The sequence below is a fragment of the Aotus nancymaae genome, unplaced genomic scaffold (assembly GCF_030222135.1).
Source record: "Aotus nancymaae isolate 86718 unplaced genomic scaffold, 86718_ANA_hifiasm-v0.15.2.pri h1tg000028l, whole genome shotgun sequence".
Lineage (NCBI taxonomy): Eukaryota > Metazoa > Chordata > Mammalia > Primates > Aotidae > Aotus > Aotus nancymaae.
The window spans coordinates 30,088,316-30,150,253 of NW_026988441.1; the positions used below are offsets into that span (position 1 = coordinate 30,088,316).

Genomic DNA, 61,938 nt, shown 5'->3' on the forward strand with positions numbered 1-61,938 from the left:
GAGGTTACAGGCGTGAGCCACTGTGCCCGGTCTGAATTTTAGATTTGTGAGTGTTTTCGATCAGAGGGTCTCGGGGAAGCTTGGTGCATGTGCTTGCGAGTGTGCGTCCGTGGCTGTGGGTCCATGGGCCTCTCCGGATGTGCCTGGCCTCAGTTTCCAGGGTTTCTGGGGGGCTGTGTTTTGTCCCAACTCCAGAGGTGTCCCGCACTGGGTGTGTATTGGGGGATAGGGATGGGGTGCAGGGGCATTCAAGAGGCTGGGTGTGTGCCTGTCACTCGGAGTTCGGCCAGCGTCTCACTGCATGTTCGGCCTGGGTTTCCGAGGGTCCTCGCGTCCCAGGCAGTGCGGGTGGAGGGTGGGCAGGGACCCCGGGAGGCAGGGTGGGGGGCGGGGGCGCGCGCAAGGCCGGCCCCGGGGCGTGGCGAGCCTCCGAGGGCTGGGGGCGGGGCGGCCCGGCCGCCTCACTTTGGCGAAGTTGGCGGCGCAGAGGCTGGCCCGGGACGCGCCCGGAGCCCAGGGAAGGAGGGAGGAGGGGAGGGTCGCGGCCGGCCGCCATGGGGCCGGGGGCCCGGGGCCGCCGCCGCCGCCGTCGCCCGATGTCGCCGCCACTGCCACCGCTACCCGTGCAGGCGCTGCCCCTGCTGCTGCTGCTAGCGGGGCCGGGGGCTGCAGGTGAGGGGCCAGGACCTGGTGGACGGGACCAGGGCGGCAGAGGGGGAGTGCAAGAACCCCCAAGGCCGGGGCTGGGGGGGGTCACGGGAGGCAGGAACCAGGGTCTGGGAAGGGGCGCAGGAGCCCGAGGCTGCGTGCCAGTCTTGGAGGTCCCGGAGACTCAGAATGGGAAGGACCCCAGAGGCCCGAGGAACAGGGACCCTAGAGCGATCAGAGCTGATGAAGGGACTCAGGAGCCCGAGACTGGGAGCTTGAGGTGCGGGGATCAGAGACTCGAGGTGGGGGGGTGTACAGAGTCCGGGACTTGTTTCCCTCCAACTCACGCCTGGAGCCCTGGGAAGGTTATGATTGGCGGTCCAGGTACTCCCAGGCCGGGGACCTCTCGCACAAAAGCTCCCCACGGCTCCCGACACCCCGGGCGGGCCGGGCCAGGCAGGGGGTGGGGAGGGGGCGCGAAGTTCTCGGAGCTCTGAACTCGGAGAAAACTTCCCAGGCCGGCGCTCAGCAAGACCCGGATTCGGAGCCGGAGTCGGAGCCTCGGCGGCGCGCGCGCCCCCTCCCCCACCCGCAACCCCTCTCCCTCCTCTGGTCGCGGGGACCCGGAGGCCCTGGGACCCCGCCCCTGAGCGGGGAGCGGAAGGGGCGAGGGCCCACGTGCTCCCCTCCCGCTCCAGCGCCCCCTCCCCGCGGTCCGAGCCCCTCCCCAGCGGGCCAGGGGCCCCCCGCCCCTCCTTCTCTTCTCCCTCCCCTCCCCCGCTCGGGACAATGGCCTCGCCGTCTAGACACCCCCTCCCCCCGGCCGGCCTCGCGCTTTCTTTGCCAGACAAAGCGGGACCCGCGGCGGGGCCGGGGAGGGGGCTGCGAGGGCACCCCCCCTCACCGCTACGGGAGGCCTGGTGGGCGGGTGAGGGGCGCGGGCCCAAGGCCCAGGCCAGGGGTCCCAGATGCCACTAGGGCTTGGCGCTGGGCGAGGTGGGGGTTTCGGGATTGAACGGCCTCCGCAGCCCAGCCCCGGGGCCCGGACGGGGCAGGACCGGGCAGGAGCCGCCGCCTCCACCGGACCAGCGGGGCACACACATGGCCTGTGACACTTGCTGGCTCACACAGCTCAAGGTCACGTAACAGAGATGCAAACATGCACACACACAGCACATGCAGACATGCACACCTGGCTCAGGAAAGACACACCCAGCGGCAAGCACACAGCTCACACGTTGACATACATGCACACAAATATCACACATGCTGCGCATCGCTAGTGCAAGCTGTGGCACGCACGCTGCCTGCACACACTCAGACAACACATAGATGAAGATTCAAGGACATGCTTAGACCCAGCTCACACATGCAGAGGAACAGACACAGCCAATCCACACACAGACACCGATGCACACACAGTTCACACCAACACACAGCTGTACACCCAGATACACGGTTCACTTGCACAGATGCACAGCAGTCTACGTACAGACGACACACACATCTGGGCACTCCCATATAGGTGTGCAGTTCATACACACACAAGCACACCCACGCTGACATGCATGCACAGACTCACTTGCAGCCACACAGGGACACATGCAGACTGACACACAAGCCCATGCAGGCACACACATGTGCCTCACATTGCCTACAGCTCAGCATGGCCCATAACCCATGTTATGGGACCCACAGTGTGAGTTCACGAAAACCCACAGGTCCTGGTGTGGGTGATAGTGTCCAATCAGCTTGTCCTGTGAGGAAGGGGACATACATCATGTACACCCACGCACAGGTTTAGTTCGGCTCATTCTGTCAGTCACCCTCTCCTTTCTATTTCTCTCTCTCTCTTTTGAGAGGGGGTCTCACTCTGTTACCAGGCTGGTGTGCAGTGATGAGATCTCGGCTCACTGCAAACTCTGCCTCCCGGGTTCAAGCGATTCTCCTGCCTCAGTCTCCTGAGTAGCTGGGATTACAGGCACCTGCCACCACACCCAGCTAATTTTTGTATTTATTTTTATTTTTTATTTTTATTTTTGAAACAGAGTTTCCCTCTTGTCACCCAGGCTGAAATGCCATGGTGCCATCTGGCTCACTGCAACCTCTGCCTCCTGGGTTCAAGCGATTCTCCTGCCTCAGCCTCCCGAGTAGCTGGGATTACAGCTGCCGGACACCACGCACAGCTAATTTTTGTGTTTTTAGTAGATAGCGGGTTTTGCCATGTTGACTAGGCTGGTCTCGAACTCCTGACCTCAGGTTATCCGCCTGCCTCAGCCTCCCAAAGTGCTGGGATTACAGGCATGAGCCACGGAGCCAGGTTGCTTTCTGTTTCTTTCTGTCCTTCGCTGTCTTCTCCTGGTCTATTTGCTTCTAGTTCATTCTTTTGTGTCTTTCCATTTTTCTCCATCTTCCTTCCTTTCTCCATCATCCTCTCTCCGAAAGCACACACATGGACACACACACCATGGCCCCACACCTGCACGCAATTCTCCACTAGCTCAGACCCAGCCACACCCTGGACCCGTCTGGCAGGACAGTTAGACTGTGCCACACCCTAGAGAGACACAGCCTGGGGGATGGCGACATTGGACAGGGCAGCACATGTCTTGTGCCAGTTGCCCCTCCTTCCAACACACACCCTATTCCTGCAACACACAGCGCTGGCTACCCCTGGAGATGCAAGGCATGTACTAGTGGGTACATGCCTTGGCCCTTCTCCCCAGAGCACCACACAGGACTGCCCAGCTGGAGTAGATGCCTATCAGAAAAAAGGAAGACCTATGGCCCTAGGGCCCCCTGTCCCTTCTCCCTCTATTACCCCTAAACCTGGGCATGAAGCCCCAGACCTCCCTGTAACACTCAGCACCCTTACTTCCTGTCTTGGCACACCCCCTTCTGCACATCTTAGCTCTGGCAGCTTCCTGAGCCCCCACATCTGGCACAAGACAGCCCCTCCTCCTGCCCGCCCCTGCTTTGTGGTTCCCAGGGCTCGAGCTGGCAGGGACAGCTGCAGCCTCAACAGCTGGGGCTGGGGCAGGGGGGCCGTGGGAACTGTGAATGGGGGGACTCCCTGCACCCGCAGAGACGCCCCCAGCCCCAGGCAGCTGTTGCCTGGCCGAGGGAGGGAGGGGGTTTGTCACTCAGGACTGGGGTTCCTGGGCACCTGGCTGACCCCCAACCTTCCTTCACCCCCCACACAGGCCCCCCTTGCCTGGACGGAAGCCCATGCGCAAATGGAGGTCGTTGCACCCAGCTGCCCTCCCGGGAGGCTGCCTGCCTGTGAGTGCCTGGCTCAGAGCCACCAGTGGGCCCTGTGGGGGGCAGGGATGGTTTGTCTTCTCTCTCTGCCTCTGTGTTCCCCATGGATGCCTCTACCACTTCCTACATGTGTGTGGCTTGGGCAACCACTCGTGTTTCCCCATTGGAAACTGGGCTCTGCAGTCTTCCTGGCCTGGGTTCAAGTCCCACATCATGTTGCTGACTGGCTAGAATTAAACTCTTTGCGTCTCAATGTCGTGGTCTGCAAAATGGGCCCAGTAATCCTAGCTTCACAGTTCTTGGCCACCTGGGGTCACATGTAAAGCCTCCCCATGAGGCAGGTATTATTCAATCAACAAACTGTCAGGGACCAATGGCAGCAGCTCACACCCCTCCCATTTCTCAACATTTAGTTGAGTCCGCCTCTGCCACTTACTTGCCGTGTGACCTTGGGTTGGTCACTTTCCCTTTCTGATCATCATTGCACCTGTGAAATAGATAGGGAATACTTCACCCTGGCGACTATGAAGGGGCTTAACAATTTAGTTGTCAGATATCCCAAGGAAAGGCAGAGGGTTTCAGGGAGCAGAGCAGAGGCTGGGAAAGAGCTGAGCAGAGACAGAAAGAGCTCAGTTTGAATTCTGGGCTCTGGGACACCTTGAACATTCAAGCTTTCTGAGCCTCGGTGTTTGCATCCAGAAAATGGGGCAATAATAACTTCCTGTATGCACTCAGCATACATTAAGTGCTCAGAATACAGTATGTGCTCAACACGTAGGCGTTATTAGAAATAATAATGGTAGAGACAGGAAACAGGTGCCATAAAGAGAAGTCTCTCAAGGTTATGAGGAAATGCATGGTTCCTTTCACGCTATCATTAATAACAGCAGTTCACGCAGTAGCCATTAATTGACTCATTAATGTATTCATTTATTCAACATCGTGTGTGCCAAGTACTGGGTCAGGCCCAAGCTGGGTGGGTCTGGGGTGACTTTAGACCCAGAGGAGCCGCTTTGTTATTACACCTACATTTATTTTGGCTGGAGCGCCCACTCGGGCTCACGTGTGTGAAGGGCTGAGCCTGACTGAGGGGGTTTCCTGGGGCTGAGGGGGTCTGCGATGGTGGGGCGGGGTGGGGAAAAGTGTGACCTTACCTGGAGCCACACACCTGGGAGGGCGAGCGCAGGAGCCGGGCGCCTGCGCAGTGGAGCTCCGCATCTGGAATACTGCCGACAGGTGAATGCGCCCGCGGCTGCCCCGCCCTTCGACAGGTGAATCACTGGCGCGCGCGGCGCCCGGAGCCTGGATCTCCCGGAGTGGAGCAGGCTCAGTCCCCCGAGCTGGGCTGTGGGAACCACTTCTTGCGCCCCCTCTCCCCAGTCTCTTTCTTGGTCTCAAATCCTCAAGTCCTTTCAAGGATGCCCCAAGCTGTCACCCCACCCATGGATCCCCCAAGAATCCCCCCCACCAGCCGCAGTAGGTTCCATAGACCTCGTCCCTATCTCTTCTAGTCCTCGCCTCACCCGCCGTGCCCCCCCCACTAAGTCTACGCTCCCCCTCCGTCTCCCCCAAAGCTCAGGCTGTGGGGCGGGGCGCGGGCTGGGGCTGGAACCGGCCCGACCGGTCGGCGGGGGCGCGGGACGCCGAGCGTGGGAACCCGCCCGGGGCGTAGGGAGGGGGCCCGCGCGGGTCGCGCCCTGCCTGGCGGTGGGACCGGCTCTCCTCCGCGCCCGGCGCAGCGCGCCCCCTCCCGATGCGCGGTCGCGGCCTCAGTGGTCGCCCTGCGGGCCTTGGAGGAGGGGGCGGTAGCTGCGCCCTCCCCTCCAAACGCCACCCGCTCCCCCGCTCGCTCGGCCGTGCCTCGACCTGTTTCTCTGCGGGCCGGGGTGGGGGGGATCTTGCGGGTGACGCTAAGGACTGAGTCAGCCGCTTGCTGAGTTCAGTCGCTGGCGCCTGGGACAAGCCGGAGGCAGGACAACCGCCCCAGGGGAGGGGGAGGTAGAAGGGGGTGAGGGTTGGCAGCGTCGGGGGCGGAGCTTGGACCCTGTGGCTTCTCCAAGCCCCTCCCTCTGACCTCGCTGGTGCCCCTTGGAGATTTCCAGATTTAAGACCAACCGCTCCCAGTTCCGAATTCTCACACTCCTCGGTGGGCTTGGGGAGGGGCGGCAGGTTGAAGAAGTACCCTCCCCAAGATGAGGGTACGGACAGTGGTGTCTCCACCCCAACTTTCCACCTACCCATCCTTTCGTAGGAGGCTGTATATGTCCCAGGGAAGGGAGTGGAGGGTTTGTGGGAGCCCTGCTTCCGCCCCTGTGAGTGAGAGTTGCTCATTTCCGCGTGGGATGCTGTGGGTTGGTATCTTGAGTGTCCGCCAGGCCATGGCGTCCAATTGGTGTGTCCCTCTGTGTGTGTAGCTGTGGTTTCTGGGCCCGTGTGTGCCTGGGTGGTTGTGTCTTGGGGTCTGAGACCTTTCATTTGCTGTTCCCTCTGCCTGGAATGCTGTTCCCCCTAAAGCCTTACTTCATAGGTCTGTGAAAATAGAATTCCACCTCCTCGACCCCATCTTTCTATCCCCCTTAGCCCTGTGGTTTAGCTTCCTACGGCTGTTCTAACAAATTACCACAAACTGAGTAGCTTAAATAGTAGTCATTTACTCTCTTGAAGTTCTGGAGGCTGAAAATGTGAAATCAAGGTATGGGCATGGCTAAGCCTCTCCACCGGGACCCAGGGGAGAACTGGCTGACAGCTTCCAGTGGCTGCAGACGTTTCTCAGCTTGTGGCTGTCTCACTCCAGTCCTTGTCTTTGTCTCCTTCTCTTCCTTCTCCCACTCACATCTCCTGCCTGTTTCTCTCTCTCTCTCTCTCTCTCTCTCTCTCTCTCTCTCTCTCTCTCTCTCTGTCTCTCTTTTTGAGACAGAGTCTTGCTCTGTCACCCAGGCTGGAGTGCAGTAGCGCGATCTCTCTTCCCCGCAGCCTTCAACTTCAGGCTAAATCGATCCTCCTGCCTCAGCCTTCCAAGAAGCTGTGACTACAGGCGTGAGTCACCATGGCCAGTTAATTGGTTTGTCTTTCTTTCTGTCTTTCTTTTTCTTTCTTCTTCTTCGTCTTCTTTTTTTTTTTTTTTTTTTTTTTTTTGAGATGGAGTCTCCCTCTGTCACCCAGGCTGGAGTGCAGTGATGCATTTTCAGCTGACTGCAACCTCCACCTCCCAGGTTTAAGTGTTTCTCCTGCCTCAGCCTCCCGAGTAGCTGGGATTACAGGCTCCCGCCACCACACCCGGCTATAACTTTTCAATTTGTGTGTGTGTGTGTGTGTGTGTGTGTGTGTGGAAAAAAGGTTTCCCTATGTTGCTCAGGCTGGTCTTGAACTTCTGGCTGGAAGTGATCATCCTGTCTCGACCTCCCAAAGTGTTGGGATTACAGTAGTGACCTTTTCTCTTGTATGATCCCTTGTTACTGAATTTAGGGCCCAGGTGTATAATTCAGAATGATCTCATCTTGACATCTGTCATTTAATTACATCTACATACCCAGGCGTGGCGGTGGGCACCTGTAGTCCCAGCTACTCAGGAGGCTGAGACAGAAGAATTGCTCGAATCTGGGAGGTGGAGGTTGCAGTGAGCTAAGATCACGCTACTACACTCCAGCCTGGGTGACAGAGCAAGACTCCGTTTTAAAAAAAAATAACATCTGCAAAGACCCCTTTTTTCCTAATAAGGTCCTAGTCACAGGTTCTGGGACATGGATGTCATCTTTTCAGGGGCTGCCACCCAACTGACTACATCCTTCATGGTTCTGATGGCTTTCACCACCCCTTGCCGGCATGTTGTATATTAATTTCTTATTTGTATTTGTTCTCCTTGCCTGGACCTGGGCTGCAAGGATCCAGTGGGGTAGGGACCACTTTCATTGTATTTGTTGGTGTATTTGTATTGCTCAGGACATTGTAGGTACTCAGTAGATATTCGTTACATGAATGAATGTGTGTTTTGTTTTGTTTTGTTTTGTTTTGTTTGAGACAGAGTCTCGCTTTGTCACCAGGTGCCAGGCTGGAGTGCAGTGGTGCGATCTCGGCTCACTGCAAACTCTGCCTCCTGGATTCAAGCAATACTCCTGCCTCAGCCTCCCGGGTAGCTGGGACTACAGGCACATGCCACCACGCCCAGCTAATTTTTTTGTATTTTTAGTAGAGATGGGGTTTCGCCATGTTGGCCAGGATGGTCTCGATCTCTTGACCTCGTGATCCACCTGCCTTGGCCACCCAATGTGCTGGGATTACAGGCTTGAGCCACTGCACCTGGCCTGTTTTTGTTTTTGAGATGGAGCCTCACTCTGTTGCCCAGACTGGAGTGCAGCAGCGTGATCTTGGCTCACTTCAACCTTCACCTCCTGGGTTCAAGCTATTCTTCTGTCTCAGCCTCTCAAGTAGCTGGGACAACAGGCATGCACCACTATGCCTGGCAAATTTTTGGGTACTTTTTTTTTTTGAGACAGAGTTTCCCTCTTGTTGCCCAGGCTGGAGTGCAATGGCAGAACCTCTGCTCACCACGACCTCCGCCTCCTGGGTTCAAGCGATTCTCTTGCCTCAGCCTCCTGAGTAGCTGGAGTTACAGGCATGCACCACCATGCCCGGCTAATTTTTGCATTTTTTGGTAGAGACGGGGTTTCTCCATGTTGATCAGGCTGGTCTTGAACACCAGATCTCAGGTGATCTGCCCACTTCAGCCTCCCAGAGTACTGGGATTACAGGTGTGAGCTTCTGCACCTGGCATATTTTTGTGCTTTTACTGGAGACAGGGTTACACCGTGTTGGCCAGGCTGCTCTTGAACTCCTGATCCCAAGTGATCTCCCTGCCTCAGCCTCCCAAAGTTCTGGGTTACAGGTGTGAGCCACCTTGCCCAGCAAATGTGTGTTTGCTGCTCCATTTCCCTGTGTGTTTCTTGCCTGTCTTGTGTGTATCTTTGTGTCTGGGGCTGTACTGCCCTGTGCTGCCCTGACCAAGCCATCTTTGCCCACAGGTGCCCGCCCGGCTGGGTGGGTGAGCGGTGTCAGCTGGAGGACCCCTGTCACTCAGGCCCCTGTGCTGGTCGTGGTGTCTGCCAGAGTTCAGTGGTGGCTGGCACTGCCCGATTCTCATGCCGGTGCCCCCGTGGCTTCCGAGGTGAGAGGGGAAGAGTCTGGAGGGGAGCGAAAGGCAGGCGGGGGTGTGGTCAGTCCCAAGCTCACCCTGTCCTGGTCCCTCCAGGCCCTGACTGCTCCCTGCCAGATCCCTGCCTCAGCAGCCCTTGTGCCCATGGTGCCCGCTGCTCAGTGGGGCCCGATGGACGCTTCCTCTGCTCCTGCCCACCTGGGTACCAGGGCCGCAGCTGCCGAAGCGATGTGGATGAGTGCCGGGTGGGTGGGCCCTGCCGCCATGGTGGCACCTGCCTCAACACACCTGGCTCCTTCCGCTGCCAGTGTCCAGCTGGCTACACGGGGTCATTATGTGAGAACCCTGTAGTGCCCTGTGCGCCCTCGCCATGCCGTAACGGGGGCACCTGCAGGCAGAGTGGTGACTTCACTTATGACTGCGCTTGTCTTCCTGGTGAGTGAGCCCTACTCAGGGGAGGCAGAGGGGTGGGCATGAGGACAGCAGACCGGCCTGGTGGTGACCATCCTTGCCCCCTTCCCTGCTAGGGTTTGAGGGTCAGAATTGTGAAGTGAACGTGGACGACTGTCCAGGGCACCAATGTCTCAACGGGGGGACATGTGTGGACGGCGTCAACACCTACAACTGCCAGTGCCCTCCTGAGTGGACAGGTGGGGACTGGCACCATAGGGGGCGGGGAGGCAGGCCTCAGGTGGGCATGCGCTGGGTGGCTGGATTGCTGCATCTGTGTGCCACAGGCCAGTTCTGCACGGAGGACGTGGACGAGTGTCAGTTGCAGCCCAATGCCTGCCACAATGGGGGCACCTGCTTCAACACACTGGGTGGCCACAGCTGCGTGTGTGTCAATGGCTGGACAGGCGAGAGCTGCAGTCAGAATATCGATGACTGTGCCACAGCCGTGTGCTTCCACGGGGCCACCTGCCATGACCGCGTGGCTTCTTTCTACTGTGCCTGCCCCATGGGCAAGACTGGTGAGTGGCCATTTACCCTGCAGGGAGCAGGAAGCCATGGATGGTTTTTAATGGGGGCAAATAAGAGGGCTGACTTGAGGGTTAGGAAGATTGTGGTAGGCTGGTGTGGTGGCTCATGGCTGTTATCACAGCATTTTGGGAGGCTTAGGTGAGTGGATCATTGAGGTCAGGAGTTGGAGACCAGCCTGGTCAACATGATGAAACCCCATCTCTACTGAAAACACAAAAATTAGCTGGGTGTGGTGGCGCACACCTGTAATCCCAGTTTCTTGGGAGGCTGAGGCAGGAGTATCACTGGGCCTCAGGAGGTAGAGGTTGCAGTGGGCTGAGACAGCGCCACTACACTCCAGCCTGGGTGACAGAGTGAGACTCTGTCTCTAAAAAAAAAAGAGATTATGCGGCCAAGCAAGGTGGCTCACGCTTGTAATCCCAGCACTTTGTGGATCACAAGGTCAGGAGTTTGAGAGCAGCCAGGCCAATATGGTGGAACCCCGTTTCTACTAAAAATACAAAAATTAGACAGGCAACAGGGCGAGACTCTGTGTTGGAAATAGATGCTCGATGCCCCAAAGAAAAATCAGCACTGAGACAAAGGATCTTTCAGCAACGAAATTTTTACTTCCTGGACTGCAGGTACTCTTGTGGCACGATGGCTAGCGAGGGTACCCTTTCTGCAGTCCAAGAAGTAAAAATTGCGTTGCTGAAAGATCCTTTGCCTCGGTGCTAATTTTTCTTTGTGGCACCGAGCATCTATTTCCAACATTCCTTCTACTAGGCTGGGCACAGTAGCTCATGCCTGTAATCCCAGCATTTTGGGAGGCCAAAGTGAGAGGATTGCTTGGCTCAGGACTTTGAGACCAGCCTGGGCAACATAGTGAGACCTCTTCTCTACAAAAACTTGGTAGGCTGGGTTTGGTGGCTCACACCTATAACCCCAACACTTTGGGATTTCCAGGCAGGTGGATTCCTTGAGCTCAGCAGTTTGAGACCAGCCTGGCCAACATGGCAAAACCCTGTCTCTACCAAAAATACAAAAAATTAGCTGGGGATGGTAGCGCATGCCTGTAGTCCCAGCTACTCTGGATGCTGAGGTGGGAGGATGGCTTGAATCCAAAAGGCGGAGGTTGCAGTGAGCTGAGATCAAGCCATTGCACTCCAGCCTGGAAGACAGTGTAAGACCCTGTCTAAAAAAAAGAAATAAAAAAAATGAGATTATGCCAGAGGCAGATTTAGAGGTGAAGTGTAAGCCTGGGAGAGACGGGGAGGAGGCTGACATTGCACTGATGCATGGCTCAGGGCAGAAGCCATTGGAATGGAGAACTCCTGGGGTTTCCCTTTGGAAGTGGCAAAGATCAGAGAACATGTTTAGGAGAGGAACTTGGAAATATAAAGAGGGCATACCTGGAAGAGGGTATTACAGAAGCAAAGGCTGGAGGGTAGGACCCTTTTGTAATCAGAAAGAGAGCCAATAGGTTTTAAAACAATATATGGATGTAGGCTGGGCACGGTGGCTCACGCCTGTAATCCCAGCACTTTGTGAGGCCAAGGTGGGCAGATCACCAGAGGTCAGGAGTTCAAGACCAGCCTGGCCAACATAGTGAAACCCTGTCTCTACTAAAATACAAAAAAATTAGCTGGGCATGGTGATGCGTGCCTGTAGTTTCAGCTACTTGAGAGGCTAAGGCACGGGAATCACTTGAACCCGGGACGTATAGATTGCAGTGAGCCGAGATTGAGCCACTGTACTCCAGCCTGGCTATAGAGTGAGACTCTGTCTCAAAAAAAAAAAAAAAAAACCAAAAACAAAACAAAATATGTGGATGTTTGCAATTTATTTTATTTTATTATTATTTTTTGAGGTGGAGTCTCACTTTGTCACCCAGGCTGCAGTGCAGTGGCACAATCTCCGCTCACTGTAGCCTCAACCTCCTGGGCTTGTGATCCTCCCACCTTAGTCCCCCAGGTAGCTGGGGTTATAGGCATGCGCCACAATGCCTGGCTAAGTTTTGTATTTTTTGTAGAGATGGGGTCTTGCTATGTTGCCCAGGCTGGCCTTGAACTCCTGATCTCAAGTGATCCACCCACCTTGGCCTTCCAAAGTGCTGGGATTATAGGCGTGAGCCACTGTGCCCAGTCTGCAATTCATTTTTAAATGGTTTAGAAAAAAAGATTGGTGGATTAAGCTAACAATAGTTGAATCTAGGTGGTGGGTATATGAATGGTCAACTTTTCTGTGTGTTTGATAGTTCTCATAATAAATGGATAAAAAAGGCAGCTACTAAATACTCTTTAGGTTTAATAAAAAAAAAAAAACAACAGGCCGGTCGTGGTGGTTCATACCTGTAATCCTAGCACTTTGGGAGGCCAAGGAGGGCGGATCACCTTAGGTCAGGAGTTCGAGACCAGCCTTGCTAACATGGTAAAACGCAACACAAAAAATTAGCCGGGTGTGGTGGCGCTCGTCTGTAATCCCAGGTACTCGGGAGGCTGAGACAGGAGAATCGCATGAACCCGGAAGGTGGTGGTTGCAGTGAGCCAAGATCGCGCCATTGCACTCCAGCTTGGGCAAGAAGAGCGAAAACTCCGTCTCAAAATAATAATAATAATAATAATCCACAAAGAAAACCAAAAAACCACAAAACAATCTGCTAGGGGTGTGGGCCTTTTGGGCAGAGCAGCAAAGTCTGTCTATTATGTCTGCCTACCACTTCCCAGGCCTCCTGTGTCACCTGGATGACGCCTGTGTCAGCAACCCCTGTCATGAGGATGCTATCTGTGACACGAATCCGGTGAACGGGCGGGCCATTTGCACCTGTCCGCCCGGCTTCACGGGCGGGGCATGTGACCAGGATGTGGACGAGTGCTCTATTGGTGAGAGGAGCTCCATCATCTGGGAATGGGCTGGGAAAGAGGGGAGAGGAGGAGGTCCCGGCCAGCCACGCCCACACCAAACGTGCTGCATCGCGCAGGCGCCAACCCCTGCGAGCACTTGGGCAGGTGCGTGAACACGCAGGGCTCCTTCCTGTGCCAGTGCGGCCGTGGCTACACCGGACCTCGCTGTGAGACCGATGTCAACGAATGTCTGTCGGGGCCCTGCCGCAACCAGGCCACGTGCCTCGACCGCATCGGCCAGTTCACCTGTATCTGTATGGCAGGTGGGTGGTGGGCGTGGCCTGGGCGGGTCCTGAGTCAGGGGGCGGGGCCAGAGAAGCCCGCGGCTGGGGAGAGGAGAGGAATGGGGTGGAAGTGGGTTTGGAGTGCGACCCTTAGAGACTGAAGCCCGGAAGGCGGTGGGCTCAGGGCCAGAACGGAATCTTGTGTGAGGCTAGGGGCGTGGTCAAGTGGAGTCAGTAGAACCTCAGGTGGGCTGCCTACCACCTGAGTAGTATTCTGGGCCTGAGGACCCACTCAGGAAGGGGCTGGGGATAGAGAAGCAGGGTCGGGGCTGTTGTGTGGTCAAGGTGAAGCCTGCAGACAGTCTTGCAGTAAACCTGGGCTCAAGGCTATGGGGGTACTGGGGCTGGGGGCAGGGTACTGGGGAAAGGGCTTAATCTGAGGACTGGGGAGAGAAGGAGGAGTTTGAAGGCAAGGTCTCGACGGATTCCCACGAGCCTTGGGCCATTTGGGAGGACAGCTGGGTAACAGCCCAGCCTGTGGCTGAAAATTAAGGTTGGGCTGGGGGCATGGGGGTGGGGACTAAGGGTCGGGGGATTTGTCTATGAGTAGGAAGGGAAGTACTTCCTTCCTTGCACTCCGTTTACACCATGGGGTAGCCCCCACTTTCCTAAGCCCGGTTACCTGCCACCAGGCTTCACAGGAACCTATTGCGAGGTGGACATTGACGAGTGTCAGAGTAGCCCCTGTGTCAATGGTGGGGTCTGCAAGGACCGAGTCAACGGCTTCACCTGCACCTGCCCCTCGGGTGAGGACCTCGGGAGAGGGAGCCTGAAAAACATGTTTGGGAAGGGGCGAAAACTCCAGGGTGGGAACCTATAAAACCACGTCAGCGGATAACTTGTAATAGAAACCATATGTTATGAAGCACATGGAAGTTAATGTAAATCCAAGTAAGTGGGTTTTTCCACCCAAACAAGGCGAGGCTGGTGAGGGGTGTACTGCTCTCACCCTTTCTGGGCCTCTGCTCATCCCACTCCCCACCCCAGGCTTCAGCGGCTCCACGTGTCAGCTGGACGTGGACGAATGCGCGAGCACGCCCTGCAGGAATGGCGCCAAGTGCGTGGACCAGCCTGATGGCTACGAGTGTCGCTGTGCCGAGGGTGAGGCGGGCCGACGACAGTCTGACGAGAATCAGGAGGCGGCACTTGTGGGGGACAGGGCCAATAACAGACTTGGGGAGAGCTTGGGGGCAGGATTGTAGCAAGGCAGGACCCAGTGACGGATTTGGGGGGTGGAGCCCATAAAGTATATAGACTGACAAAAGCCTAGGTGTGGGGCCAAAGGGTTGGAGCACAGGGTGCCTGTAACTGAATGGGAGGGCCCAATACCTTCCCCTGGCACCTGCCATGTGCTCCCATCTCCAGTGGAGGATGGGGCAGAAACAGGGCTGGAGGTGGGGCCACAGCTAGGGGTGGGATTTAACTATGGGAAGGTCTTAGCCAGGGGCAAATTCTGGAGCTTGTAGCGGGGATGGAGTGGAGGCAAGTGGGGGGTGGGGCCTGTATTGACCGGGACTCCTGACAGCTTGATGGGCAGGTTCAGATAGAGCTGAACCAGGATTGGTCCGAGGCCTCACCTGTGGGCAGGTCCCTGGCAAGTGGGCGGAGCCTGACCCTGTCCGTCCCCGCCCCCCCCCCCCCCCCCCGCAGGCTTTGAGGGGACGCTGTGTGAACGCAACGTGGACGACTGCTCCCCTGATCCGTGCCACCACGGTCGCTGCGTGGATGGCATCGCCAGCTTCTCATGTGCCTGTGCTCCTGGCTACACGGGCACACGCTGTGAGAGCCAGGTGGACGAGTGCCGCAGCCAGCCTTGCCGCCATGGGGGCAAATGCCTAGACCTGGTGGACAAGTACCTCTGCCGCTGCCCTTCTGGGACCACAGGTGGGAATGGGGGCCGGGGCAGAAACAGCACACCTGGAGGGGCACAGGGGTTTGGGAAGGGTGCATCTAATGGGGCACAGTGGTGGCCACTCCATGCGTTCCTGGCCTCCAGGTGTGAACTGTGAAGTGAACATTGACGACTGTGCCAGTAACCCCTGCACCTTTGGAGTCTGCCGTGATGGTATCAACCGCTACGACTGTGTCTGCCAGCCTGGCTTCACAGGTGGGCAAGTGGCTGCCATGGAGAGGGTGTCCTTAGATCGAGGGTGAAGTCACTCATCTCTGTTGGCTTGTTTTGCCTGTATCTGTGCAGACTCTTGTCCAGTGAGGTTGTCCATACTTTGCCCTGAGGTTGTGCTGTCTCACTGGCATAAGGTTGTTTCAAGATTTTTCTGGAGGCCAGGCTGGTGGCTCACGCCTGTAATCCGAGCACTCTGGGAGGCCTAGGCAGGTGGATCACTTGAGGTCAGGATTTCGAGACCAGCCTGGTCAACATGGTGAAACACCGTCTCTACTAAAAATACAAAAATTAGCTGGATGTGCTGATGCTCGCCTATAGTCCCAGCTACTTGGGAGGCTGAGGCAGGAGAATTGCTTGAACTGAGGAGGCGGTTACAGAGAGCCAAGATCAGGCCACTGCACTCCAGCCTGGGCAACAGAGTGAGGCTTCATCTCAAAAAGAAAAAAAAATTTTTTTTCTGGAACATAGATCAATGTGACTGAGTTATCTCTGAATGGGGCTAAAGTAATCGTTGATGGAAATGAAAATGACTTTGCTAGGTGTGTTGGTTCACGTCTGTAATCCCAGCACTTTGGGAGGTTGAGGCATGAGGATCACTTGATCCCAGGAGTTCCAGACCAGCCTGGGCAACATAATGAAACCCTGTCTCTACAAAAAAATAAACATATTCCCAAAGCCAGATTAGTCAATAAGTAAATAAACACACACACACACACACACACAAACTTAGGCGGGCTTGGTGGTGCCTGTCTGTAGTCCCAGCCACTCAGGAGGCTGAGGTGGGAGGATCACTTGAGGCCAGGAGGTAGAGGCTGTGGTGAGGTATGATCATGCCACTGCAGGGCGACAGAGTGAGACCCTATCTCAAAAAATATAAAGAAGAAAATAAAAAGAAGGGGACTTCATGGAAGTTTGGGGACCAGGATGATCTGGGGCAAGGCAGCTCTTGGTTGAGGAGGTGGATGTCCTAATTTGCACAAGAGCTGATGCCTTATGAAAAAGAGGTTGTCCTTGCTCGGGGGTGTGGGTGTCCTAAGTGGGATCAGGTTGTCCCTCCCTGGTTGTCCTTGCTGCCTTTGTTCTGAGATGAGATTGCTTGTATGCTCCCCAGGGCCCCTTTGTAACGTGGAGATCAATGAGTGTGCTTCCAGCCCCTGCGGCGAGGGAGGTTCCTGCGTGGATGGGGAAAACGGCTTCCGCTGCCTCTGCCCGCCTGGCTCCTTGCCCCCACTCTGCCTCCCCCCGAGCCATCCCTGTGCTCATGAGCCCTGCAGTCACGGCATCTGCTATGATGCACCTGGCGGGTGAGGGCCCTTCTCAGCCTCGGACACTGCCCCCTCTCCCTGGCCCACCTGCCCGCCCTGACTACCCTCCCCTGCCAGGTTCCGCTGTGTATGTGAGCCTGGCTGGAGTGGCCCCCGCTGCAGTCAGAGCCTGGCCCGAGATGCCTGTGAGTCCCAGCCCTGCCGGGCCGGCGGGACCTGCAGCAGCGATGGAGCGGGCTTCCACTGCACCTGTCCCCCTGGTGTTCAGGGTGTGTACCTCACCTTCCCTCTGTGGCCCCACCAACATCATTGTTCTCTCATCTCCCTTCTCTCCTCTCTCCTCTCCGTACACTGACTTCTTTTTTGCTTTCAATCGTTTCCCTCCAGGAGCTTGGGAGGTGGGTATCAAGGTGAGGACCCTGGAGGGAGATGGGATCAGGGTGTCCTTTAAGACGATCTGACTGCTTCCCTCTTCCATGCCCCACAGGACGTCAATGTGAGCTCCTCTCCCCCTGCACCCCAAACCCCTGTGAGCATGGGGGCCGCTGTGAGTCTGCCCCTGGCCAGCTGGCTGTCTGCTCCTGCCCCCAGGGCTGGCAAGGTACACTGCCTGCTTCTCTCCCCTCCTCCTCTCCATCTCCTTTGCCCCCTGCCCTATCCTGGATGATGCTGGAGATCCAGAGGGCGTCCTACTCCCAGCCCTGCCTTTGAGAGGGGCTTCCTGGCCAGGTGTAGTGGCTCATGCCTGTAATCCCAGCACTTTGGGAGGCCGAGGTGGGCGGATCACCTGAGGTCGGGAGTTCGAGACCAGCCTGACCAACATGGAGAAACCCTGTCTCTACTAAAAATAGGAAATTAGCTGGGCATGGTGGCGCATGCCTGTAATCCAAGCTACACGGGAGGCTGAGGCAGGAGAATCGCTTGAACTCGGGAGGTGGAGGTTGTGGTGAGCCAAGATTGTGCCATTGCACTCCAGTCTGGGCAACAAGAGGGAAACTCTGTCTCAAAAAAAAAAAGAGGGGCTTTCTTCTGGGAAGGACAGAGCTGGACACAAATACTTGCAACCAGTGTGAGTCAGCCCTGGGAAGAGGAAGGGAGATGGGGCAAGAGATGCTGGAACTCGGGTGGGGTTTTGGGTACAGCTTCCTGAAGGAGCAGACCTCATAGTATGTATTTGCCACCTCCTGAGAAGGGAGACGACCGTTCTGAAACTGCATATGCAAAATTGCTCAGACTGGAATGACAGCATGCCTTATTTTATCTTCACTCACCTCAGCCTGCAGGTTCTTCCTAAGCCTCAGGTCCCCGAGACACTGCCCTGTACCCTCTAACCCAAATGTAATCTTGCTTCTCACCCCCAGGTCCACGATGCCAGCAGGATGTGGACGAGTGTGCTAGCCCCTCACCCTGCGGCCCTCATGGTATCTGCACCAACCTGGCAGGGGGTTTCAGCTGCACCTGCCATGGAGGCTACACTGGCCCTTCCTGTGATCAGAACATCAATGACTGTGACCCCAGTGAGTGCACGGGAGCTTTTGGGGGTGCTGCTCTGGGGAACACAGGCCTTCAGCTTGAACCGCGTGCCTGTCACTGTGCTGTCATTTCATCTTCACACTTCTCTTACTTTTCTCATTTTATTCATATGGAAACCGAGACCCGAGGAGGTTGGGTGACTTGCCCACGGCCATGGAATGAGTTAGGAGATGAGTTGGGCTTGGAGCCTTAGGAGTCTGTGTACTGCCTCTCTGCTTTTTCTTTTTGTTTGTTTGAGACTGGGTCTTAGCTCTGTCACTGGAGTACGGTGGTGCGATCATGGCTCACTGTAACCTCTACCCTCCGGGCTCAGGTGCTGCAGCCTCCCCAGTGACTGGGACTATAGGTGTGCACCACCACGCCCAGCTAATATATATATATACACACACACACACACACACACACACACACACTTTTTTTTTTTTTTTGAGATGAAGTCTTACTCTGTTGCCCAGGCTGGAGCATAGTGGTATGATCTCAGCTCACTACAACCTCCACCTCCTGGGTTCATGCGATTCTCCTGCCTCAGCCTCCTGAGTAGCTGGGACTACAGGCACAAGCCACCATGCCCAGCTAATTTTTGTATTTTTAGTAGAGATGGGGTTTCACCATGTTGGCCAGGCTGGTCTCGATCTGTTGACCTCATAATCTGCCCACCTCAGCCTCCCAAAGTGCTGGGATTACAGGCGTAAGCTACCGTGCCCAGCCTATTTTATATTTTTTATAGAGATGGGGTTTTGCCATGTTGCCCACAGTGGTCTCGAATTCCTGGGCTCAAGCAATTTACCTGCCTCCATCTCCCAAAGTGCTGGGATTACAGGCGTAAGCCATCACCCCCGGCCTGAGTTAGTGTTGTGTGCAAACTATGAGATAAAAGGCTCTCACAGAGGGTTCTCCAGGGGTGCTGCCCAATAGACAAATAACACAAGCCACATATGCAATTTTAAATTTTCTAGTAGCCACATTAAAAAACAAACAGAAACAGGAGATATTAAATTTAATATTTAATATTTATTTATTATTTATTCAGAGTGAGACTGTGTCTCCTGGGCTGGAGTGCAGTGGTGCTATCACAGCTCAGTGCAGCATCGAACTCCTGGGCTGAGGCAACCCTCCTGTCTTAACCTTCCGAGTAGCTGGGATTACAGGCACTCACTACCATGCCCAGCTGATTTTTTATTTTAATTTTGTAGAGATGGGGCTCTCATTATGTTGTCTAGGCTGGTCTCAAACTCCTGGCCTCAAGCCATCCTCCTGCCTTGGCGTCCCAGAGTGCTGCCACTGTGCCAAATTTATATGTTTAAATTTAATTTATTCAATGTATATAACCTATTTTATTTAACTCAATGTATTAAAATATCATTTCAACATATAATCAATATAAAAATTGTTAATGAGATATTTTACATTTTTTCCTTTTTTTTTTTTATCTTTTTGAGACAATGTCTTACTCTGTCACCCAGGCTGGAGTGCAGTAGTGTGATCATGACTCACTGCAGCCTTGACCTCCCAGGCTCAAGTGATGCTCCCATCTCAGCCTCCCAAGTAGCTGGGACTATAGGCATGCACCACCATGCTCAGCTGATTTTTGTATTTTTGGTAGAAATGGGGTCTTGATATATTGCCCAGGTTGGCCTCAAATGCCTGAGCTCAAGTGATCTGCCCACCTTGACCTCCCAAAGTGCTGGGATTACAAGTGTGTGCCACCACACCCAGCCTATTTACAGGTGTGAGCCACCGCACCTGGTCTTTCCTTTTTTTTCGGGACGGAGTCTTGCACTGTCTTCTGGACTGGAGTGCAGTGGCACGATCTTGGCTCACTGCAACCTCCGCCTCCCAGGTTCAAGGGATTCTCCTGCCTCCGCCTCCAGAGTAGCTGGGATTACAGGCGCCCGCCACCATGCCCAGCTAATTTTTCTTTTCGTATTTTTATTACAGACAGGGTTTCACTATGTTAGCCAGGCTAGTCTCGAACGCCTGACCTCGTGATCCACCCACCTCAGCCTCCCAAAGTGCTGGGATTACAGGCATGAGTCACTGCACCTGGCCACACAATTTCAAGGACTCAGTAGCCACGTGTGGCTAGTGACCGTTGTTCTTGACCTGTCCCAAGCACAGGAATTAGATCAGGCACAATTAGCAGCATTTGCTTGGCAGCTTAAAGAGACCTTTTGGTTCTCCCAACACCTGCCCCTTGCCATATAGGTGAGGTTTCCAGATAAAGGAGGGGACGAGGCCACAGAAGGGGATGGATTTAGATTCCTCTGACCAAATGCACCCCCTCCCAGTTGAACCTGGTTTCCTCCTGAATTCTTTTCAATCCGAGGCATATCCCAGTCAGACTGGGCTAATGGGGGCAAGGTAGGTGACCAGACCGCCTTCCTCCTGCCCTCAGACCCATGCCTGAACGGAGGATTGTGCCAAGATGGCGTGGGTTCCTTTTCGTGCTCCTGCCTCCCTGGTTTTGCTGGCCCACGTTGTGCCCGCGACGTGGATGAGTGCCTGAGCAGCCCCTGCGGCCCGGGTGTCTGCACCGACCACGTGGCCTCCTTCACCTGCACCTGCCCACCTGGCTACGGAGGCTTCCACTGCGAGCAGGACCTGCCAGACTGCAGCCCCAGGTGGGCAGGACCTCTGCTTGGAGCGCAGGGACTCTGGCTTGGGATGGGGGCCTGGGATGAAGTGGGGACAGCAAGGATTGGGTGGAGTCCTCAACTTGGGACCCACTTAGGACTCTGATGACTGGTGGGGCAGGGCCAAGGAAGCAGGGTGTCTGTTTCGGAGGTCACCTTGGAGTCTCTGGTGCCTGAGAGGGCATGGCCTCCAGCTTAGGGCTGAAGACCCTGATGAATTGGATGGAGCTAAGGGACTTGGTTGGCTTCTGCTGCGGCTGCAGCTTCTTGCGGAGATAAGGGTCAGGGAGTGGGACGTCCCGAGCACAACCTAGGACTGAGGAAGGAGGGCGGGGCCTGCGAGGGGGCGGAGCCTGATTCTCCTTCCTACTTCTTCACCTCCAGCTCCTGCTTCAATGGCGGGACCTGTGTGGACGGCGTGAACTCGTTCAGCTGCCTGTGCCGTCCCGGCTACACAGGAGCCCACTGCCAACATGAGGCAGATCCCTGCCTCTCGCGGCCCTGCCTGCACGGGGGCGTCTGCAGCGCCGCCCATCCTGGCTTCCGCTGCACCTGCCCCGAGAGCTTCACGGGCCCCCAGTGCCAGGTGAGTGGAGTTACTGGGGACCTGGGGGAGGAGGCTGACCGGGATCCTAGGAGGGAGAAGCTAAGTCCGGGCACAGCTACTCCAGTCTCCCCAGTACTGACTCTGAGTGCTTCCCCTCCAGAAGCTGGTGGACTGGTGCAGCCGGGAGCCTTGTCAAAACGGGGGTCGCTGCGTCCAGACTGGGGCCTATTGCCTTTGTCCCCCAGGATGGAGTGGCCGCCTCTGTGACATTCGAAGTCTGCCCTGCAGGGAGGCCGCAGCCCAGACTGGTGAGGGGGAGCACGCGACCAGGCGTGTGGGGCTCCACGAGGGGGCTCGGGCACGTACCTCCTGCTAGTATGAGCTGAATGGGGTGCCATAGAGCCTATGGGGCATGATGGGATGTGTGGCTGAGTGTTGTGGGTGTGTGAGCATGAGGCAACTGGCCAGGATGGCGTGTGTGTTGTTACCGTGAGACAGCAGGGATGGTGTATGTGCTGCAGGTTGTGACCAAGCTGCTGTGAGCATCGAAGGCATGTGTGTGTTTGTCAGTGAAGAGACCTTTCCTGCTGGGGGGATGTGTGAGAACCTGATGGAGTGTGGGTGTGATCCTGGGGACTCATTCCAGCAAGGATGTTGAATCATGTGTGGCAGAAGGGGGATGTATGGGGTCACCGCCATTCCTGTGCCACTTTCCTCTTTGCAGGGGTGCGGCCAGAGCAGCTGTGTCAGGCGGGTGGGCAGTGTGTGGACGAAGACAGTTCCCACTACTGCGTGTGCCCAGAAGGCCGTACTGGTAGCCACTGTGAGCTGGAGGTGGACCCCTGCTTGGCCCAGCCCTGCCAGCATGGAGGGACCTGCCGTGGCTACATGGGGGGCTATGTGTGTGAGGTAAGGGGGTGCCCCCAGGAGAGGGAAGAAGAGGTGGGCATGCCTGAGTGTGTCTGGGCACACATTTCTGTACATCTGTGGCTTGGTGTGGGTATGTCTCTAGACATGTCTGAGTTTTTGCTTTTGGGACTCTTGGTATATCTGTGGGTGTCACTGTGGGTAGATCTGGGGCGTTGGTTTTTTTTTTTTTTGAGTCAAGGTCTCACTCTGTCACCCAGGCTGGAGTGTAGTGGTGCAATCTCAGCTCACTGCAACCTTCGCCTCCAGGGGTCAGGTGATTCTCCTGCCTCAGCTTCCCGAATAGTTGGGATTACAGGTACCTGCCAGCACACCCAGCTAATTTTTGTATTTTTAGTAGAGACAGGGTTTCACCACGTTGGCCAGGCTGGTCTCAAACTCCTGATGTCAGGTGATCTGCCCACCTCAGCCTCCCAAAGTGCTGTGAGCCACCATGCCCAGCCTGGAGTGTTTTTCTCTCTGAACCTCTGTCCAGTTGTTTCCTGGGCATATCTGTGTGTGTATGAGTGTGCACCTTTGGTTGTGTATGTTAGGATGTCTAGGTGTTTTCCTTCTCTCTCTTTCTCCTTCCTTCCCTTTCCGACAGGATCTTGCTTTGTCACCCAGACTAGAGTGCAGTAGTATGATCATAGCTCACTGGCAGCCTCAAACTTCTGGGCTCAAGTGCTCCTCCTGCCTCAGCCTCCTGAGTAGTTGGGACTACAGGCATGTGCCACTATGCCTGGCTATTATTATTATTATTTTTTGGAGAGATAGTGTCTGGTCTTGGGCTCAAGTGATCTTCCTGCCTCAGCCTCCCAAAGGGCTGGGATTACAGATATGAACCACTGTACCTAACCCTCTTTTACATTTTTTTTTTTTTTTGGAAAGGGTCTCACTTTGTTGCCCAGGCTGAAGAGCAATGGTGTGATCATACCTTATTTGCAGCTTCGAACTCCTGGGCTCAAGTGATCCTTTCACCTAAGCCTCCTGAGTAGCTGGGTAGCTGGGACTACAGGTGTGTACCACCATGCCTGGCATATATGTGTGTGTGTGCCAGGCACATACCTGTAGTCCCAGCTACTCAGGAGGCTGAGGCAGGAGGACCACTTGAGCCCAGAAGTTTGAGGCTGCAAGTGAGCTATGTCATACCACTGCACTCCAGCCTGGGTGACAGAGCAAGACTCTGTTGGAAAGAAAGAAAAGAAGAAAAGATCTCTCTCTCTCTCTTTCTCTCTCTCTCTTTCTCTCTCTCTCTCTCTCTCTCTCTCTCTCTCTATATATATATATATATATATATATATATATATATATATTTTTTTTTTTTTTTTTTTTTTTGTAGAGATGGGGGTCTTGCTATGTTGCCCAGGCTGGTTTCAAACTCCTGGCCTCAAATGATCCTCCCATCTTGGCCTCCCAAAGGGCTGGGATTACAGGTGTTAGCCACCACTCCTGGGCTGGGGTGTTTTTTTGTGTTTGCATGTGTGTCCCTCTGCACTGAGTGTGTCCGTGGCCCTATGTGTTTGGGTGTTTCCTTGCACTGACTGTGTCTTTGTGTATGTCCTGCACACTGGGCGTGTCTTTGTGTGCTGGGCATCTGTGTGTGTCCTTTTGTGCTGGGGTTGTGTCTTCATGGGTATGTCCAGGTGTGTCTGTGTCCCACTAAGCTGAGTGGCTCCCTCTCCTGCCCCACTGAAGTGTCTGCCTGGCTACAATGGTGACAATTGTGAGGACGACGTAGACGAGTGTGCCTCCCAACCCTGCCAGCACGGGGGCTCCTGCATTGACCTTGTGGCCCGATATCTCTGCTCCTGTCCCCCAGGAACGCTGGGTACGCCACGGCCAGGGTTGGGGGACAGGATGGGAGGCTGTCTTCATCCCATCCTGACTACCTGCCCCCACCCCCCTGTTTCTTCCCCCAGGCGTGCTCTGTGAGATTAATGAGGATGACTGTGGCCCAGGTCCACCCCTGGACTCAGGGCCCCGGTGCCTACACAATGGCACCTGCGTGGACCTGGTGGGCGGCTTCCGTTGCACCTGTCCCCCAGGATACACCGGTTTGCGCTGCGAGGCAGACATCAATGAGTGTCGCTCAGGTGCCTGCCACGCGGCACACACCCGGGACTGCCTGCAGGACCCAGGGGGGGGTTTCCGTTGTCTTTGCCATGCTGGCTTCTCAGGTAAGCGTTGGAGAAGGGGCTGGCCTGGGACCCCGCCTGTCATTCCCCATTGTGGCTAATCTACATGCTCCTGCTCGCTCAGGTCCCCGCTGTCAGACTGTCTTGTCTCCCTGTGAGTCCCAGCCATGCCAGCATGGAGGCCAATGCCGTCCTAGCCCGAGTCCTGGGGGTGGGTTGACCTTCACCTGCCACTGTGTCCAGGTAGGTGTGGGTGAGGGCCTCTGGAGGAGGAGTGGGGCGTGGCCTCCTGTGAACTAGGGGCGCGGCCTCTAGGAGGAAGATGTGGCTTTAGGGGAGAGGTGGAAAGAGAAGGGAGTTTCTGGGAAATGCTGACATTTCCCCCAGGTGTGGTGGCTCACGCCTGTAATCCCAGCACTTTGGGAGGCCTGAGGTGGGTGGATCACTTGCCAGGAGTTCGTGACCAGCCTGGGGAACATGGTGAAACCCCCGTCTCTACTAAAAATACAAAAATTAGCCGAGTGTGGTGGCGGGCACCTGTAATTCCAGCTACTCGGAAGACTGAGGCAGGAGAATTGCTTGAACCCGGGAGGCGGAGGTTGCAGTGAGCAGAGATCGTGCCATTGCTCTTCAGCCTGGGCAACAGGGTGACACTCCGTTTCAAGTAACAAACAAACAAAAAACAAAGACACAATAAAACCCCTGACATTTCCTGGAGGTTTGAAGGAAAAGGTGTTGGGGGGCGTGGCCTCCAGGGAGGGCGGAGCTTATTTGCCAGGTGGGGTCTCCGTTGTGGAAAGGCGAGAGGTTGGGTGGGACATGGGGAGGTTGGGGGGTCTCAACCTTCCTTAGTTTTGACCTCTTCTCTTCCCCCTCTTGTCCCTTCTTTTCCCCACTCTTTCGTTTCTTCTACTTCTTCCTTCTACTCCCCTCCCTCACTTTTTTTCCTCTCTCCCCAAACGCCACCCCCAGCCGTTCTGGGGTCCGCGGTGCGAGCGGGTGGCGCGCTCCTGCCGGGAGCTGCAGTGCCCGGTGGGCGTCCCATGCCAGCAGACACCCCGCGGGCCGCGCTGCGCCTGCCCCCCAGGGTTATCGGGGCCCTCCTGCCGCAGCTTCCCGGGGTCGCCGCCGGGGGCCACCAACGCCAGCTGCGCGGCCGCCCCCTGTCTCCACGGGGGCTCCTGCCGCCCCGCGCCACTCGCGCCCTTCTTCCGCTGCGCTTGCACGCCGGGCTGGACCGGACCGCGCTGCGAGGCGCCTGCCGCGGCACCCGAGGTCCCGGAGGAGCCGCGGTGCCCGCGCGCCGCCTGCCAGGCCAAGCGCGGGGACCAGCGCTGCGACCGCGAGTGCAACAGCCCTGGCTGCGGCTGGGACGGCGGCGACTGCTCGCTGAGCGTGGGCGACCCCTGGCGGCAGTGCGAGGCGCTGCAGTGCTGGCGCCTCTTCAACAACAGCCGCTGCGACCCCGCCTGCAGCTCGCCCGCCTGCCTCTACGACAACTTCGACTGCCACGCCGGTGGCCGCGAGCGCACTTGCAAGTGAGCCCATCCACCCGATCGATCCGTCTGTCCATGCATCCATCCCAGTGTTTGTCTATGGTCCCTGCCTGTCTTTCGACCTGCCCATTCACTTGCCCTGTTTCTTTTTGCACTCTATCTACCCATCTGTGCCCCACGTGTCCATCCGTCCATCTGTCTGTTTATCCACGTGCCCTGCCTATCTTGTTTCTATCTGCCTATGCACTTCTGTGCCCTGCTTGTTTGTCCTTTTCTCCACCCAAGAATTCCATTTTTTTTTTTTTTTAACGGAGTCTTGCTCTGTGGCCCAGGCTGGAGTGCAGTGGTGCAATCTCTGCTCACTGCAACCTCTGCCTCCCGGGTTTAAGCAATTCTCCTGCCTCAGCCTCTGGAGTAGCTGGGATTACAGGCGTGAGCTACCGCTCCTGGCTGAATTCCTTTGTGTTTAGACAGGGTCTCACTCTGTGGCCCAGGCTGGAATGCAGTGGCCTGATCTCAGCTCACTGCAACCTCTACCTCCCAGGCTCAAGTGATCCTCCCACCTCAGCCTCCTGAGGAGCTGGGATCACAGGTGCAAGCCACTGAGCCCAACTAACTTGTGTACTTTTTGTAGAGATGGGGCTTTGCCATGTTGTCCAGGCTGGTCTTGAACTCCTGAGCTCAAAGTGATCCACTCAGCTCAGCCTCTCAAGGTGCTGGGATTATGGGCCTGAGCCACCGAACCAGGCTAAGAATTCCTTTTATTCCTCTGTGTACCCAACTGTCTTCCTATACCCCCACTTGTCCATCCTTGGGCCAAATCTGTCCATCCATGCACTCTTTTTGCCCCTCTATATAGCTATTCATCTATCTATGCATGCCCCTAACTCTCTCTGCCCCTTTTCTGCCCCTCTGTATGTCTATCTGGGGCAGTCCTTCTGTCCATCCCTATACCCCGCCTTCTATTCCTCTGCATACCTCTCTGTCTGCTTGGAAGCCTCCATCCCCTTCCCATCCTCATCTTCCCTGATTTCCCCCTTACTCACTCTGCTCCAGCCACGCTGGCCTCTCTGCTGTTTCCCAGATACCCCAGGGCCTTTGCACAAGCTGTTCCTACTGCTTGGCTGTTCCCTTCCCCTACATGGCTCCTCCCTCACCTCCTTCAAGTCTTTGCTGAAGTGGTGGTTTCATTTCACTTCAATGGTGCATTCCTGTAGTCCCAGCTACTTGGAGGATCGCTTAATACCTTCTCAGTGAGCTCCTCCCTGGTTACTCTCAGCCCTTCCTCTGCTTGATTTTTCTCCTTAGCATTTAATTCCATCCAGCACTCTGTGTGTGCATGTTTATATATATATATATATTTTTTTTTGAGACATGGTTTCTCTCCCGTTGCCCAGGCTGGAGTGCAGTGGTGTGATCTTGGCTCACTGCAACCTCCACCTCCTGGGTTGAAGTGATTCTCCTGACTCAGCCTTCCAAGTACCTGGGATTACAGTCACTGGCCACCAAGCCCGGCTGATTTTTATATTTTTAGTAGAGATGGGGTTTCACCATGTTGGCCAGGCTGGTCTTGAACTCATGACCTCAGGAGATATGCCCACCTCAGCATCCCAAAGTGTTGGGATTACAGGCGTGATCCACTGCCCCCAGCCTGTATTTTGATTTTATTGATGAGTGATGGAGATGCTGTATATTTGGCTCATGTATCTCCTTTACTGTCTATCTTCATGGAGTGGAATGCCAGCTTCACATGGGCCAGGGTTTGTGGCTGAGCCTTATCCTTGTGCCTGCAGCAGTGCCCAACATATGGCAGTCAGTCAGTTAGTACTTACCGATTAATTAATAGTTAGCCAGTGAGGCCAGGAGTGTGGTGTGGGCTTACAGTCCCAGCTACTTGGGAAGCTGAGGAGGGAGGATCATTTGAGCCCAGGACTTTGAGACTGCAGAGAGCTATGATTGAACCACTGCACTCCAACCTGGGTAACAGAGCAAGACCCTATTTCAACCAATCAATTAAAAAAAAAAAAAAAAGACAATTATCCAGGGCCGGGTGCGGTGGCTCACGCCTGTAATCCCAGCACGTTGAGAGGCCTAGGTGGGTGGATCACCTGAGGTTAGGAGCTCAACAGCAACCTGGCCAACATGGTGAAATCCCGCCTCTACTAAAAATACAAAAATTAGATAGGCATGGTGGCCTGTAATCCCAGCTACTTGGGAGGCTGAGGCTGGAGATTTGCTGGAACCGGGAAGGCAGAGGCTGCAGTGAGTCAAGATCCTGCCACTGCACTCCAGCCTGGGCGGCAGAGTGAGACTCTGTCTCAAATAATAATAATAATAATCATCATCATCCAATGAATGGTTAGATTTGCAGAAAGCCTCACATGGGCTCGAACATTCATTCCAGTCCCCTGTGCAAGTCTTGTCTGGAGTCTCTGTGCTCTACCCTGTGTGTGCATGGGATGGGGGATCATCTCCTCTGACCCCTGACCCTGCCCCTCTTTGCCTCACCCCACCCTACCAGCCCGGTATACGAGAAGTACTGCGCCGACCACTTTGCCGATGGCCGCTGCGATCAGGGCTGCAACACGGAGGAGTGCGGCTGGGATGGGCTGGATTGTGCCAGCGAGGTGCCGGCCCTGCTGGCCCGCGGCGTGCTGGTGCTCACAGTGCTGCTGCCGCCGGAGGAGCTGCTGCGTTCCAGCGCCGACTTTCTGCAGCGGCTCAGCGCCATTCTGCGCACCTCGCTGCGCTTCCGCCTGGACGCGCACGGCCAGGCCATGGTCTTCCCTTACCACCGGCCCAGTCCTGACTCCGAACTCCGGGCCCGTCGGGAGCTGGCCCCCGAGGTGATCGGGTGAGTGACCCCACCTGGAAGAGCCGTGGGGGCGGGGGAGAGGAGTGACACCGTTGATCCAGGTCTTGTGTGTTTCATTTCACTTTAAGTCTTTACCCACTAGATGTCAGGAGCACCGCCTCCTGACTGTGACAAGCAAAAAGTGTCTCCAGATTGAGCTAGTGCTTCTGGGGTAGAATTGCCCCGGTCTAGTGCTGGCTCCTGGGGAGGCAGGTGGCTAAATGGCTTGGCAGAGTGGCTAAGGGCATGTGTAGGGTTTTTTTTCTTAAAGACATGGAAAATAGAGCCAGGTACAATGTTGTATTCCTGTAGTCCCAGCTACTTGGAGGATCTCTGGAGCCCAGGAATTCGAATCCAGCCTGGACAACATAGCAAGACCTCGATCTCTCTCTTTTTTTCTTCCTTCCTTCCTTCCTTCCTTCTTTCTTTCCTTTCTTTCTCTCTCTTTCATTCTCTCTCTCTCTTTCTTTCTTCTTTCTTGATGGAGTCTTGCTCTTTGTTGACCAGGCTGGAGTGCAATGGCGCAGTCTTGACTCACAGCAACCTCCATTTCCTGGGTTCAAGTGATTCTCCTGCCTCAGCCTCCTGAGTAGCTAGGATTACAGGCGCCCACCACGTCTGGCTAATTTTTGTATTTTTAGTAGAGATGGGGTTTCACCATGTTGGCCAGGCTGGGAGACCTTGTCTCTTGAGAGAGAGAGAACGGCTGGAGAGATAGAGGTTGAATCAGGGCATGTGTTACTGGGATCCCAGTGAAGGAGGGAATTTGGAGAAAGCAAGGGTCTTTGGTTGGGTTCCTGGGTGCAGAGCTTGAGATAAGCGTTCAGATCCATGTGATGTATTGGAGGCGTCTCCCTGGAGAAAAGGAGTGAAGGAACAGAGCGGGGTGGGGGAGCAACTAAGGAAGGAGGTGGGCTCAGCTGGAGGCCCCAGTCTGATCCCATGGGGAGCCTTGGAGCATGAAAAGCACCTTGGAGTTGGTCCCATCTTGTGCTGCACTGTGCATCTCAGCCAGTTTCTGGCTGTTGGCTGCCCTAGGGGGTGTTGCCTCCCAAGTGAGGGAGTCTGCCTTTTGCTGAGGACAGTTCTGGGTAGAAGGAGCAGCTGTCTATTAGAAGCACATGCTCATAGCAGCTGGGGGAGATAAGTGCACCAGCCTAGTAAAGGATCACCTCCACTAGGATGCGTGAGGAGAGTTACTAAGATGTTGATATAAAAACACTGTCCAGGCCAGGTATAGTGGCTCACGCCTGTATTCCCAGCACTTTGGGAAGCTGAGGTGGGCAAATCACGAGGTCAGGAGATTGAGACCATCCTGGCCAACATGATGAAACCCCGTCTCTGCTAAAAATACAAAAATTAGCTGGGTGTGGTGGTGGGTGCCTGTAATCCCAGCTACTCGGCTGAGGCAGGAGAATTGCTTGAACCAGGGAGTTGGAGGTTGCAGTGAGCTGAGATCGTGCCACTGCACTCCAGCCTGGTGACAGAGTGAGACTCTGTCTCAAACAAACAACAAAACAATGTCCATTGGCTGGGCATGGTCAGGCCGGTAAACCCAGCACTTTGGGAGGCCAAGGTGGGAGGATTGCTTGAACCCAGCAGTTCAAGACTAGCCTGGGCAACATAGTGAGACCCAGTCTCTACAAAAAAAAAAAAAAAAAAAAATTAGCCAGATGTGGTGCCACATGCCTGTGGTCCCAGCTCCTTGGGAGAATCAGGTGGAAAGATTGCTTGAGCCAGGGAAGTCAAGGCTGCAGTGAGCTGTGATTTCGCCACTGTGCTCCAGCCTGGGGGACAGAGTGAGACCATGTCTCAAGAAACAAAACAAAACAAAACAAAAAACAAAAAAATAGACTGGGCACAGTGGCTCATGCCTGTAATCCCAGCACTTTGAGAGGCCCAGACAGGAGGATCACTTGAGGTCAGGAGTTCAAGACCAGCCTGGTGACATGGTGAAACCCTGTCTCCACTAAAAATATAAAAATTAGCTGGGTGTGGTGGCACGTGCCTGTAATCCCAATTACTTGGGAGCCTGAGGCAGGAGAATCATTTGAACGGAAGTTGCAGTGAGCTGAGATTGCGCCACTGCACTTTAGCCTGGGCGCAAGATCAAAAAAACAATGTCCATTGGATTCACGGCTCTGGGGGTACTGCTGAGCACAGCAAGACACGTTTTGGGCCTTCGGTGGGGTTGGATGCCAGCTGGATGCAGGTGGGCCATGGACACCTGTGAGTGGAGATGGCGCTTCTGAGCCACGCACTGGGGAGGCAAGGTGGGGCTTGGTGCCAGGAGGTACATCAGGCAACTCTTGAGCCCTCTGGTCCCTCCCTGCTGTCGCTGCAGCTCGGTAGTGATGCTGGAGATTGACAACCGGCTCTGCCTCCAGTCGCCTGAGAATGATCACTGCTTCCCCGACGCCCAGAGCGCCGCTGACTACCTGGGAGCTCTGTCAGCGGTGGAGCGCCTGGACTTCCCGTACCCACTGCGGGACGTGCGGGGTACAGCCCGCCCTTGGGGAGGGGCTGGCGAGGGCGGAGCGCGGGGTTGGTGGGGTAGTCGAAGCCACACCCCCTGCTGAAGCCCCGCCCCCTGCCTCCTGCCCTTAGGGGAGCCTCTGGAGCCTCCAGAGCCCAGCGTCCCGCTGCTGCCGCTGCTGGCGGCCGGCGCTGTCTTGCTGCTGGTCATCCTCGTCCTGGGCGTCATGGTGGCCCGGCGCAAGCGCGAGCACAGCACCCTCTGGTTCCCCGAGGGCTTCGCACTGCACAAAGACGTGGCGGCTGGTCACAAGGGCCGGCGGGAACCCGTGGGCCAAGATGCGCTGGGCATGAAGTGAGGACCCTGCTCGCTCCCTGTCCCTGACTACGGGGACCTTGTGAGCCCTGGACCCTGCCTTGACCTGACTCTGACCTCTGACCCCACCCCAAATCCTCCTTCCCAGCCGGACAGCTCTAGTGTCCCCTCTCATATCCCCTCTTCCCATTGTCCACCAGGAACATGGCCAAGGGTGAGAGTCTGATGGGGGAGGTGGCCACAGACTGGATGGACACAGAGTGCCCAGAGGCCAAGCGGCTGAAGGTACTGCCCCCTCCTCTGACCTTTGCCCCGTCCTCTGACCCTTCCCTTCAGGGTACTGGGTGGGGTCCCCAGTGGCTAATGGGAACGCTCGGGATGTTGCCGCTGTCCCCATCTCCCAAACTCTAGAGAATAGTCACAACTTTGCAACCCTGTTTTCTTAGCGTGGTTCTGTGGCCTCAGAGGGTGGAAGGAGATTTGCCCTTGGGGCCCCCAGGGTCCCTGTGGGCAGGTGGAAAATCCTTCACTCCATCCTGCCCCTCCCCAGCCAGGCTCCTTCTTCCTGGCCAGACTGCACTCTTTCTGGAGGGGTTCCCTAGCTCAGAGAGCGAGTCTGCCTTATCTCTGTCAGTTTCTACTTTGTCCAGCATGGGCTTAGCCTGAAATGGTTCCAAGCTGGTTCTGAGCACCATTTCATCTCTTGGAATCATGCCTTTGGGTTCAGTATCAGTCAGCTTTGGCTGCCATTAAAAAATCCCCAAGAGATGGATAGTCTGAGGTGAGGAGTTTGAGACCAGCCTGAACAAAATGGTGAAACCCCATCTCTACTAAAAATACAAAAAATTAGCTAGGGATGGTGACAGGTTCCTGTAATCCCAGCAGGAGAATCCCTTGAACCTGGGAGGTGGATGTTGGAGTGAGCCTAGGTTGCACCATTGCACTCCAGCCTGGGCAACAAGAGTGAAACTTTGGGAAAAAAAAAATGTCCTGCAAAATAGGTGACCTAAACAGAAATTTATTTTTTCACGGTTCTGGAGGTTGGAAATTCAAGCCCAAAGTGTCATCAGGGTTGGTTCCTGGTGAGGGCTGTCTTCCTGGCTTGCAGATGGCTGCCTTCTCATTGTAGCCTCACATGGCCTTTCCTCTGTGTAGACACAGGAAAGAGAGAGAGAGAGAGAGACGGGGTTTGTTGGTCAGGCTGGTCTCAAACTCCTGACTTCGTGATCTGCCCGCCTTGGCCTCCCAAAGTGCTGGGATTACAGGCATGAGCCTCCGTACCTGGCCCCCATCCTCTTCTTATAAGGATACTAGTCCTATTGGATTAGGGTCCCACCTTTATAACCTCATATAACCTTAATTACCTCCTTAAAGGCCTATCTCACCAGGCTTGGTGGCTTGTACCTGTAACTTCAGCTACTTGGGAGGCTGAGGCAAGAGGATTGCTTGAGTCCAGGAGTTGGAGGCTGCAGTGAGCTATGATTACACCTCTTCACTCCAGCCTGGGCAACAGAGCAAGACTCTGTCTAAAAAACAAATCCTATCTCCAAATGCAGGCACATGAAAGTTTTTTTTTTTTTTTTTTTTGAGATGGAGTTTCACTCTTGTTGCCCAGGTTGGAGTGAAGTGAGTGAGATCTCAGCTCACTGCAACCTCCACCTTCCAGGTTCAAGTGATTCTCCTGCCTCCGCCTCCTGAGTAGCTGAGATTACAGATGCCTGCCGCCATGCCTGGCTGATTTTTGTATTTTTAGTAGAGATGGTGTTTCATCATGTTGGCCAGGCTGGTCTTGAACTTCTGATCTCAGGTGATCTGTCTGCCTTCCAAAGTGCTGGGATTACAGGTGTGAGCCACCGTGCCCAGCCCAGAAGTTTTAGATATGATTTAGGGTTTTAGTGTATGATTTTTATTTTAATTTTAATTTTATTTTTTTGAGACCGTATCTCACTCTGTTGCCCAGGCTGGAGTGCAGTGGCACAATCTCGGCTCACTGCAACCTCCGCCTCCCAGGTTCAAGCGATTCACCTGCCTCAGCCTCCAGAGTAGCTGGGACTACAGACCTGTGCTACCATGCCCAGCTAATTTTTGTATTTTTAGGAGAGACAGGGTTTCACCATGTTGGCCAGGCTGGTCTCGAACTCCTGACCTCAAGTGATCCACCTGCCTCGGCCTCCCAAAGTGCTGGGAGCCACCGCGCCTGGCCAGTGTATGACTTTTAGAGGGGGCACAATTCCAGACTCCTGCTAGCATTACCCATGAATGTCTCTAATGCACATCAGACATCTTATTTCATCTCTTTGAGGATCCTATAAAGTAGCTATTGACATATAGTTCAATTTACAACTCCCTTCCTCCGTACAATGTTGTGAAATGGAGGCATCCATTATGGTGGACAGATAAAAAAATTTGCTTAACCCAGACTTTTCTTTTTTCTTTCCCATCCCAAAGTAGGTATTAGAGGTATTAACAGGCTGGCCCAATGTAGTTGTGGTGGTATCTTAGCATAGTGGAATGACTGCGTCATCCTGATTTTGCCAATGAGAAGCTCAGAGCTTTAATGTGATTTGCCCAGAGCCTCCCAGCTACTAAGGGGTGGTTTGGAACCTGAATCTGCATCTGACACTATCCCAAGCTGCTTATACTATGTGCTTATAGTCCCAGCTACTCAGGCCGCTTAGGTGGGAGGATCATTTGAACCTGGGAAGTTGAGGCTGCAGTGAGCTATGATTGTATCACTGCACTCCAGCCTAGGTGACACAGTGAGACTCAGTCTCTAAAAAATATATACATAAATCATTAAAGCCATTTATTAATTAAAAAGACAAAAAAAAAAAAGAAAGAAAAAGAAAGACAAATCTTGTGTCTTCCTTTTATTAGCTCCCTGGGCTGTGGCACACATCAATTTCCCCTTAATCCCAGCACTTTGGTAGGCCAAGGTGGGTGGATGACTTGAGGTCAGGAGTTTGAGACCAGCCTGGCCAACATGGTGAAACCCCGTCACTACTAAAAATATAAAAACTTAGTCAGACATGGTGGCATGCACCTGTAATCCCAGCTACTTGGGAGGCTGAGGTAGCAGAATCACTTGAACCCAAGAGGAAGAGGTTGCCGTGAGCTGAGATCGTATCATTGCACTCCAGCTTAGGCAACAGAGCGAGACTATGTCTCAAAACAAACAAATTAAAAAAAACCCAAGCAGATGGTAAATGATTTCCCAGGGCTCTGTGTGCATCTCCTAAAGAGAAACCTGTAGGAATACCCAGCCCCACCCCTGGCAGTGGCTCTCCCCACCTCCAAAGGGTGAGGTCTGAGAGTGAGGTCTGAGACTCCGGGTACCTGCCCCTTCAGGTGGAGGAGCCAGGCATGGGGGCTGAGGAGGCTGTGGATTGCCGTCAGTGGACTCAACACCATCTGGTTGCTGCTGACATCCGCGTGGCACCAGCCATGGCACTGACACCACCACAGGGCGACGCAGATGCTGATGGCATGGATGTCAATGTGCGTGGCCCAGGTCAGTGACAGTGCCCCTCCCAAAGTGATGCCCTTCACCCATCCTACTTGTGAGAGGTTATTTCTGAGTCTGTGTTTTGGGGAGAAATAAATTTCTGAGTCTGTGTTTGGGGGAGTCTGTAAGCTTCTGTGAAGTTTGTGTGTTCAGCAAGACTCTTGGTTGGAAGTGACAAAGGCCCAACTCAAACTAGCTTAAGTGAAACAAGGGATTTATTGACTCATGTAACTAAAAGTGGTGGGCCCATTTGGATCCAGGACTCAGATTTTCTCTCTCCTTTGACTTCAATCTTATGAAACCTTCCTAATGCTCCAGCAAAAGTCTCAGGGTGCATTCTGATTGGACAGACTAGGGTCATGTGCTCATCCTTGAGCCAATCAGAACGGCCAGGGGGCTGGAATATGCAAATTGACAAGCCTGTTCGCTTACGTGTCCCTGAGCCAGGGGGAAGGTTGGTCTCTACCCAGGGCTTGAGAATGGAGAACCAGATGCACGTGGCTTCCTAAGAAGAACCAGAACAAGTACTTGTGTACAGTGTATGCAGTGTAGTGGACTATGTTGTTTGATCCTCTGAGATCCATCTTTGCCATGTTTCAGGGTATTCCTGCCTTAGCTTCATTTTGCTTCTGCTCCAAATGGCCTGTACTTAATGGCTCTCTTTTGAAGTCCCTCTGGCTACTGGAGCCTGAAGTGCTTGGGATTTTATGTTCCTGGGGCAGCTTTTTTTTTTTTTTTTTTTTAATACTCTAATGAATTGGCAGAAAGGGGCAGCTCCTAACCAGTGGATGCAGGAGTATGAAAGGGATGGTCCTTTGAGCTGGATTAGAACTCTGGGGTACAACTCATGTTCCAGAGTCCCTCTGTGGGATCAGGGTGGAATAACCCTTGAGGAGTTTACTGGAGGTTGCACACCTGCTTGACTCCCAGAGTCCCTTGTCCTGTGTTACCTGGTCCCTAGGAGTCATTCTGTGATAAATTACATTCCTACAAATCCTCATCCTGGGTGTGGGTGTGCAGACAGGAGGATCTGCCAATCCTTGGCCTCCCATGTGTCCCATGAGCTCCTAATGTGGTGCCCTTGATTATATTCCCTGGAAAGAGCCCTGTGTTTACCTCCCTGCTGACACACTCCTGTCCCCGCAGATGGCTTCACCCCATTAATGCTGGCTTCGTTCTGTGGGGGGGCCCTGGAGCCAATGCCGACTGAGGAGGATGAGGCAGATGACACATCAGCCAGCATCATCTCAGACCTGATCTGCCAAGGGGCTCAGCTTGGGGCACGGACTGACCGTACTGGCGAGACTGCATTGCATCTGGCTGCCCGTTATGCCCGTGCTGATGCAGCTAAGCGGCTGCTGGATGCTGGGGCAGACACCAATGCCCAGGACCACTCAGGCCGCACTCCCCTGCACACAGCTGTCACAGCTGATGCCCAGGGTGTCTTCCAGGTGAGACAGACACACCCTTTAGACTTCAGAGCTGGGGCAGGCATTAGATTTATCTGGATTTGAGCCCCAGTTCTGCCTTTCAGAGCTCATTTTTTTCTCCTTTGGAAAATGGGGATATATGGGAGTACAGTATCTGTCAAGCAGCTGGGGTCAGGGTGTGGGGGTTGGGGACTTCATGGGGCTTAGGGGTGCTCCTGATTCCTCTGTTCCTGCCATGACTCCTCCTGCTGCATCCACTCTCTGTCGTAGATTCTCATCCGAAATCGCTCTACAGACTTGGATGCTCGCATGGCGGATGGCTCAACGGCACTGATTCTGGCAGCCCGCCTGGCAGTGGAGGGCATGGTGGAAGAGCTCATTGCCAGCCATGCTGATGTCAATGCTGTGGATGAGCTTGGTAGGTTGGCAGAGGAATTGGGTCTAGGCTGGGTTAGTGTCACCTGGGCCCCAAGGGTCATGTTGGTGCAAACTCATACCCATGTTGAGACCCAGTCACTGAAGCTCATGCACACATAACCAGGCTTCATGAACCTATACTTTCATGCAGGGGCACCACCAGTCCTTAGGGTGCCTCAGGGATTGAGAAAAAGGTGGCTTTCCCCTAGACAGTTCATTTCCATCTGCTTTGTTAGACGGACACACTCTACTTCCACGTGCTGGAATTTGTTACAATAAGCCATGTGTGGTGGCTCATGCCTGTGATCCCAACATTTTGGGAGACCAAGGCGGGAGGATGCCTTGAGACCAGGAGTTTGAGACCAGACTGGGCAACATAGTGGGTTCTACAAAAATCTTTTAAAAGATTAGCCAGGTGCGGTGGTGCACACCTGTGGTCCTAGCTACTCAGGAAACTGAGGTGGGAATATCATTTGAGCCCAGGAAGTTGAGGCTGTGAGCTGTGATTGTGCCACTGCACTTCAGCCTGGGTGACAGAGCAAGACTCTGTCTCAAAAAAAAAGAGTTTACATCAACCTAATCTATATGTGATGGCAGCTTGCTGGAGGTGGCTTGTTTGCAGAACCCAACTGTGCAGATTCACAGTATCTATCCTGGCCTCCTGTCCAGAGGACATCACACAGCCACACACACATTCAAGACACTCACATCCTTTGGAGGAGTTGTTCCTAGTTTCAGCACTATTGACGTTTGGGGTTGGATGGTTCTTGGCTGTGGGGAGCTGTTCTGTGCATTGTAGGGTGCTGAGCAGCATCCATGGCCTCAACCCACTAGATGCCAGTAGCATCCCACCCCTACGTTGTGACAGTCAAAAACGTATCCAGACTGGGCACAGTGGCTCATGCCTGTAATTTCAGCACTTTGGGAGGCCAAGGCGGGCAGATCACTTGAGGTCAGGAGTTCGAGACCAGCTTGGCAAACATGGTGAAATCTCTACTAAAAATACAAAAATTAGCTGGGCATGGTGGTGGGTGCCTGTAAACCCAGCTACTTGGGAGGCTGAGGCAGGAGAATTGCTTGAACCCAGGAGCTGGAGGTTGCAGTGACCCGAGATCGTGCCACTGCACTCCAGCCTGGATGACAGACTCTGTCTCAAAAAAAAAAAAAAAAAACAGGTTCAATTGCCAAATGCCCTGGGGGCACGGGGGTGGTTGTGGAATTTCTCCTGGTTGAAAACCACAGCTCTAGAGCAGGGCTGGCCAATAAGACTTTCTGTGATGATGGAATTATTCTCTGCATTGTCCAATATGGTAGCCACTTGCCACATGTGGTGACTATTGAGCACTTGAACTGTGTCTGGGGCAAATGAAGAACTAAATGTTTTAGTTCATTTATTTTCTTTTTCTCCTTTTGTTACCTTCTTGTTTTCTGTTTTTGTTTTTTTTTTTTGAGATGGAGTCTTGCTCTTGTTGTTGAGGCTGGAGTGCATTGATGTGATCTGGGCTCACTGCAACCTCTACTTTCCGGGTTCCAGTGATTCTCCTATTTCAGCCTCCTGAAGTAACTGGGACTACAGGTGCCCACCACCACACCTGGCTAATTTTTTGTATTTTTAGTAGAGGCAAGGTTTTGCCATGTTGACCAGACGGGTCTCGGAACTCCTGACCTCAGTTGATCCACCTGCCTCAGCCTCCCAAAATGCTAGGGTTACAGGCGTGAGCCACTGCAACTGGTCTTTTATTTATTTTTATTTTTTAAACAGCTTTGGCTGGGCGCTGTGGCTCATGCCTGTAATCCCAGCACTTTGGGAGGTCGAGGTTGGTGAATCAAACTGAGGTCAGGAGTTTGAAACCAGCCTGGCCAAAATGGCAAAACCCCATCTCTACTAAAAATACCAAAAATTAGCCGGGCATAGTGGCGGCCACCTGTAATCCCAGCTACTTGGGAGACAGAAGAATCGCTTGAACCCCGGAGGCAGAGGGTGTAGGGAGCCGAGATCGCACCATTGCACTCCAGCCTGGAAAACGAGTGAAACTCCATCTCAAAAAAAAAAAAAAAGCTTCATTGAGATATAATTCACATGTTATACAATTCACCCATTTAAAGTGCACAATTCAATGGCTCTTAGTATAATCAGAGTTGTACAACTATTGCCACAATCAATTTTAGAACATTTTACCACCTGAAGAAAAAACTCTCACCACTGAGCCATCACCTGCCAAGCCCCTCATCTCCAGGCCTGTGCAGCCGCTGATTTGCTTTCTGTCTCCATGGATTTGCCTGTTCTGGATATTTCATATAAGTGGAATCATATGACATGTGGTCTTTTTGGTCTGCCTTTTGAAAGTTAGCATTATGTTTTCAAGGTTCACCCATGTTGTAGCATAATTCAGCTGAATGCCATTCCATTGTATTGATGGACCATTTTTTTGGTTTTTAATTTTTAGAGATAAGGTATTGCTCTGTCATTCAGACTGGAGTGCAGTGATGTGATTACAGCTCACTGGAGCCTCAAACTCCCAGGCTCAGGTGATCCTCCCATCCCAGCCTCCCGAGTAGCTGGTATTACAGGTGTGTGCCAGCACACCTATCTAATTTTTCATTTTTTTGTGGTGATGGGGGTCACACTTTGTTGCCCAGGCTGATCTCAAACTCCCAGCCTTAGGCAATACTCTCACCTTGGCTTCCCAGAGTGTTGAGATTACACGCATGAGCCACTGTGCCTGGCCAAAAGTTTCAATTTTGATCATGTCCATATTTTGTAGTTGTTATTGTTATTTGTGGTTTTGGTGTCATATCTAAATCTTGGCCTAATTCAAGGTTATGAAGATTTACTCTTATGTTTTCTTCTAGATGTTTAGTTCTATAATTGGAGCTCTTATATTTAAGTTTCTGATCCATTTTGAGTTAATTTTTGTATAAGATGTGAGTTAGGGGTCCAACTTCATTCTTTCGATGTGAATATTCAGTTGTTCCAGCACCATTAGTTAAGAAGACCATTCTTTCCCCCGTTGAATGGTTCTGGCACCTATTTTATTACATTTAAATCTAAAGAACCACATGTGGGTTGGGCACGGTGGCTCATGCCTGTAATCCCAGCACTTTGGGAGGCCAAGGCCAATGGATCACTCGAGCTCAGAAGTTCGAGACCAGCTTGGGCAACATAGTGAAACCCCATCTCTATAAAAAATACAAAAAATTATCCAGCCATGGTGGTATATGCCTGTAGTCCCAACTACTAGGAAGGCTGAGGCAGGAAAATTGCTTGAGCCCAGGAGGTGTAGGTTGCAGTGAACTGAGACTGCGTCAGTTCACTCCAGCCTGGGTGACAGAGTAAGACACTGCCTCAAAAATAAATAAATAGATAAATAAGAACCACATGTGACTAACTAATGTATTGGACAGCACAACCCTAGGTTCACCTGAATGAGGTCCACACAACTCCCCCTGTGTATAGACAGTCATGCATGTGCACACACACACACACACACACACACAGTGCCTCCCCATTGCACAGAAAGAATCATTTTGCAGATTTGCACACACATGGACCCAGACACAAGTACTTGGATATTCACGGCAGGCCTGCCTCATCTACCCCTCCACATTCTAGGCAATTTCTGCCTCTCTGACATAGGGATTCCAAGACATGAGCCTGATCCTGACCTCTCTCCCCTCCACCCTCCAGGGAAATCAGCCTTACACTGGGCTGCGGCTGTGAACAACGTGGAAGCCACTTTGGCCCTGCTCAAAAATGGCGCCAACAAAGACATGCAGGATAGCAAGGTGAGCCCCAGCCCTGAGTCCACCGGGGGTCAGCACTGGTACAGCACCCTGCAGGTGACAGAGACCAGGGTGAGGTAAGGCTGGTGGGGACATTCACCCTGCCAGCTTTTGCGGGTAGAACTTGGGGCCAAGAGGCTCCAACAGTGGATTGGAGGAAGACTGTGACAATCGCTGTGTGATCTTGAGCAAGTTGCTTAACTTCTCTGAACTTCTGTGAACCTCATTGTCCTCACCTGTGAAGTGAGGAAGCAACAGTAGTCACTTCATTGCACCTCCTGAGGATTCAGTGAGCCAATGCATTTGTAAACTGCTTAGCAAATCCTCATTAAAGGTTACTGTAATGATTGCTGTTTAAAACCCTTCCAAGGTGGTATTTTGTAACCTCATTTTACAAATGAGAAGGATGAGGCTCAGAGGCATGCAGGTGGTAGATTCTGTCCTGATTTAACATTTTTTTTTTTTTTTTTTTGAGACGGAGTTTCGCTCTTGTTACCCAGGCTGGAGTGCAATGGTGCAATCTCGGCTCACCGCAACCTCCGCCTCCTGGGTTCAGGCAATTCTCCTGTCTCAGCCTCCTAAGCAGCTGGGATTACAGTCACATGCCACCATGCCCAGCTAATTTTTTGTATTTTTAGTAGAGACGGGGTTTCACCATGTTGACCAGGATGGTCTCGATCTCTTGACCTTGTAATCCACCCTCCTCAGCCTCCCAAAGTGCTGGGATTACAGGTGTGAGCCACCGTGCCTGGCCTCTGGTTTAACATTTTAATATTTTATTCATTTTTAAAAATTAATCTTACTTAAAAAACCAAACAAAACAAAACATCGCGGGCTGGGCATGGTGGCCCATGTCTGTAATCCCGGCACTTTGGGAGGCTAAGGCAGGTGGATCACTTGAAGTCAGAAAACCAGCCTGGCCAACGTGGTGAAACCCTACCTCTACTGAAAATACAAAAATTAGCTGGGCATGGTGGCAGGTGCCTATAATCCCAGCTGCTTGGGAGGCTGAGGCAGGAGAATCACTTGAACCTGGGAGGTGAAGGTTACAGTGAGCTGAGATTGCACCATTGCACTGCAGCCTGGATGATAGAGTGAGACTCCATCTCAAAAACAAACAAAAAAACAAAACCAAAACATTGCATTAAAATATCATTTACTTTGGTGACTAAAGTTTTTGGTGGCTCCTTAAATTTTGTGCCTAATGGCTGGGTGCCATGGTTCACACCTGTAATACCAGCACTTTGGGAGGTTGAGGTGGGTGGATCACTTGAGGTCAGAAGTTCGAGATCAGCCTGGCCAATGTAGTAAAACCCTGTCTCTACTAAAAATACAAAAATTAGCCAGGTGTGGTAGTGCACACCTGTAATCCCAGCTGCTTGGGAGGCTGAGGCAGGAGAATCACTTGAATCTGGAAAGCAGAGGTTGCAATGAACTGAGATTGCACCACTACGCTCCAGCCTGGGTGACAGAGTGAGACTCTGTCTCAAAAAAAAGACAAAAAAAAAGAAAATAAAAGTTATGTCTAAGGTGAGTACCTTGCTTAACTCTCCCTAGTCTTGGCCTTGACCCCTGGCACTTAGTAGATGATGGATGAAGGTGGGCATGGTGGCTCACGCCTGTAATCCCAGCATTTTGGGAGGCCAAGGCGGGTGGATCATGAGGTCAGGAGTTTGAGACCAGCCTGACCAACATGGTGAAACCCCATCTCTATAAAAATACAAAAAATTTGCCGGGTGTGGTGGCACATGCCTGTAATCCCAGCTACTCGGGAGGCTGAGGCAGGAGAATCACTTGAATCCAGAATGTGGAGGTTGCAGTGAGCCGAGATCTCACCATTGCACTCCAGCCTGGGCAACAAGAGTGAAACTACGTCTATAAATAAATAAAAGTAGGTGCTGGATGAATGTGGTTTAGAGGGAAGAAGGTATCAAGGCTACCCCAGCAGAGCTGGAATTTAACCCAGGTCTGTTAAGCTCCAGTGTCCAAACTCCTAGCTCCCGGGCTCCCCCAAGAGGCTGGAAGACCTTGCTACTGTTAGCCTGGGTGACGCTGACCTCTGTGGGTTCTGCCCCCCAGGAGGAGACGCCCCTGTTCCTGGCCGCCCGCGAGGGCAGCTACGAGGCTGCCAAGCTGCTGTTGGACCACTTCGCCAACCGTGAGATCACCGACCACCTGGACAGGCTTCCGCGGGACGTCGCCCAGGAGCGACTGCACCAGGACATCGTGCGCTTGCTAGATCAACCCAGTGGGCCCCGCAGCCCCCCGGGGCCCCACGGCCTGGGGCCTCTGCTCTGTCCTCCAGGGGCCTTCCTCCCGGGCCTCAAGGCGGCACAGTCGGGGGCCAAGAAGAGCAGGAGGCCCCCCGGCAAGGCGGGGCTGGGGCCGCAGGGGCCCCGGGGGCGAGGCAAGAAGCTGACGCTGGCCTGCCCGGGTCCCCTGGCTGACAGCTCGGTCACACTGTCGCCCGTAGACTCGCTGGACTCCCCGCGGCCTTTCGGGGGGCCCCCTGCTTCCCCTGGTGGCTTCCCTCTTGAGGGGCCCTATGCAGCTGCCACTGCCACTGCAGTGTCTCTGGCGCAGCTTGGTGGCCCAGGCCGCACAGGTCTAGGACGCCAGCCCCCTGGAGGATGTGTGCTCAGCCTGGGCCTACTGAACCCGGTGGCTGTCCCCCTCGATTGGGCCCGGCTACCCCCACCTGCCCCCCCAGGCCCCTCATTCCTGCTGCCACTGGCACCAGGACCCCAGCTGCTCAACCCAGGGACCCCTGTCTCCCCGCAGGAGCGGCCCCCGCCTTACCTGGCAGTCCCAGGACACGGCGAGGAGTACCCGGCGGCTGGGGCACACAGCAGCCCCCCAAAGGCCCGCTTCCTGCGGGTGCCCAGCGAGCACCCTTACCTTACCCCATCCCCAGAATCCCCTGACCACTGGGCCAGCCCCTCGCCTCCCTCCCTCTCGGACTGGTCCGAATCTACTCCCAGCCCGGCCACTGCCACCGGGGCCATGGCCACCACCACAGGGGCACTGCCTTCCCAGCCACTCCCCTTGTCTGTTCCCAGCTCCCTTGCTCAGACCCAGACCCAGCTGGGGCCCCAGCCGGAAGTCACCCCCAAGAGGCAAGTGTTGGCCTGAGATGCTCTTCAGTTCTTAGATCTTGGGGGGCACTGAAGAGACCCCCATCTTGCCTCCTTTCTTTCTCTGTCTCTTCCTTCCTTTTAGTCTTTTTCATCTTCTCTCTCTCTCCACCAGCCCTCCTGCCTCCTTGCCTTGCAGTGTGACTGAGATAGGTCATCAGCCCAGGTCCTCAGTCTTCCTTTATTTATAATGGGTGGGGGCTACCACCCACCCTCTCAGCCTTGTGAAGAGTCTGGGACCTCCTCCTTCCCCCCTTCTCCCTTGCCTCATTCCTGTCTTTCTCCTTCTGGTCTCTCATTTCCTTACACTCTGACATGAATGAATTATTATTATTTTTCTTTTTCCTTTTTTTTTGTTTTTTTTTTTTTACATTTTGTATAGAAACATTCATTTAAACAAACATTATTATTATTTTTTACAAAATATATATATGGAGATGCTCCCTCCCCTGTGAACCCCCCAGTGCCCCCGTGGGGCTGAGTCTGTGAGCCCATTCGGCCAAGCTGGATTCTGTGTACTGAGTACACAGGCATGACTGGGCTCCCGTGTACCAAGTACACCCAGGTATGTACCAAGTAGGCACCCTTGGGCATGCCCACTGGGGCCAGGGGTTGGGGGAGAATTGGGAGCCTCCTCCCCACCCCACCTCCCTCACTTCACTGCATTCCAGATGGGACGTGTTCCATAGCCTTGCTGGGGAAGGGCCCACTGCCAACTCCCCCTGCCTCAGCCCCACCCTGGGCCACCTCCCTTTGGGAACTAGGGGGCTGCTGGTGGGAAATGGGGTCCAGGGGAGATGTGTGCATTCCTTTGTCTCCCTGTAAATGTGGGACTACAAGAAGAGGAGGAGCTGCCTGAGTGGTACCTCCTCTTCCTGGTAATCCCCGGGCCCAGCCTCATAGCAGAATAGAAGTATTTTTAGGCTATTTTTGTAATATGGCTTCTGGTCATAATCCCTGTGTAGCTGAATTCCCAAGCCCTGCATTGTACAGCCCCCACTCCTCTCACCACCTAATAAAGGAATAGTTAACACTCAGTATTGTTGGTCTGTGTCTAGGTAAGGTGGGGAGTGGTGGCAGCGGGGCTTCTATTTCCCCCACCCAGGGCTAACTTAAGCTCCCATCTTGGGGTAAATATATTTGACTTACCTGTCTACTCACACTTCCTCTTTTGGGAGATGAGTACTGATTGTATTAGTGGTGGTCACCTGACTTAAGCTGAGCCAATCAGATTCTTTTGCTTGAGAACTTTCTTTAATGGAGAGGCTAAGAACGTTGTCAGCTGGTGGAGCTCTTAAGGTCACAAGCAGATTCAGAAATATCAGTGGCCAGTTCGAGGTGCTGGGCAAACAGATGAGCAAACAGGGCAGAAGAATGAAGCTAATATTCAGGGAGAATCAGAAGTGAGAGCTCAAATGGCTCCTTGAGGGCTGGAGGGGTTATCCAGGCTCCCAATGCAGTATCAATTCCAGTTAATGGAGTGTTCATTCCGTTGAGATCAACAGGTATTTATTAATTGCTTTCTAAGTGTCTGATGATGGTTCTGCATGAATTTCACTTTTACTTTATGCTCCTTTGGGTTCTGGAGATACCTTGGACCTATGTAATAAATACTTCTTTACTTATGCCAGCTTGGGTGGGTTTCTGTTTCTTGCAACCAATTGTGCTCCAAGACAAGGTTCTGTTTACACCGGCGTCTTCAGGAAAGGAGGATAGGATTTAATGCTCATTGATTCTCCCTGTCGGTTGGATGCTTCTGGTTGCAAGTGACACAGAAGTCTACTGGCTTAAACAAGAAAGGGGTTTATTAGCTCATATAAATAAAAAGGACCAATTTCAGGGGAGATTTGATCTAGTGGCTAAAATGCAGTCAATGATGACTGAGTTTCTATCTCTACAGCCTTCTCTGGGTATCAGTTTAACCTACATGCTCCACATGGCACGCAGCATAGCCTCTCTTCCCTGCACCACACAGCTCCTGTGTTACCAAAATAGGTGCAAAGATCATAGGTCATAGTGCTCTTTCCAGGGAAGAGAGAAACTTCGAGTCTTGTGGTTGCTTTCCCTTCTTCTCTCCCTCCCTCTCTCTCTCTCTTTCTTTCGTTTCTTTCTTTTTTCCAAGAGAATTAAATCATTTATTGATTACACATGATAATGGATGATACACAAGCTTCATTCCCATCTATAATTTTATCTGGTACCATTATTCAATTTAGATACATTGCATAGTATGTGCCAGCAATCATTTTTATAACCAATAATATCATGATTTTGCTTGGGTAATTTCTTTTAATGGTGAACTTCAGGTTACAACAGTAACTATCTGTTTAACTACACCAAGGTTTCTGAAGACAATGGCTTCTCCACCCAAGCAGATTGTTTATAAATTCCAAATAGAACGTGGCATCACCCTGAAGGAATTCTAACTTCACACTGTTGGGGAAATTTACCAAGATGGCTTCAGAGTAGACAAACTTTACACAGCACATTTAAAAAAAAGACATTTATTCAGCATCACAATCAGACTATTACATTTGCAATCAACAGCATGGGAAAAAAAAAAAAATGACATTAAAATCCTTGGTTGGAATGCTTTACACTTTCCACGGAACGGAAACTAAAATAACTGTTATACAATTAGTCACAAATACAGTCCTCGAGTTTTTTGCCCATACACATGAGCATTTGTCTAAATCATGTCTTCTTTGTAGCAGCTCAGCCCTGCCACCACTGTGCTTGGCTGAGTTCACGACTCTCTTGTGACCTGTAGCTTCCCTGTCACTTCTCTGGCTCTCCTCTCCTGCTAAGCTTTGTTTCTTAATTAAAATCTTCTGCCACAGCCATAGCTACTGCTGCTACTGGAACCACCATAGCCACCTTGGTTTCATGCTTTGGCAAAGTATTGGCCGCCACCACCACAGGGGCCAGAGGTTCTACCTCCAAAGTTTCTTCCCTTCATGGGTCCAGAATTTGAAGACTGATTGTTGTAATTGCCAGAATCACTGTAGCTTCCACCACCTCCAAAACTGCTTCCATCATTACCAAATCCATTATAACCATCCCCACTGTCACCATATCCACAACCACCACGGCTGCCACCAAAGCCACCATGACCACTGACGTTTCCTCCACAACCAAAGTTGTCATTCCCACTGAAACCACCTCCACGACCACCACCAGAGTTTCCAGAACCACTTCGACCTCTGGCTGGATGAAGCACTGGCCATCTCTTGCTCTGACAGGGCTTTCCTAACGTCACACCATGGCCATTCACAATATGGTATTTCTGAATGACAATCTTATCCATGGAGTCATGGTCATCGAAGGTTACAAAGGCAAAGCCCTTTTTCTTGCCACTGCCTCGGTCAGTCATGGTTTCAATCACTTCAGTTTTTCCATGCTGTTCAAAATAATCTCTTAGGTGATGTTCTTCAGTGTCTTCTTTAACGCCACCAACAAATATTGTTTTCACAGTTAAGTGGACACCTGGTCTTTGGGAATCTTCTATTGAGACAGCTCTCTTTGGTTCTACAACTCTTCCATCCACTTTATGTGGCCTTGCACTCATGGCTGCATCCCCCACCTCCTCCACAGTTGCATACGTGAGGAACCCAAAGCCCCTGGAGCGCTTGGTGTTTGGATCTCTCATTACCACACAGTCCGTGAGCATTCCCTATTGCTCAAAATGGCTCTTTAGGCTCTCATTGGTTGTTTCAAAGCTCAACCCTCCAATGAAGAGCTTCCTCAGCTGTTCCAGCTGTTTAGGAGACTCTGATTTAGACATGATCTCAGGGAGAAGAGAGACTTTAATGATGCTGCTTCAGCGGCATCCATGGGCAGAAAGGCTTCCTTCCTTCCTCCCTCCCTCCCTCCCTTCCTTCTTTCTTTCCTTTCTTTCTTCCTTCCTTTTTGATGGAATCTTGCTCTTGTCACCTAGGCTGGAGTGATTTATTTTTCTTTTCCTTCCTTCCTTCCTTCTTTCCTTCCTCTCTCTCTCTTTCCTTTCCTTTTCTTTTCTTCTTTTCTTTTCTTTCAATGGAGTCTGGCTCTTGTCACCCAGGCTGGAGTGCAATGGCACAATCGTGGCTCACTGCAGCCCCTACCTCCTGGGTTTCAGCAATTCTCCTGCCTCAGCCTCCCAAGTAGCTGGGATTACAGGTGCCCACCTCCATGCCTGGCTAATTTTTGTATTTCTAGTAGAGACAGGGTTTCCTCATGTTAGCCAGGCTGATCTCGAACTCCTGACCTCAGATGATCCACCCACCTTGGCCTCTCAAAGTGCTGGGATTGCAGGCATGAGCCACCGCACTCAACCTTGTGGTTGATTTTTCTGTTGACTCCAATTGGTTCATGTGTCCACCCTCTAACCTAAGGTGTCTTAATTTCAACATTATGGATTAGGGCTTAACAAAGTTATTAGCACATTTATTCTTTAACAAGAAAGGAAACTTTAAAAAGGAAGTTTTCTACTTCCCACATCTTGGAACTTACTATTCTAGTGCATGCTGAAAGCATCTGACTGCCAACACCTGAGACTCTCCACCTGGGGACTTTCTCTTGGGTGGGGCAGGAGCAACCCTCAACATATGAGGGATGAATGAGAGATGGCGGATAAATGCCCTAGCTTCCTCGCCGCTCTCTGGGGCATTGGGATTAGGTCCCAGTTGCCCACAGCAGCAACCTACTCTTCCTCACTCCTACTAGAGCCTTCTGGAATGATCTTGTGAATAAAGTCCTTGCACTTGAATCATAGGCCCAAGAGACGTCTGTCTTAGCTTTATGCATGAGTAGATTCTTGGGAATAAGAACTAAAATATCTCCTGGGGCTTGAGCAAGTGTGGGTGTTCTTATTCCCGAATGCAGTACGAATGAGGAGAAAGTCATTCTCCCTAAGCACTTTTCCACTGTGTCATGCGACCTTGGCTTTATGTCAACAGAACATCGGAGAAGACTGTTTCACAGAGGTAACCTACTTTCTTTTTTTGTAGGAAAATTTGTATTATTTTTATGTACAGAAAACTCAACAGTGTACATTGAATCCAGTTTAGTGGCAAGTTCTTTAGCCTTTGGCTTTTCTTTTTTTTTCTTTTTTGAGGTGGAGTTTTGCTCTTGTTGCCCAGGCCGAAGTGCAATGGCACGATCTTGGCTCACTGCAACCTCCACCTCCTGGGTTCAAGCGATTCTCCTTCCTCAGCCTCCCAAGTAGCTGGGATTACTGGCATGCGCTACCACACTCGGCTAATTTTGTATTTTTTAGTAGAGATGGGGTTTCTCCGTGTTGATCTGGCTGGTCTTGAACTCCTGATCTCAGGTGATCCGCCCACCTCAGCCTTGCTGGAATTACAGGTGCAAGCCACCGTGCCCGGCTAGCCTTTGGCTTTTTGAGCTTGGCGATGCTAGCCACAGACCTGGGACCCAGGACATTGCCTCTCCAGTGACGGAGGATCTCATTGTATCTGTTGTTGTAATTGGTCCTCATAGCTTCCATCAGTTTAGCCAGAGCGCCTTTGCTTTCAAGTTAACCCGTGTGAAGGCGACAGTGGTGCAGGACTTCCTGTGGATTAGATGTGCTAGTCTTGCCTTCCTCTTGATAATGCAGTAAGGGACCCCCATTTTATGCCACACGACAGGCAAGAAGACAACCAGCTTGATGGGATCCAAGTCGTGTGCAGTCACCACCAGCTGAGCTTCCTTATTCTCCACCAAGGTGGTGATGGTGTTAACTCCTGCTCGAAATGGCCTCTTAGTGGGGACGTGGGGGAACCCATTTTTGTACCTGGTGAAGCTGACTTATTTGTAAGCGCATTTGAGACTCACCCACTCTGGGAGCTCCCTGGAAAGATTGCAGAAAGGATGTTAGTTTGGGAACTAGGAAGCCTGCATTGGTGACGGCGGAAATTAACTAATGAGATTCAAAGAGGCAAACGTATGTGATTTCATTGGCATGCTGAAGTTGGGAAGGGTTGGGAAGGTTTGGAATTGACATCCTAGTTGGTTTCTTGATGGAGAGGACAATGATGAACAGCTGAGTGTCGGCCTTTTGCCCTCCAGATCTGCTCTCCTCTTCCTCCACTCTTCTCTGAGCTCTGGGAGAATGACCCAGGTAGATGGCATCAATGGGTTTCCTTACTCTCTGGCTTCCACTTGGGTTTGGCCAATGAGAGACACAGGTGAGGGATTAGAGGGTAGAATGTATTCACCTCCCGGGCTCCCTGCCTGCAGGGTATCTGCAGTGCTCTCCGTCCAGCTCCCTACCCTCTGTGAGTCTGGGTTATTGTTTCCTCTCCTTGGCCCTTCTGGCCTAGAAGTGATAAAGGCTCTCCATCACTGTGAGCCCCAAGGTATAGTTTCATTCCTTGCCTACATTCTGCCCACACCTCATCTGTCTAGCATGTCAATCATTTATCTATTATCTATTTATGTGCATCATCTTTTATCTTTCCTCTATCTACATCTGTACTTATGTTAATCTGTCCTCTGTTGTCTATTTATATCTATCAGTCTTTCTATTTTTTATCATCTATTTACAATCATTGTTTTTCTGTCAATCTGTTTATCTATCTATCTATCTATATATATCCTCTATCTATTATCTATCATTGATGTATCTTTCTATCCATCTACCAATCTTTCCATCCTCCTCCTTCTCCTCCTCTTCTTCTTCTTTGACGGAGTTTCACTCTTGTTGCCCAGGCAAGAGTGCATTGGTGCCATCTCGGTTCATTGCAACCTCCGCCTCCCAGATTCAAGTGATTCTCCTGCCTCAGCCTCCTGAGTAGCTGGGATTACAGGCATGTGCCCACCATGCCTGGCTAAATTTTGTATTTTTAGTAGAGATGGAGTTTCTTCATGTTGGTCAGGCTAGTCTTGAACTCCCGACCTCAGGTGATCTGCCCACCTCAGCTTCCCAAAGTGCTGGGATTACAGGTGTGAGCCACCGCACCTGGCCATGGTAACTTTTAACTCCATAATTTAACTTTTGTTCCTTTAATTAAAAAATAACTTTCATGTCTTTATCAATATTCTCTATATGGTAAGACATCATTCTCATACTTTCCTTTAGTTCTTTAGACGTGATTTCCCTTAGCTTTTTGAACGGAGTCTTGCTCTGTCACCCAAGTGAGTGCAGTGCACGATCTTGGCTCACTGCAACCTCCGCCTCCTAGGTTCAAGCGATTCTCTTGCCTCAGCCTCCTGAGTAGCAGGGACTACAGATGTGTGCACCACCACACCCAGCTAATTTTTGTATTTTTTGTAGAGACAGGGTTTCACCATATTGACCATGCTGGTCTTGAACTCCTGACCTTTTGATCCACCCGCCTCAGCCTCCCAAAGTGCCAGGATTACAAGCATAGCCACTGTGCCTGGCTGTGAAGGCAGACTTTTAATATGAAATCAGGCAGTTGACAGTTGCGTGGCCTTTCAGATTCCCAGGAATATATCTGAGTTTTTCTTTTCTTTTCTTTTTTTGACACAGAGTCTCATTCTGTTGCCCAGGCTGGAGTGCAGTGGTGTCATCTTGGCTCACTGCAACCTCTGCTGCCCTGGTTCAAGCGATTCTCCTGCGTTAGCCTCCTGAGTAGCTGGGATTAACAGCAGCATGCCACCACACCCAGCTAACTTTTGTAGTTTTTAGTAGAGATGGAGTTTCACCATGTTGGCCAGGCTGGTCTTGAACTCCTGACCTTGTGATCCACCTATCTCGGCCTCCCAAAGTGCTGGGATTACAGATGTGAGCCACCGTGCCCGGCTGTATCTGAGCTTTTCAAAGCCTCTATTAAACAGCTTATTCCCTAGCTTTTGATTTAGTCTATTTGTCTCAACTGTTACTCACTGCCTCAGGTATCCACGAAGCTAAAATACTTTCCTATAGTTGTTGTCGACAAAGGACTCCCAGGTAGAAGGCTTTTTGCCCTGGTTTATCTCAGAGCCAGATGAAATACAGAGAGCTTTGCAAGTGGGATCTTGCAGGGAATCACTAGCGTGGTAAATAATGACAACTCTTGGCCAGGTGCGGTGGCTCACACATGTAATTCCAGCACTTTGGGAGGCCGAGGTGGGTGGATCATTTGAGGTCAGGGGTTCAAGATCAGCCTGGCTAACATGGGGAAACCCCCTCTCTACTAAAAATACAAAAATTAGCCAGGTGAAGTGGCTCACACCTGTAATCCCAGCACTTTGGGAGGATGAGGTGGGTGGATCATTTGAGGTCAGGAGTTTGAGACCAGCCTGACCAACATGATGAAACCCTATCTCTACCAAAAATACAAAAATTAGCCAGGCATGGTGGCAGGTGCCTGTAATCCCAGCTACTCAGGAGGCTGAGGGAGGAGAATCACTTCAACACAGGAGGCAGAGGTTGCAGTGAGCTGAGATAACACCACTGCACTCCAGCCTGGGCAACAGAGAGAGACTCCATCTTAAAAAAGAAAATAAAAAACAAGAAAAATAATGACAATTATTTTGGAATGAGACTTGAAGGGGCTCTATCTCTGTTTTGCTTTCTCTGGGGAATGCCAGGCTGCACCAGAGTTTGGGCTGCTATTTTTCAAGACAATCATTGAGCTGGAGAGTGGTAGATAGAACCAGAGATGTTAAAATGCCAACTAGTATGCTGTTCTCACTGATATTCAGTAGTTTTTTTTTGAATAAATACTCTCAGAGTTGCTGCAAATTTTTAGTTAATTTCTAGAATTCTCAAAAACTTAGGGCCAGGTGCAGCGGCTCATGCCTGTAATCTCAGAACTTTGGGAGGCCAAGGCGGGTGAATCATGAGGTCGGGAGATCGAGACCAGCTTGGCTAACATGGTGAAACCCCATCTCTACTAAAAATGCAAAAAATTAGCAGGGCGTGGTGGCATGCACCTGTAATCCCAGCTACTCTGGAGGCTGAGGCAGGAGAATCGCTTAAACCCGGGAGGCAGAGGTTGCAGTGAGCTGACAGAGTGAGACTCTGTGTCAAAAAAAAAAAAAAAAGAAAAAGAAAAAGAAAAAAATAGTCTAATAAGTTTTTCTAGCTTTTCATTGTTTTATAGAGGACATAATTTATGGAGGTCCTTACTCTTATATTTTTGCTGATATCTTACTTCACATTGGTTGATGACTGATTGTTGGATTTATGCATCTGGAGCTCAGGGTGGATGGCTGATCTAGGATTTAGATTTGGGGAATATTGGTATGGAAGTGGTATTTAAAACCATATGATTGTACTAATCAGTTAGAAAGAAAAGAGTTAAGGTTGGAGCCATGAGCTGGTTCAATAACAGAATAGCAAACATACAGAGAGTGACAAAGAATGGTCAGAAATGAAGTGGACAAACCACATGCAACCCCCTGCCCACATCCACTTGCTCTGACCACTTCACTGGGCATTGGTCTGATTTCCAACAGCCAGTGCTTGCATCTATTTGTCTGAGGGCTTTCTCTGGACACCAAAGCTTACTCCATCCACATGTACAGCAGGGCAGGAGTATTGGATAATTAATGCACTCAGGTGCACCCCTCAACAATGACCAACTGGAGTAGGTGTATACATACCTCAGCTCCCTCACCCCTCTGAGGTGAATGTTCCATGCTGCCACCCAGAGGTTCCCAGTGGGATTGACCCCAGTTGCTTACAGGGATAACTTACTTGATTGCACAAGCTTTATAAACTCCCTTCTCTTCCTATTTTCACGTCTTCAGATCTGGGATCACCTCCCAAATAAACTTACTCCCACTAAAATCCTTGTCTCAGAGTCTGTGCCTAGGGGAACCCAAACTTTGACAGGCTTATTGGCATAGAGTAGGTACACGGAATCATGAGTCTGTACTCACCAGCTAGGGAGAGATAAGAAGGGCTAGGACTGAGCCTTGGGGAATTAACATATTAGGGGTCAGAAAAGGAGGAGACTAAGGAAGAGTGGTTAGAGAAAAAGCATATACCATGAAAAGAAAGAGAGCCAGGCGCAGTGGCTCACCCCTATAATCCCAGCACTTTGGGAGGCTGAGGCAGGTGGATCACCTGATGTCGAGAGTTCAAGACTAGCCTGACCAACATGGAGAAACCCTGTCTCTATTTTTAAAAATACAAAAAATTAGATGGGCATGGTGGCACATGCCTGTGATCCCAGCTACTCGGGAGGCTGAGGCAGGATATCACTTGAACCTGGGAGGCTCACCATTGCACTCCATCCTGGGCAACAAGAGCAAAACTCTTGTTCTCTCTCTCTCTCACACACACAGACACACACACACACAAAAGAAGAAGAAGAAGAAAAAGAAGAAGGAGGAGGAGGAGGAGGAGGAGGAGGAGGAGGAACATTGCAAGGAGGGAATTTATCATCTACGTTTAATGCTCTTGGAGAAAGGAATAATATGAGGCCAGGTCCAAGACATCTCACAGGCTAACAGGAGACACAGAGGAACACAGACAATATGAAGAGAAAACCCAGGACCTCTGGTAGTCCAGATACTGCATATGACTTAGCTTGGAAGTTCTTTGGAAGGCTTCCTGGAGGAGGTGATGCTGAAGATGTGTTTTAGGAAAAGTAGGAATTTGCCTAAAGTAGGAGTTCTAGAGGAGGGATTTTCTTCCTTGTTGCAATTTAATAAATGTGTGAGTGTCATTATGAGTGGAGCAGTGGCTGGATTTAGAAGTAGAGAGGTGGCAGGGGTCATATCACCAGGGTCCTGGATGTGAAGATGGAGGAATTTTAAACTTTACTCTGAGGGCAATGGGGAGCCATGGAAGGTGCTTGAGTAGAGGAGGAGCACAGCCCCAGTTTTCTGTCCTGGTGGTCAGTGCAGAGTCAAACTGGAGGAGGTTGACACTATAGGTCCTTGCAACAGGTTAGAATAATGCAGTTCTGAGTTGGAGGATAGAGATAATTTGGAGAGGAAGAATGCTGATTTGGTGATTAACGGTCTAGGGAAGGAGAGATGGAGAAGGCTGAGGCCACCAAGATATGTGAAGCCTGGGTAACATTGGTAGAACAACATCAAGTGATCTGCTTCTTCCTCCCTCTCTTGAGGGCGGGGCCTGGGACTGCATTTCCTTAAGGAAGCAGCCTTGCCTAGCATGGGTGGGTACTAGGAGCATTGATGCAGTGAACGATGTATTTCTGACTGTCATCCACAAAGAGAAATGATAATGAATTCTTTTCCCACTCTGTGTGTTATAAGTAAAATTTCGATGCTGCAATAGAAATAGCAGTGGAAGATAAATCCTCTCAGCAAGGCAGTTTACTTCTACAGAGGGGTGTGGCTCATGGATGGAGCAATGGCGGCTGCACGCTTGGACAAGGGGGGAAGGGGTACTTATGCCTGACGGGGGGCCCCTACTGCTGTGTCGTTCCCCTATTGGCTAGGGTTAGACCGCACAAGCTAGACTAATCCCGATTGACTATTTTAACGACAGCAGGGGTACGAGCTGGAGTGGCAGGGTGGGTGTTTTGGCGGGAAGGATGGTTACGGGCAGGTCAGAGCAGGTAGCCAGGGGTGACCTAGGTCAAAGAAGGTAAACGGAGCAGGTGACTGGAGCAGGTGATCATGATGAGTCAGAACGGAGCTGGGAGCCCGGGGGAAACAGATGTGAACTACTGATTAGAACTGGTGGAGAAGGTTGTTTACTGGAATTACAAGGAAGTTAAGCTTTAAAATACAGACTTAAAGAATAAGAGAGCTGAACATACTGACATACTGATTCTTTGAAGAGAAACTTGGAGTTCACTATAACATGTGCGTTCAGGGCCTGTGGGCTGAGGAAGCTGACCCAGGAGTCTTGAGTTTCCTGGAGGGAAAACCCCTGAGGGCGCCACCCGCCTGAGCTCCGTGGGACTTGTTAGTGTTTCGGGAGCCCCTGGGATGGCAGCTCTGGGGACCCCCGGCATAATGGGAGCTGTGTCCTCGGCCCCTCCCTTCTTAGGTGGTGAACAGAGCGATGCCGGTGGCACTGCAGGAGCCTCCCGTGGCAATGGTGAGTGTGAATTCAGAGGCTTTTCCTGGCTGAAGGAGCCACCCCGGCCCATCCCTGGCCTTAAGGTTTCAAATCTACAAATAAGCGGGGAGAGAGAAATTGTAGAGGGACCGCGCTAACCCAGGAAAGGTTGAGTGGTGAAGCACTGGATGGAGTTTCCCAGAAAGGTGTTCGTATTTTTTTGCAGACTACAGAAAGGTGTTGGTGTTTTTTGCAGACTACAAAGTATGGGCTAGAGGAGAATACGAGATTTTCCCGGAAAGAAAAGGAGGTGCATCTGGGGGAACCAAAAGGGGAGCCCTGAAGAGCCACACACACACATGCAGACACAGCATCAGGATGTGAACAGGTGTGCAGGCAGACAGGGAAGATGTGGGGTGTGGACGCGTATGTGCCCTAGAGTCTGATGAGCGCGCGCGTGCACACACACACACTCATTTAGGGTGGGGCTGAAAGGGGAGGAGAAGGGGCTCTTCCTTTGGGGGTCTTCCTGATGAGAAGAAAGAGGAAAAGGAAAGACTTCAGACCCCAATCCCACGCACTCCTTGCCTTCCCTGCTCCAGACAGCTCTCAGGATTGTCACCTGGTCCCCTCTCCCCTCTCCCCTGCACTGCGGGGGTGGCATTGGCTTGGCCCCTGAATGCAGCAATTTTTTTTTTTTTTTTGGAGACAGAGTCTCGCTCTGTCGCCCAGGTTGCAGTGCAGTGGCATAATCTCAGCTCACTGCAACATTCACCTCCTGGGTTCAAGCGATTCTCCTGCCTCAGCCTCCTGAGTAGCTGGAATTACAAGCTTGCACCACCAAACCCAGCTAATTTTTTGTATTTTAGTAGAGATGGGATTTCACCGTGTTGGCCAGGCTGGTCTCAAACTCCTGACCATGTGATTCCCCTGCCTCGGCTTCCCAAAGTGCTGGAATTACAGGCGTGAGCCACCGTGCCTGGCCAATGGGTGCAATTTACACGGGTTCCAGGTAGGCACATAAGGAATATTCCACTCCTGTAAATTGACCTCCTTTTTGGTCAGGCCTGGAATGTGGACATATTGTGGCAAATGCAGTCTCAGCTCCTCAGCTGTTGCAGAATTAATGTTCAGCCACATTTGGGGTTTCCTCCTTTGTTCTTCCTTCTGTCTGGCTGGGTGCAGGGGGTTGGGGCAGATGCCACCTCCAAGATGAGAGCGGAGAGGGGCCACGTTGTTGGTTTGAGAGCTCCAAGTGCTGTGAGCCTATCCCCAGCAACCCTGAGATGGAGAGTCCTCTCTGAACTCCATTGAGGCTGGCCCTGGCCCTATCCCCAGGTGTAACTCTGCCAGCTCCTCCACCAGCTCTTTCTCTGAACCCACTTCTATTTAAAACAAAAAAAATTTTTTTTTGATACAGAATCTCACTCTTGTCACTGAAGCTGGAGTACAGTGGTATGATCTCAGCTCACTGCAACCTCCGCCTCCTGGGTTCAAGTGATGATCCTGCCTCAGCCTCCTGAATAGCTGGGATTACAGGCATGTGTCACTACACCTGGCTAATTTTTGTATTTTTGGTAGAGACAGGTTTTGCCATCTTGGCCAGGCTGGTCTCAAACTCCGGACCTCAAATGATTCACCCACCTCGGCCTCCCAAAGTGCAGGGATTATAGGCGTGAGCCAGTGCGCCCAACCAAAAAATAATTTTTAATCAAAAAATATTTAAATATTTGTTCAATGAATACATGAATGAATGGAAATGGTTAAGGGTTTTTTGTTTGTTTGTTTTTGTTTTGTTTTTTGTTTTTTTGTTTTTTGAGACAGGGTCTCGCTCTGTTTCCCAGGCTGGAGTGTAGTGGCGCGATCATAGCTCACTGCAGCCTCTGCCTTCTGGGCTCAAGCAATTCTCCCACCTCAGCCTCCCAAGTAGCTGGGACCACAGGTGCACACCAAACACCTGGCTTATTTATTTATTTATTGAGACGAAGTCTCACTGTTGCCAAAGCTGGAGTGCATGATCTCCGTTCACTGCAACCTCTGCCTCCTGGGTTCAAGCGATTCTCCTGCCTCAGCCTTTGGAGTAGCTGGAACTACAGACACGTGCCACCACATCCAGCTAATTTTTGTATTTTTAGTAGAGACAGGGTTTCACCATGCTTGCCAGGCTGGTTTTGAACTCCTGACCTCAGGTAATCCACCTGCCTCGGCCTCCTAAAGTGCTGGGATTACAGGCGTGAGCCACCATGCCCGGCCATTTGTGCCTGGCTTATTTTTAAATTTTTTGCAGAGATGGGGGTCTCACTGTGTTGCCCAGGCTGGTCTCAAACTCCTGGGCTCAAGCAACTCGCCCTTCTTGGCCTCTCAAAGTGCTAGGATTACAGGCAGGAGCCACCACACCCAGTCTCTATTATTATTATTAATTTTTTGAAGTGGGGTCTTGCTCTGTCGCCCAGGCTGGAGTGCAGTGGTGCAATCATGGCTCACTGCAACTTCTGCCTCTCGGGCTCAAGTGATTCTCCTGCCTCAGCCTCCCAAGTAGCTGGGACTACAGGTGCGATCCACCAAGTACAGCTACTTTTTTTTTTTTTTGTATTTTTAGTAGAGACGGGGTTTCACCATGTTGGTCAGGCTGGTCTCGAACTCCTGGCCTCAAGTGATCTGGCCGCCTTGGCCTCCCAAAGTGCTGGGATTACAGACATGAGCCAACATGCCTGGCCCCAGTCTCTAAACCCACTTCTAACCATCAGGACGTTCACTGGCCTTCACCTTCAGAACCCATCCAGAGGGGCAACTCCTCCTCACCTCCTGTGCCCACCATGGCCAGCCACCTCCATGGGCCCACGTGGTCCACATTGGTCCGTTATCATCGGCCTGGACCAGCCTAGTCACCTCTTAACTTGGGGGTCCAATGTGTCAGTGACACTGTTTTCGCATAGCCACCAGGGGGCGCCTGAGGATACCTGAGCCAGGGCATGTCCCTCCTCTGCTTAGAACCCTCCATGGCTCCCACCTCACTAGGAGTAAATGCCAAGTCCTTCCCTTGGCCTACAAGGCCCTACACAACACCCCCCGTCGCCTCCCTGTCCTCACCTCTCACCTCCTCCCTCTTTCTCCCTCTCTCGCTCTCACCATTCCTCCTTGCTGCTCCTGTACCAGGCATGCGGCAGCCACAGGGCCTTTGCACAGGCTGTTGCTGCTACCTGGAATGCCCCCCTCCTTTTTGACTCAGTCCCTCATTTTTTTTTTTCAATTGTGAATTCAGGGTTTTTGCCTGGCTGGAGAAGCCACCCTGAACCATCTCTAGCCTAGAGCTGAGATCAGAAAATTGGGGTAGTCAAGGAAGGAGAAATTCTGAATTGACTGTGATTAAACATCAACAAGGCCTTTCCTGGCCATCCCATTAAAAACGGGAACCCGGCCGGGTGTGGTGACTCAGGCCTGTAATTCCAGCACTTTGGGAGGGTGAGGCCGGCAGATCACGAGGTCAGGAGATCGAGACCATCCTGGATAATATGGTGAAACCCTGTCTCTACTGAAAATACAAAAAATTAGGCCAGGTGCAGTGGCTCATGCCTGTAATCCCAACACTTTGGGAGGCCGAGGTGGGCGGATCACCTGAGGTCTGGAGTTCGAGACCAGCCTGACCAGCATGGAGAAACCCCATCTCTACTAAAAATACAAAAAATTAGCTGGGAGTGGTGCATGCCTGTAATCCCAGCTACTTGGGAGGCTGAGGCAAGAGAATGGCTGAACCTGGAAGGTGGAGGTTGTGGTGAGCTGAGATCGCGCCATTGCACTCCAGCCTGGGCAACAAGAGCGAAACTCCATCTCAAAAAAAAAAAAAAAAAAAAAAAAAAAAAAATAGCTGGGCGTGGTGGCGCACACCTGTAGTCCCAGCTACTCATGAGGCTGAGGCAGGAGAATCACTTGAACCCGTGAGGCAAAGGTTGCAGTGAGCCGAGATTGGGCCACTTAACTGTAGCCTGGGTGACAGAGCAAGACTCCGTTTCAAAAAAAAAAATAAAGGGAACCTTCCCTGATTTCACAATTCTCCCTTTAGGTCCTTTGTTTGTTTCTAGCACTTAGCTCTGATGTAAGCACTTAGCTCTGATGTAAGCACTTAGCTCTGATGTAAGCACTTAGCTCTGATGTAGCTCACTTGTTGAGTTATCCTGTTTGTGGCTTATTGCCCAGCTGCCTCCACTAGTAACTTCTGCTTCTCCAGGGCAGGGATCTCTCCCCGTTTAGTTCCCTGCTGCGTCCTCATGCCCTCAGCAGCAGCTAGCACGGAGGAGCTGCTCGTGAAAATGTGTGGGATGAAAGGTGAGCCACTGAAACCTACAGTCCTGAAAGTCCAGCCTCCAGAGACAGACTCCTGGGTTTCAATCTCGACACCAGGACTGAGAATGTGAGCAAATTATACCTGCTCTACTCTGCTTCTCAAGCAGTGCAGAGCAGAGAATAATAATTCCGGGTGTCCTCAAAAGAAGTTAGAGACTGTCCGGGCGCGGTGGCTCACGCCTGTAATCCCAGCACTTTGGGAGGCCAAGGCGGGCAGATCACTGAGGTCAGGAGTTTGAGATCAGCCTGGCCGACCATGGCTACCATGGTGAAACCCTGTCTCTACTAAAAATACAAAAAATTAGCCGGGCTTTTTGGTGGGCACCTGTAATCCCAGCTACTTGGGAGGCTGAGGCAGGAGAATTGCTTGAACCCCAGGAGGCGGAGGTTGCAGTGAGCTGAGATTGTGCCACTGCACTCCAGTCTGGGCAACAGAGGGAGACTCAGTCTCAAAAAAAAAAAAAAAAAGCTAGAGACCAAAAGATTTCTAACACTGGCAGGGCATCTTCCTTTTACCCATAAATTCACAGGATCAATCTCTACTTTCACAGATGAAGCTCGGAGGAGCAAAATTTGCTGGCCAAGGTCACCTTGTTCCTGGTAAGGTACCAACATTCAAGTCCAGGCTTGTGAGACTACAGAGTTCTACTTTTTGCTGCTGGTCACTGAGGGGCTGTCCTTAAGCACGAGATTCTTCTCTAGGTAATGGGCATTTTTGTTTTACAGGTAGTGATCCTCCCATCACCAGAGGCAAGTAAGTGGAGGCAGGATAATTGTGGTAGAGGACACTCCTACACTGAGCATATATTGAGGGGGGCTTCCTTTCCAATTCCCCTCCATATGATGCCCAAGAGGGGGCTGACTTATACTGGAAGGGAGCCTGTGAGAACACCTTAAAGGGTCTCTTCCCTAGGCACTTGCTCTTCAGATTATTTCTTAAAACGTTAGTTACAAATGATAGCCGGGCTTGGTGGTAGGTCTTCTAATCCTAGCTACTGGGCTAAGGCGTGATTGTTTGAGTCTGGGAGGCAGAAGTTGCAGTGGGTTGAGATCACGCCACTGCAAATGCACTTCAGTCCACCTGGGCGACAGAGCGAGACTCGTCTCAAACAAAACACTTTGGTTACGATGGTTTTAGCATGTTTTGCATTCTTTATCTCAACCCTTGCTTTCCTCTGTCAAACTAGATTGATTAAACAGGAAAAGAGTTTATCAAGACAAAAAAATTCCTCTAAGAAATGTTATTTCTTCTATTGATACAAACTAGCAATTGATGTAGAAAATTTGGGAAATTCAAAAGAGTGTAAAGAATGTATGTGACTGGGCACGGTGGTTCATGCCTGTAATCCCAGCACTTTGGGAGGCTGAGGTGAGTGGATCACAAGGTCAGGAGTTTAAGACCAGCCTGGCCAATATGGTGAAACCTCACCTCTACTAAAAATACAAAAATTAGCTGGGCATGGTGGCTCACGCCTGTAGTCCCAGTTACTCAGGAGGCTGAGGGCGACAGAGGGAGACTATATCTCAAAAAAAAAAAAAGTATGCAAATGTCGTTACACAATTTTTGCTGTTTCGTATCCCATTCTCAAATTCTCAAAGATATGACTTTAATAATGGGTGTTATTATTTTTCTGCTTTATATCTTTTTCAATTAGAGTGTATTTTGTTTGTAAGGGCATTCTCCTATAGAACACTTAGGTCATGTCCTCTTTAAAAATTTAAACAGGCCAGGTGTGGTGATTCACACCTGTAATGCTAACATTTTGGGAGGCCGAGGCAGGTGGATCATGAGGTCAGGAGTTCAAGACCAGCCTGACCAACATGGTGAAACCTTGTCTCTACTAAAAAAGTTAGCCAGGTGTGGTAGCGCGTGCCTGTAATCCCAGCAACTCAAAAGGCTGAGGCAGGAGAAGAGAAA

The 61,938-nt window shown here is 52.1% G+C and overlaps 1 protein-coding gene across 1 annotated transcript; it reads left to right on the plus strand.

The window, feature by feature from the left end:
- Positions 1–554: 554 nt before the first annotated feature.
- On the plus strand, positions 555–44,799 carry NOTCH3 (notch receptor 3). Its single transcript, XM_064382136.1, has 34 exons — positions 555–928; positions 1,033–1,576; positions 3,638–3,930; positions 8,928–9,070; positions 9,155–9,493; positions 9,586–9,708; positions 9,796–10,029; positions 12,745–12,900; positions 12,999–13,184; positions 13,838–13,951; positions 14,193–14,306; positions 14,856–15,089; positions 15,202–15,312; positions 16,442–16,634; positions 16,713–16,864; positions 17,083–17,196; positions 17,957–18,112; positions 20,524–20,749; positions 21,146–21,347; positions 21,469–21,616; positions 22,033–22,217; positions 23,913–24,045; positions 24,137–24,394; positions 24,477–24,595; positions 25,325–25,890; positions 28,370–28,702; positions 31,047–31,201; positions 31,310–31,532; positions 31,694–31,778; positions 34,842–35,004; positions 36,145–36,449; positions 36,699–36,846; positions 40,534–40,631; positions 42,708–44,799. The coding sequence occupies exons 1-34, from the start codon at positions 555–557 to the stop codon at positions 43,758–43,760; spliced, it is 7,980 nt and encodes a 2,659-aa protein (XP_064238206.1). The 3' UTR covers positions 43,761–44,799.
- The last annotated feature ends 17,139 nt before the right edge of the window (positions 44,800–61,938 follow it).

Coding starts and splice junctions, on each gene's coding strand:
- NOTCH3 (XM_064382136.1), top strand. CDS start 555: ATGGGGCCGGGGGCCCGGGGCCGCCGCCGCCGCCGTCGCCCGATGTCG. Junction 21,348..21,468: donor TCACGGGCCCCCAGTGCCAG/GTGAGTGGAGTT, acceptor CTTCCCCTCCAG/AAGCTGGTGGACTGGTGCAG. Junction 36,450..36,698: donor ATGCCCAGGGTGTCTTCCAG/GTGAGACAGACA, acceptor TCTCTGTCGTAG/ATTCTCATCCGAAATCGCTC.